The 56,490-nt window shown below is 47.7% G+C and overlaps 2 protein-coding genes across 8 annotated transcripts; one reads left to right on the top strand and one right to left on the bottom strand.

The window, feature by feature from the left end:
• Window positions 1–21,135: 21,135 nt before the first annotated feature.
• Window positions 21,136–43,411, top strand: LOC311207376 (FERM and PDZ domain-containing protein 1-like; the record flags this gene model as incomplete). Its single annotated transcript, XM_084283380.1, has 17 exons — window positions 21,136–21,236; window positions 22,017–22,174; window positions 23,757–23,859; window positions 23,994–24,039; window positions 26,817–26,924; window positions 30,451–30,546; window positions 32,953–33,078; window positions 34,192–34,311; window positions 34,628–34,764; window positions 35,818–35,944; window positions 36,352–36,447; window positions 37,540–37,722; window positions 38,157–38,304; window positions 38,985–39,800; window positions 41,079–41,695; window positions 42,044–42,706; window positions 42,782–43,411. 17 exons carry the CDS (start codon window positions 21,136–21,138, stop codon window positions 43,409–43,411), a joined length of 4,275 nt encoding a protein of 1,424 aa, XP_084139506.1.
• Window positions 43,412–45,471: 2,060 nt separating this feature from the next.
• LOC311207946 (tRNA methyltransferase 10 homolog B-like) lies at window positions 45,472–49,874 on the bottom strand. 7 transcript variants are annotated; one of them, XM_084284333.1, is made up of 8 exons: window positions 49,735–49,874; window positions 49,543–49,651; window positions 49,343–49,455; window positions 48,780–48,932; window positions 48,133–48,211; window positions 47,203–47,270; window positions 46,775–46,898; window positions 45,472–46,305 (listed from the first exon to the last, which is right to left on the bottom strand). In XM_084284333.1, exons 1-8 carry the CDS (start codon window positions 49,867–49,869, stop codon window positions 46,109–46,111), a joined length of 978 nt encoding a protein of 325 aa, XP_084140459.1. In that variant the 5' UTR covers window positions 49,870–49,874; the 3' UTR covers window positions 45,472–46,108. The 7 variants fall into 7 exon arrangements, 6 of the variants coding, with proteins under 6 accessions (XP_084140459.1, XP_084140461.1, XP_084140462.1 ...); XM_084284335.1 differs by having other exon boundaries at window positions 45,472–46,215; XR_014618303.1 differs by having other exon boundaries at window positions 46,174–46,215; window positions 46,415–46,898.
• Window positions 49,875–56,490: the final 6,616 nt, after the last annotated feature.

The following is a 56,490-nucleotide window of genomic DNA, read 5'->3' as shown; positions in this document are numbered from 1 at the left end:
ATCGGCACTGATAGGTACAGATGTATGTTTGTCCATTGTCCGTGAAAGGTACATGAACAGCAGTTGATGCAAAACCTATTCCAGGGCACTATTTAATGCTATATTAGTTACAGATGGCAGGAGCAAATGTAATTTTGGCTAAGTTCAGCAATCACAAAATAGTACTGGTCATGAACAGTGACAGACAAATTCAGCTTTTACAACAGCAGAAGAGAAAAATAATCATAGTTTCAATCGGTGTTGATTTGGGAGACGAGCAGTTCTTGAGCCGGGAGCAAAAAAGAACAAAGGTAAAGGCAGAAGGACCCGCAGTGCGGAAATACTCTGGCTAATTAGGGAGTATGAAAAAGCAAAACCAGAAAGGCACAAAACAGAAAAAATCAATACCTTTCAGTAGGCGACTCTTTTCTTGTCCAACCCTATCCTAAATAAAGGGCTGCAGAGAGTAGCAGAGGAGTTTAAATACAGAACAGGACATTTTTACAGGGAAGGCTAGTGTCAGAGATGGAGAGGAAGAGCTGACACAGTGGATGTGGCTTCCTGTATACCCATTTGTGCAGTGCTGGACAATCACCAAGCAGCCCTACACCCACTTTCTTTGTCCACATCAGGAGAAAGAGCACAGCACACCGTGTTATGTGATAGAAGCTGCTCTGCACACTCAGAGGAGCACGGAGAGGCAATGGTGGGGGAGGAACCCAAATAATATCTTGTGCCACTTACTCCCAGGAGCCATCAGCCTAACAAAGGTCTGTCTCCACAAGCTCAGAGGAGCAGAGGAGCACAAAGGCAGGTGGAAACTCAAATTAGGAACTCAGCAGAAGGGGTACCCTACCCGGGACCCTCCCAGAGCTTTCTCAGGAGAACCTCAGCCCCAGGGTCCAGGCATAAAACACTTCAATGGGAGTCAGAGCCCAAGCACCCTTGGGACCTAGGAGGGTCCCTGCCAGGAACATGGGAAATGCTATGGCATGCAGGAGAAGAGCATTTCAAGATTGCAGAGGGCTTATTGCATGGTGCTCAGGGCAGGAATAAACGTGGGGAAGGGCAGGGATGGTGATAGCCTGTGGTGAACAAATGTGGGAAAAATGAGAGATAATGGGATAAAAAGGGCCAGCAGCATATAAATGGTTTGCTGGTCAGGATGCTTGTCCTCTTATGCCGTCTGCCTGATCGGGGCAGCCTGTCCTGCCTCCCAGCTGAACTCCACTTCTAGTTGCTTTCCTGGGGGAGGGTCTCTATTTGGAGTGTATGTGTGCACAGGGTCACAGGGCCCACGTGTCAGTGGTGCAGCACCTGGAGCAGTGCGGGTGTGCACGTGAGTGTGCAAGCACAAGTGGAGATCCAGCCGGGCAAGTGGGCAAGGAGGGGATGTGGCTGGGGAGCCAGGGGGTGCGGGTCTCAAGGCTTAAGACCACCGGAGGGACTGGCTGTTGAGGGGGGACCAGGGCAGCCTTGGGCAGCTGTGTGCCAGTGCCTGTGTGAAGCTCAGTGCGTGCAAGGGGGGCTGTGCCAGCAGCTGGAGCAGTGCTGCTGCTGCAAGGGGCTCCCACCTGCTGGCGCCAGCAACCAGGGCAAGCAGGACCAAGGGGCATAAAGGGAAATTTCAGATCACAGTTGCTGGTACAACTGGTGATTTGTGACCCAGGAACAACCTGGCAAGGAGGCCTGGGTGCAGAAGGGGTTAAGCTGCCTGTGAGCAGGAGCTGGAACCAGAGGCAGAGGTGCTACTAAGGGAGGGAGGTCTCCCTTGCAGGTGAGGTTAGAAATGCACAGCTTTGTCTCCTAGCACACTCAGGTTTTCTAGCTTGGAGAAAAAGCCGCTGAAGGGTGACTTTGCGCTCTGCAACTTCCAGGAGGGGGGAAGTGCAGAGGGAGGTGCCTGCCTCTGCTCCCTGTAGCTGATGGCGAGATGCGGTAATGGCACAGAGCTGCGCCAGGGCAGGCTGAGACCAGACGTCAGAAAAAAATTCTTTCCCATGAGAGCGGTCAGACGCTGGAACAGGCTTCCTAGGGAGTTGGTTGCACGTCAGTATTCAACAGGCATTTGGACAGTGCCCTCAATAACTGCTTTAACTTTAGGCTAGCCCTGAAAGAGGTCTGGCATCTATACTCAATGATCTTTGAAGGTCCCATCCAATATAAGTGTTCTAATTCTAACACACATATCTGCATGCATGTGTGCATACGTATATATATATATATATCGTTTTCTCAGTAATGGACCTTCATGCCAACCATCCAGCGAGAACAGGATGAGACCGCTGGTGTTGTTTGTGTTTCTATGGGTACTTAATGCATCTGTTTTCATCTCCCTGAGCAGACGGCCACTTAGGTATGTTGTGTAAATGTGTTTTGTGTCTGCCTTTGGGGAACGCATTCCCAGTCTCACTGCTGCTTTTACCTGGGGCAAAGAGTTGCAGCGCATTCACCTCTGTAAGGATTCTGGATTTGTCTTCTTCAAGACATTGCGGAGACTGAGAAAACCTGAGACTTGCTCGGAGACGTGGAGCATAGTCAGAAAGAGCCTCTCAGAAATAGCGGAGGTGCAGCAGGCAGCGCGAGGTTGCGCGGAGGAGACCTGCGGGGTGCGAGAGAGCGGGACAGCCGCCCCCGAAGGGGCAGGCAGCGGGACCGAGCAGGGCCCAGCGGCGGCGAGGAAGAGGGACGGGAGGCGGCGGCGCGGAGCCGAGGGCCGCCGGGACCCCCGCTGTGCCCTCCTGCGCGGGGCGGGCCGGGGGCGGTGCCCTCTGCCCCCACCGCCCCCACCACCCCCGCCCCGGCTCCGCCTTCCCGGGCAGAGGCCGCACCTGTCCCGCTGTCGCCGGCGGCTCTGCGCTCGCCTCCGCGCAGCAGGTAACGAGCTCCGCTCCCAGCGGCGCCGCCCGAGCCGCGGCAGCTCGGGGTGCGCGCACGGGGTCCTGGGCTGCAAGGCAGGGGGCGCGGGGGTGGGGGGCGATGGCAGCGCGGCTTCTCCCGGTCTTGGTATCGAGTTGGTATCTTGGTGCTCGGTTGGCTTCGGAGATGTCCGGCCCAAAGCTGCCGGCAGAGGCGCGAGAGCCATGGCGGTGGCTTTGCTGGCAGTGGTCAGCCCAGTACAAAGCGGGAGAGGTTGCCCCGTTCTGAGTCGGGTCCAGCAGAAAAACAGCAGCTCTGGGGTGTGGTCTAGCGTCCTGCTCTTCTCTCGTAACCAAAAAAATGCATGCCTGCCTGCATGGCAGCTTTTTCTGTTATGTCAGTCTGAATGAAATGCTAACGACCTTGAATGTTGAGTGGCTGTCTGCATGTGACTTGTTTAGTTGTTTCTGGCCTGATCTCACTCTCACACCAAACGCTGTGAGCTAATTTTCCTTTGCATGGGAAGAAGCAATAGATGCTCCCCTCTTCTCAAAGAAGACTTTCAGTTGTAGAATTCAGTCCATGATACTGGCTTTTTAACCGCAATGGGAAAATATTATGAGAGAAATTTTACCTGAGGTTGAGGGAGCTGAAGTCAAAGTGGCTTTAACATGTGAGTGGTGGGTAAACTGGTTTCCAGAGGGGTTCTTCATGACCAAGGGCACTGGTGTTGCTGTGCAGAGGCAGGGTCTCTGTGGGTCTGATGACATGCAGAAATCAGAACTCTGCAGAGGACAGTAGGTAGGATCAGACAGCCTGTGCGTGTTTGTCTGGTAGGTGCTATGGATTTTGATCGGATTTGCTCCATTTGTATGTGCTTATGGTGGCTGTCTAAGCACTGAAACACACCTGCCACATTCCACCTGAGAAACCTGTTCTGGATGTATGTGCTGATCTCTACCTTCTGTATTTTTGATAACACTCTGTGTGCTTTGTTGAAGATGATTGTAACTAAAGCAATGGGCAACTATCTGAAGTTTCTCCTTCGTGGCAGATTTGGGTTCCAGACTTACGTGTTTGTGAGATATATATCAGACCTACGGTCTAAAGGGGCTGTAAGACCAGAAATACCAGGAAGCGTGTTAGCTATAAGGGTCTCCTCCTGGAGGAGCAGTCCTATTGACACAGAAAAATCTGCAGAACTGGAGATGAAGTGTAGTGATGTGAGATACGAAGCCCTCAGTGAACCATTTTCTCCATTTTTCCTTTGTTGCAGTTCCCACTCCCATATTGGGTGATCTGTAACAAGGCAAATAATGAAATGTTGAGAAGGCTATCATACAACCTGATAAAAATCAAAGCTGTGAAAAAAAAAATCTAGAAGCCTGCAAAGCGGAACTTTTCTCACTGTGTACATTTTACCTGACATCAACTAGAGAGGCACTTCACTTGTGGTCCATTTCTCTGTTTCTGAATTGCCTGTGATGAGTAAGCTCAGGGACTGAATTGGGTGGGAAGACCGGGGGGGGGGGGGGGGCAGGGAAAGAGGCACTGGGACCATCTGCAAGGACTCAGCATAACTGAAAAAGAGGTGCTGGCCCCATTGTGCAAAAGGGGATGGTAGAGATGGCAGTGTGGAGATGGGTTCTCAGATTTCTCAGATTGACTATTGGGGTAGGAGTGCTCTGGAAGAAAAGGAGGCTTGAAAGAAGCCAGTGAAAACTTCCAGGAAATAGCAAGTGAAATTCTTTTCCACCAGAGCCTCTCAGCTGCATTCTGTGCCAATTATGGCTGCTGTGGGGAAGAGCAGCTGGGCAGCAGAACTGCAAGCATTCAGTTGCAGCTGGGCCTGCAGTTAAGTGTGGAGCTTGCCATAGAGACTCCTTTGCTTCCATAATGCAGCCTTTGGTATCAGGCATATGGCACATGCTTCCAAGCGTAGTGCTATCTAATTTATCTAACCATCCCTAGGTGATTTCACCCATCTAAGTTTTAGTAAATTACTCTCTAAGCAAACTGCCAGCAAATAGAGCAGTGTGTTTAGTGCTGCTTAGCCATCTGGGCTGTAATGCTTCCAAAGAGCTTGATACTGTTAAAACTGAAGAGGATTCCTAGGCTGCTTGTGAAATGAATGGCTCTGTATGCAGCATGACATTCCCAAGTCAGTGTTCTTTAAGTGCGTGTGGTTTTCCTTTCTTTAATCTTCCTTTCATATCATTTACTGAAAGGTTATGCAGAAGTTGTTTCCCAACATATAGTCCTCAAGCTTGATAAAACCCCAAGCACAAGTAAAGACCACCTCCAGACGTGGAGGAACCTGTTACATTGCCTGCCCTGAGCTTGTGTATGATCAGGTTAGTTTTCTTCTGCATGAGCGACCACAGGAAGATACTGGGAATACTCCAGAGTGCTGAATTTCAGAGGCATGTTTCTCGGTTCAAGGTCTGCACCAGAACATGGAGATCAGTGCCAGTACGTGGAGTTCTGCACAGGATTGTTTTGCGTGTGTGTTTTCCCTCCATGCTGTGCAAATTGCAGGTGCTGCATTTGGAAGAGTGTTGCCAGCAGCTCAAGGGAGGTGATCCTCCCCAGCTGGTTGGCCCTATTGAGGCCACAGGTGGAGTATTGTGCCCAGTTCTGGGCTCCTCAGTACCAGAGGGACGTAGAAGTACCGGAGTGGGTTTGGATGAGGGCTGCTAAGATGATTAGAGGACGGGAGCACCTGTCACACAAGGACAGGCTGAGAAAACTGGGCCTGTTTAGCCTGGAACAGAGGATACCAAGGGGAGACCTCATCAATATCTATATAAATATCTGAGGGGAGGGTGTGGAGAGGATGGAGTCAGTTTCTTTTCAGATGTGCCCAGCAACAGGGCGAGAGGCAATGGGCATAAACTGAAACAGAGCAAGTTCCAGCTGAATATACTGTGAGGGTGACAGAGCACTGGAACAGGTTGCCCAGAGGGGTTGTGGAGTCTCCTTCTCTGGAGATATTCAAAACCCATCTAGATGCCATCCTGTGCAATGTGCTATAGGTGAGCCTACTGGGCAGGAGGGTTGGACTGGATGACCTCCAACATCCTTTCCAACCTGAGCAATTCTGTGATTGTGTGAAATTAAAGGGGAACATTTCCTTATATGCTGGTAGTTCTTGTCCAGAGAAATATAACTGAAGGGATCAAAGTCTTCATAGAATCACAGAATTTCTAGGTTGGAAGAGACCTCAAGATCATCGAGTCCAACCTCTGACCTAACGCTAACAGTCCCCACTAAACCATATCCCTAAGCTCTACGTCTTGATTCAAAGATCGAAGCCGAAATTCCTTTAAGTGGTATATTCTTTATTGCAGCGCTGGATGCACGGGGGATCTCTCCACCTATCATGCATACCTAAAGCGGAAAGCAGTCTTGAATTTATACAATCAATCTAACAATATTCTACAAGCACCTATACATATGCATTACCTATCCCCGCCTTCCCTCGCTTCTCATGCTAATTAGCCTTTTGGCACCTTGCGCCTGCGTAGAGCCTTCCAAGAACTGTGGGCAGGGGTCTTTGGGATGTGGGCAGGGGTCTTTGGGAGGAAGACCCCGAGTCTTCCTCACAGTGTACTTTTCACCTTTGGTCAGGAATCTGCTGAATTGGCATGTTTCTTAATTGCAAGAGCTGGTTGTTGCTAATTCTTCCGTTTGTTGTATCTTTATAATGAATTCCAATGTCCAGTTTTGAGATTTATAGTCCTTACGTTTGTTTCTCTGTCCGTCTGCCGCTTCCTTATCATGAGTTTCAGTGTCTTGTTTCGAGATATACAGTCCATGTCTGGGGATTGTCCTTGCCTCTCCAATACCTCCTTAATCAGTCTAAACATCTTTTAAAGACTTCCAGGGATGGTGACTCCACCACTTCTCTGGGCAGCCTGTTCCAGTGTCTAACAACCCTTTCGGTAAAGAAGTTCTTCCTAACATCTAACCTAAAACTCCCCTGGTGCAACTTTAGCCCATTCCCCCTCGTCCTGTCACCAGGCACGTGGAAGAACAGGCCAACCCCCACCTCACTACAGCCTCCTTTAAGGTATCTGTAAAGAGCAATAAGGTCGCCCCTGAGCCTCCTCTTCTCCAGGCTGAACAAGCCCAGCTCCCTCAGCCGCTCCTCGTAGGACTTGTTCTCCAGGCCCCTCACCAGCTTCGTCGCCCTTCTCTGCACCCGCTCAAGCACCTCGATGTCCTTCTTGTAGCGAGGGGCCCAAAACTGAACACAGTACTCGAGGTGCGGCCTCACCAGAGCTGAGTACAGGGGGACGATCACCTCCCTAGCCCTGCTGGTCACACTGTTAACCCTGCTGGTCACACTGTTCACACACTTACACAGAAGTCTAGTTCTAGAAGTGAAAGTTATTCAGGAAGAGAGGCATTGATTTTTCTCCTTTCTCCCCTTGCTCAAAAATATGTATAATTTTCTTTGGTTTGTGTGTAGTGGCCCATGGCACTATTCTTACTACTCTCTTCTTCTGTTCTGAATCTGTGCGCAAGGCAGGAATGTGAGGTCTTTGCTAATGTTGTTATTCAGTGCCTAAACTCTTTCCATACTATGCCTAGAACCTTGTATTTTGAAACTAATTTGGACTTGAATCCTCTTAGGTCTGCAGAAAGTTCTTAAACCAAAGCAGTATGAAGGTGTAATGGTATAGTCCAAACTACTGCAAATGACTGCTGACAGAAAGCCAACAGCTGGCACGGCCCTGCAGGTTGGCTGAGCTGCACAGCAGCCAACAGCTTGTGTTCAGTAACAGCTTCTGGGCACCAGTAGTAAGTGTGGTCAGGCTAATGAGAGGGACTGTGTTAACGACTATCTGGTAGCACGCTGTCAGCTTGCTGTTTGTGCCTGTTCTCAGGCAAACCGCAAGAAGTGCTCCTGCCTCCTCAGATCTTGCCAAGCATTACTTGGATTTTGCTTAAAGATTCCAAATGGCAGTGGTTCTTCTGGGCCTCTTGGGCAGTGGCTACTCTAGGTAATTCCTGTGGAGGGCATGGCTCATTTGGACCTTCAGATTCATCTTTCAGCTTGTCAATAGCTGCTGCGTCCCTTCCTCTGTTCTGCTGCAATAAGTTCCTCCTCTGGAGTGGGGCATGGAGCCACCTTGCACAGGACCTTAGCAGGGCTGAGTCTGTACCTCTGCCAGTGTACAGTGTGTGTGCAGGCTGAGCGGTCTCATAACATTCCTCTCCTCCATGGTCAACTCGTCCCCAGGCCATGCTGCTCCACTGGACACATCTGCTAATCATCTCTGTCCAGAGAGATCTGGACAGATTGGAGGGCTGGGCGATCATCAACCACATGAAGCTTAACAAAAGCAAGTGCCGGGTCCTCCTGCACCCAGGATGGGGCAACCCTGGCTATATGTACAGACTGGGCGATGAGACACTGGAGAGCAGCCCCACAGAAAGGGATCTGGGGGTTGTGGCTGACAGCAAGTTGAATATGAGCCAGCAGTGTGCCCTGGCAGCCAGGATGGCCAACCGTATCCTGGGGTGTATCAAGCACGGCATCACTAGTTGGTTGAGGGAGGTGATTGTCCCACTCTACTCTGTGCTAGTCCCGCCTCACCTCGAGCACTGTGTGCAGTTCTGGGCACCACAGTACAAAAAGGATGCAAAACTGTTGGAGAGCCTCCAGAGGAGGACAAGGAAGATGGTGAAGGGACTAGAGGGGAAGATGTATGAAGAGTGTCTGAGGTCACTTGGCCTGTTCCTCCTGGAGAAGAGGAGGCTGTGGGGGGACCTCATCACAGTGTACAACTTCCTAGCGAGGGGGAGTGCAGAGGCAGGCACTCACCTATTCTCCGTAATCACCTGCGGGAATGGTGTTAAGGTAAGGCAGGGGAAGTTTAGGCTGGACATCAGGAAGAGGTTCTTCACCAAGAGGGTGGTCACAGACTGGAACAGACTCCCCATGGAAGTAATCACTGCACCAAGCCTGTTGGAGTATAAGGAGCGATTGGACTGTGCTCTTAGTCATATGGTCTGAGTTTTTGGGTAGACCTGTGTGGTGCCAGGAGTTGGACTTGATGATCCTTATGGGTCCCTTCCAACTCGGGATATTCTATGATTCTATGTTGCAAGGCGGGTTCCCCTGTGAAGAGCAACTGAAAGGTGAATCTGGGGCCCTGAGAAGCTCTGTCCCAAGTGACAGGCACCTGTGAAGATGCTGTGGTCTGGGTGAGCCAGAGTGAGTCTGAGGAAAACCTGATCATTGCTGACCAGCACTGTGGAAAATAGAAAGACCATAGGATTTCCAGGGGTATTTGGAATATCCAAGTAGAGGCAACATGAGTGGTGTGTCTTTAGATACCCCTGATGTTCCTGGAAATCCTTTTCTGTGTGCAGCATATTCATCAGGCAGGGTTCACCAGCAAGAAGGCCTGAAGGAGAAACTCTTGTCTTTCCTGGATTGCCAAAGTGCTTGGTATTTCTGTGGTGAAGGCTTTTGACTTCAAGAAGGTGGACAGGGTTTTTTTGTTGTTGTTGTTTTTGGCTGGTTCGTTTTTTTTGTTTGTTTGTTTGTTTGTTTTCCTGGCAGCACTTGTTTTTAGGTGAAAACCTGGGTTTTCATTAAGATTAAAAGGCAGTAGTGTTGTTGGTTTTTTTTTTGGCTGTTGGTTTTTTGTTTGTTTGTTTTACAGAGTCAGAAAGGCAAGTGGTAATTCTCCCTGATATTAAAAAAAAAAAAAACAAAACAAAAAAAAAACAGTGCTGAATATTGATTTTTTTTTTTTCATTTTAAACAAGAAGAAAAACAAGAAGAAAATAATGCTATGACTTGGAAGCACTTTTTGAGGGCAATGACTGGGACACATCGTGTTTCTGACACAGACTGCACCTCCTGAAATGTTTCAGAGCTTCATTACCATGTTGCCTTGTTTTCCTCAGTTCAAAGTGGAGGATATGGTATGTTGTGGGAGGAGGAGTCCAGTCAAGGACTATGACTTTACTAGCTGCAGACTAGAAATGACAAGTCCCTTAGGCTGCTGCAACGTGTTCAGCTAGTGAGGGCCTGACCCACAGGGTCAGAGGCTGGTCCTGGCTCTGTGGGTGGGCTGATGGTGGTGTCTCATTCCTTGAGGTGTGATGTACCACTCATGCAAAAAGTACTTTTGTTCTGTTAAGACAAAAACCTGAAGCCCAAGATACATTGATGGCTATATAAAAAAACTAAGTTGTATTGGTGCTTTTTTTCTAAGGTGGTTAGTGACAACACCTGATGAGCCAGAATTTGCTCGCTTGCCCCCACTGAAAGCATTGCAATCAGAAATGGTGACTACTGGAACACATGAAGAAGGCTTGTTCACATTGGAGCAGGAATTAGTTGTTGCTGGACTTGCTTGGTGCTGCTTAGCAAACAAGACCATATATTTCTGGAGCAGCACAGGTTCTCTTTTTGGCTACCCATGGCAGCAGGTGAACCACAGGCTGTACAATAGACTATGTAGGATCTGCTGGTGTGCTGCAGGACCAGCCTGGAGGGATGTGGTCCACACTTCTGCACTGTCAGAGGAAGGGTCCTGTGATGCAGCAGACCTATTCTTCTTGCAATGTTTGTTCTTCTGCCTATTATCTCCCTGAGTAGGGAAGCAGTGAGGCTGGGGTTGTACTTGTTCAGAGCACACATCAGCATCATCTGCCAGCTTTCAGAGGAAGGTTGACCACAAGAGCAATTCATGTAGTCACTGTTGTCTGCCTTCCCCCAGAACCCCAACACAAACACCCAATGCCAGTTGTTTTTAAGGTCTTCTAGAAACAGCTTGGTAAAAGGGTGTGTGTACAGACCTTGGAGGACATTTTGCTAACAAAAGCTGTAAGTCACGTGGACTGTGTTAGATCCCTTTCTTGGTAGCAGAAAAGCAACTGTCACCTGCTCCTCAGTGCTAGGCCATGGGCTTGCTGACCTACCGACTGATGCTGTAGGTTCCTTCCCCTTTTAACCAAGTCAAAGCTTTTCAATTTCTTTGTCCCAGATGAGCTTTTTTGACATGGGGAAGCTGAGGAAAAACACTCGGAACAGTCATACAGTCAGGGGGACATCAGCTCAGTTGTAAAGTCCTTGTAAGAGAGCAGGCTGTTCTGTGGTACCAAAGCGATTATAATGAGAGCCCCAGGGTGACTGGAAAAGTAGCTGACATAAGGGTGTGGAGGATAGTCTAAATCCCATTAGAGACATCTGGCAATATTGAACAGTGTCATGGGGGTGTTTTCCTCATGAGTAGAATCAGCACTGCTGCATGGGTGAGGGGACTGTCAGAAAAGGATGTTTGTGGCTGCCTGCCCTTTGAGCATAGAGAGGGACTCTTTGGGATGAGCCCCAGGCAGGCCCATGCCCCTCAGGAGACACCACAATGCATTTGGGCTCTTTGGGCTGTCCTGTGAGCTGGGCAAGTCTGTGTGAATGCAGCTTGTTTCAGCGGAAGCCAGGGAAGAGTTATAGATATGCTCAGGGAGAGCTACTCCTCATACTGAATTGACTTATGAGACAGGATGACCATGGTGATTCTTTACTTTCTCCCCTCTCCTTTCCCCTCTGTTATGCTTTTTTTTTTCTTCTCCAAAGGCATGTTACTTAACTATGGGATTGTGGAAAACTTGTTAGCAACAGCTCAATCACACTCAAATAACGAAAGCAGCATAGCTTGCCCCAGCCTGTGTGCTCCTGTTTATTTTTCCTCAAATCTTCACCTGCCTCACTACAGAGTTGGAAGAAGGGAGCTGTGATGGGGATGTAACAGTCTTTGATTTCTGTAAAAGTCGTGTCCACTGGAGGAGGAATGAGGCCTGCCCTGTCAGTATCTGCTATGTTAGCATGGGAGCGAGCCTGAGGAGAGTCCCAGGAGATGTGGGACCTGGGAGGTAGTGGGTGAGTGCTGGCTGCTGGGCTGTAGCTGCAGGCATGTGCTTTTCCTCTGTGTTCATGTGCCATCCAGCTTGTCCTGCCTCATGGCACAGCTTGAATCCTTGGTGTGTGCATCTCAGCAGCACTGCAGGGTCAGTGCTGTGGGTAAAATGTCTCCAAAGAAGAGGAAAGCCCTTATTGGCAGGTGCTATGGAGACAATGTTCTGGGGAGGGGGCTCTAGTATCATCCTCCTGGCTGGGGCTTTCTCATGTTCTGATGGGAGTGCAGGTTGCCCTTGCAGGTTTAATCCTGGTCCTTTGGACCAGCTATCTCCTCTGACCACATCTCAGAGAACATCTTTAGAAGCTATTATGTGGAATGTCTGTAAAATACTGTTTTGTCCCAGTGACTTGTCAGGACTGGCTGACCTTCAAAAGCTTTGCTGCAGAGACAGCCAGTCCTCCCAAAAGTGTCTTCTGATGCAGTTCAGGCTCACAATGACTACATTTGTCAGGAATTAGCTTAGTTTTCTACTGTCTGCCTGGAAAGCAAGGAATGGGCTTGCCCTCTGATGGCACATGCAGGAGAAGAAGGGTTTAAGAATCGAGGACAGATGTGACTAGTTTCACTGACACCTCTCTACCCCATAGAGGACCCACTCCATGACCCTGGCAGGTCACAGAGACATGAGTTTGGCTGTGTGAGAACCTGCCTGTTCTCTTGAACCTGCATCTCTCTGGTTCCACACCTGCTTACACTGTCAAGAGTGCAGAGCCATCCCTTGCCTGAGGGATCCCAAACTGTCCTGTAGGAGCCCAGCCTTCCTCCAGAGTCAGACGTGTTCATTGCCTGGGGATGACCTCAAAGAGCACCTGAGCTGAACCCTTTTTTCACTGTCCTTTTGATCTCTGAAAGCAGGTGGAAAAACTGGGGCTTTCTGACACTTCCTGACAGCAGAGAGGCTGAATGTAAGCTAGAGTGTTTCTGGGCTGTTCTCCAAACCAAGATCAGCCACGTTGCACAAGAAAACACTCTGCTGCTGCAGTTTCTGCTTCTTAGAGCTTGTGATGGCAGCACGTAGAAGGTGACTGGTCTCTAGGGAATAGCAGGCCTTAACGAGTTTGGGTAGCCTGTGCAGGGAGCAGCTTCACTTTGTCTCCAAACTGCACTGTCTGAGGATCAGTTGCCAGCTACATTGGAGGTAAAATTCTCCTGCACAAGCCTTTTTAGCAGGAATAGCTGCAGTTTGGATACCAGCAGGACTGTGGACTTGTTTATATTGCTGTGTCTCTGCCACGAGAAGGCAAAAGCAGAAGACATCTTGAAGTGCACAGCCGTGTCATGTTTTTTCACAGCTCATTCTCTAGTGGCTTTCACTGCTGTAGAGCACAGTATCCCCATAGCACTGCATGCAAGGCAGAGACACCTCTGCTTCTTTTCCAGGGGAGCTACTGAAGTTCAACATCATTAGGATTACGTTGAAGACCAAGAGATCTGATCAGGAAGTTAGCCGTCCATCAAAGGGCTCGGTGCTGGGGCCGGTCCTCTTTAATATCTTCATCGATGATCTGGACGAGGGCATTGAGTGCACCCTCAGTAAGCTTGCAGATGACACCAAGCTATGCACATGTGTCGATCTGCTTGAGGGTAGGAAAGCTCTGCAGGAGGATCTGGATAGGCTGCACCGATGGGCTGAGGTCAACTGCATGAAGTTTAACAAGGCCAAGTGCCGGGTCCTGCACCTGGGGCGCAATAACCCCAAGCAGAGCTACAGGCTGGGAGAGGAATGGTTGGAGAGCAGCCAGGCAGAGAAGGACCTGGGAGTGATGGTGGATAGTCGGCTGAATATGAGCCAGCAGTGTGCTCAGGTGGCCAAGAAGGCCAAAGGCATCCTGGCTTGTATCAGGAACAGTGTGACCAGCAGGGCTAGGGAGGTGATCGTCCCCCTGTACTCAGCTCTGGTGAGGCCGCACCTCGAGTACTGTGTTCAGTTTTGGGCCCCTCGCTACAAGAAGGACATTGAGGTGCTTGAGCGGGTGCAGAGAAGGGCGACGAAGCTGGTGAGGGGCCTGGAGAACAAGTCCTACGAGGAGCGGCTGAGGGAGCTGGGCTTGTTCAGCCTGGAGAAGAGGAGGCTCAGGGGCGACCTTATTGCTCTTTACAGATACCTTAAAGGAGGCTGTAGTGAGGTGGGGGTTGGCCTGTTCTCCCACGTGCCTGGTGACAGGACGAGGGGGAATGGGCTAAAGTTGAGCCAGGGGAGTTTTAGGTTAGATGTTAGGAAGAACTTCTTTACTGAAAGGGTTGTGAGGCATTGGAACAGGCTGCCCAGGGAAGTGGTGGAGTCACCATCCCTGGAAGTCTTGAAAAGACGTTTAGATGTAGAGCTTAGGGATATGGTTTAGTGGGGACTGCTAGCGTTAGGTCAGAGGTTGGACTCGATGACCTTGAGGTCTCTTCCAACCTAGAAATTCTGTGATTCTGTGATTCAAAGGATATGAAAAGATGCTGAGGCCTAATTAGCTTCAATGAATGGAGCAGTCTTGCACCTTCTGTGAGACTCAACAGCCCCATAAAGGACAATTGGGAAGAGGACAAGAGGTTGTTTTAGGAACTTTGAGCTGCTCCTGAGGGACAACATACAGCTTTTTTTTAAAGATCTAACCTAGTATTCAGGTTTTGATCATGCACAAAAAGAGAGATTTGATTTAAATGAAAAATAGACAGAACCAACACAAAGCGCTGTATTTATGCTTTGGATCATGGCAGTGACTGACATTAAATCTTATTTGCCTGTATTTTCAACACCCCAGCTGCTGTGGAGGTTGCTGCTAGTATTTGGTCCATGGCATGCTAGGGTGGCCAGAGGCAAGGTTTCAGTGTCTTCCATGGTCATACAGTTCAGCTCAGCATGGCAAGGTTTCATGTCAGGGCTGCACAGTATTAGCTGGAGCTTAGGTGCCTGAACTATGTACTTCCATGATAATCTCTGCCTGCAAGCATTGTTGCAGAGTGACTAGGAAGCTGGCCTGAGGTTGGGAGGTTGAAGAAGCCTTAAAGAAGCTCTTTAAGCCTCCCTCTTGGGAGGTCGAAGAAGCTCTTTGTCAGTATATGTTATTGAACTGGGGAAGGAAAGGGTGCGCTATTTTGATTGTATTGTAGTCATCACTGAGAATGATGTTTCTAGAAGACCTGTGATTCAGGTCAGTGGCAGTAAGGCTGGAACACATCTAGAGATGTTTTACGACAGGTTATTTCAACTGTTTCTGTTTGTGCAGTTCTTTGCTTTCCTCAAAGTCTTGTTTTCCTCTAACAAAGTTTAAGGATCTTTTGGTATTATGATTCTGGTCCAGTCAAGCAGTTCCATGATGTGTTTGAGGACTTGATCCAAAAACGTTTCAAAATGGCAGGTGCAAGTGGGAAAAAGACTCCGGTGAGAGCTTTTCTGGGGATGTTTTGAAGCAAAGAGGAGGTGCCAGTCACACAAGCTTGGTTTGTACATGCAAAGGGATGGATAACATTTTCACACACAGCACGTGTAGGTGCCTGCATGCCCAGGGGATACCCTGAGAAAGAAAACAAACCCTACTGCACTGAGTTTTGCACTGCTATAAGGAAATAACTGCCAAAGCATTCTCTTTTAAGATGCCTATCTCAAACGTTATGTTTTACAGGAAGAAGAGTGATTTTTTTTTTTCTTCTTTTATATTCCATCAAGGGTTTCTGAGCATTTGTGTTCATTCTTCAAGATTTTTGTCCTTGTCATGTGGACTCAGACTTCCTCCAGAAATCATTTTTTTATGAAGAGCAGCACAAGTATGGAAGGGAAAGTCTGTCCTTTCTGCAAAGAAGAAAAATATAAGGGGCAGGGATAGAGGACGGAGCGGCCACACTGTGACACACGTGTAACAGTGTCTAGGGCTGCCTACAGACAGAGAAGGTGAAATATTTTGACTGAAAGAATGATGTTAAGTGTAGATGATGAATGATTAGGCCTTGGCTTGAAATGTCCGATTTATGTCTTCCTGGCTGCAGAACTGCTATGCTTGTACTTGTGCTATGATTATTTCCCAGTCACCCATCTGGAAAGAGGCCAGATTTCCTATCCAATAATCTATTTCTTCCTTCAGAAAGTACTGTTTGATTGCAAGGATGCTCATTTCAGCTCAAAGATGCTGTTCAGAGGCAGGTGTAGGAGCAGTGTGGCTAGAATCACTTTTTGATTGTGCTGCATAAGAAAGAGCAGCCAAAAAAATGCTCATGAAAGAAATGAAGGGTTGAATTTTATGACCCTCTTTTCTGTCCATTGCTATGTGGTTGGGTAGTGAAAGGGGCCAAAACAGCTTCCGGGGAAGCAAAAGAGAAATCAACAAATATTGGTCCCATCCTTTCATCATTGTTAGGAAGAATGTAGTGAGTGGAGAATGTGAAGAGGAATAGAGATCCAGTTTGTGTTCAGACAAAATGTCTCATGCCTCATTTCTGTCAGCTTCCAAGCATCTCTTTTATATCTTGTTATTCTGATATTCACTTACTAATGTTTCTCTTGCAGCAGAGCTTCTGCCATGGATCAGCAGCTGCTGTCATCTCAGCATAACAAAGAATATCCCTGATGTGCTGAGTTTACTGTCTGAGCAGAAGATCAAGAGCTGAGGACTTACAAATCTTGCAGATTGAGTGGAAGACAGTGTGAAAGGTGATTGTTTCTTTGTCAATATTTGAAATATGAAGTGTTGATATTATTTATAACTTTTTGTAGATGCAAACATATTTTCTGATTCATTTTGCATTTGGTCCACCTGCAGCCCACAGTTCTTTACAGCATTTGAACAAGTAATGAGAATGGTGGCTACAGGCTTTCTGTAACTTGGAAGGTATGATATTAAAATTACTAATGAGCCGGCTTTGTAGAGCAGAGGTAGACTGGCAGATTATGTTAGGGGTCTGGAAGCTGACCTGACCTTCACATCTTCGAAAGAAACAGCATTTTTTTTTTTAAACGTTTTTAGGTGCAATTAAAGTCATAATGAGTTAAATAAATCTGAGCCAGAGGATTTCAGTGCCACAGTTCTTCATTTCAGTAGGACTAAAACAATCACAGAATGCTTTGGATTGAAAGGGACCTTAAAGATCATCTAGTTCCAGTCCCCCTGCTGTGAGCAAGTACACCTTCCACTTGACACCTTCCATTAGACCAGTTTGTTCAAAGTCCCATCCAACCTGGCCTTAAACACTTCCAGGGATAGGGCATCCACGACTTCTCTGGGCAACCTGTTCAAATATGTCACCACCCTCGTATTAAAGAATTTATTCCTAATATCTAATCTAAATCTACGTTCTTTGAGTTTAAAACCATTGCCCATTGTCACTACACTACCAGCTAAAGAGTCCCTCCCTGTCTTTACCCCTTTAGGTACTGGAAGGCTTGTGTAAGTTTTCTCCAGAGCCTTCTATTCTCTAGGCTGAGCAACCCGAGCTCTCTCAGCTGGTCTTTGTAGGAGAGGTGTTCCAGCCATCGGAAGATTAGAGGATGAGAGCAGCCCTTTGGACGATCAGAGATAATTCTTGTGGCCCTCCTATGGACCTGCTCTAACAAGTTTCTGTCCTTCTTGTGCTGGGGGCACCAAAGCTGGATGCAGGGCTCCAGGCGGGGTCTCCCGAGAGAAGAGCAGAAGGGGAGAATCACCTTCTTCACCCTGCTGGCCATGCTGCTTTTAATGCAGCCCAGGATGTAGCTGGCTTCATGGGTTGCAAGATCCACTTGTAACCAAGTCTGTATTCATGTTTGGGATTGTCCCAACCCAGGCACAGGACCTTGCACTTGACCTTGGTGAACCTCATGTTTGCACGGGCCCACCTCTTAAGTTTGCCAAGGTCCCTCTGGATGCTATCCCTTTGTACAGCATGTCAACTGCATTACACAACTTGATGTCATCTCCAAAAATGTTGAGAATCACAGAATTTCTAGGTTGGAAGAGACCTCAAGATCATCGAGTCCAACCTCTGACCTAGCACTAACAGTTCCCACTAAACCATATCCCTAAGCTCTAAACGTCTATTAAAGACTATCTAAACGTCTTTTAAAGACTTCCAGGGATGGTGACTCCACCACTTCCCTGGGCAGCCTGTTCCAATGTCTAACAACCCTTTCAGTAAAGAAGTTCTTCCTAAGATCCAACCTAAAACTCCCCTGGCGCATCAGCATTATGTCATTCTCCAAGTACCTGTATTTGGATTTTGCAACTTGGGTGATGTAGCTTGCTGGTGAAGATTGAGGCAAAGAAGTTGAGTTCTCCATGTTGATTGTAGGCAGGTCTCCTGTACCACTCATTGTGGGGTGCACAGTTTTTTATCTATCTTTGTTGTCCTGTGTACTTGAAGAAACCTTTGGATTATTTTTTCACATCTTTGGCCAAGTTCTGCTCCATCTGTGCCTTGTGGTTCCTGGTACACTTCCAGTGTTCTCAGGCCATCTCTCTGTAATCTTTCCAGCATGTGTATCTCCTGCCTCTGCACTTTGTTTTTGCTTTGAGTTTGGCTAAGAGGTTTTGACTTAGCTAAACTGGTTTCCTGTCTTCCCTGCCTGACTTCTTGCATGTCAGGATTGAGAGCTCTTGTGCCCGAAGAAAAATGTCTTTAAATATCTCCCAGCTCTCATTCTCCCTTTCATCTCTTAGGGCAGTTTCCCAAGAGATCCCATGAACTAGTCCCCTAAACAGCCTAAAGTTTGTCTTTCTGAGGTTTAGGGTGTTAACTCTACTTTTTGCCTATCCTGTATCGCTCAAGATTGAGAATTCTGCCAGGGCATGTTCACTACAGGCCAGGCTACCTGAAGTCTTGAGCTGTCCCGTAAATTCTTCCACATTGGTGAATAACAGGTCTGGCAACATCTCTCTTCTTGTTGGTCTTCCCATCATCTGTACTAAGAAGTTATTCTCAACACACTACAATAGTCTCCTTGACTGCTTGCAGTTTGGTGTGCCACTTTTCCAGCAGATATCAGGTTGGTTGAAGTCCCCTAGCAGGGTCAGGGCCTGTGAGCATGATATTTACTGTTGCTGAAGAAAGAACTCCTCTCAGCATCCTCTCCTTGATTGAGTGGCCTGTAGTAGATATAAACCACAAATTTTCTTTTGTTGGCTTAGTCTCTGTTTTTCATCCATAAGCTCTCAATCTGTGCGTTGCTGTTCTCTGTGCAGTCAGTTCCATTTTTTGCATAGGGCATTTCCCATACCTTTCCTTCCTTGCCTATCCCTTCTGAATGGTTTATAGCCATTGCTTGCTGCACTGCAGTCATTTGATTCATGCCATCAAGTTTCTGTGACAGCAATCAAATTGCAGTTTTCTAGCTGGGCAGTGGCTATCAGCTCCTCTTGTTTGTTACCACATACTGTGTGCATTTGTGTATAACAGCACTTCATTTGGGTCTTTGACTGCCTAACCTTTTTCACAGAACCTATTTTGGAGGGTTGGGAGTCATTCCTTACTACCCTGGTAGATGCACTTTTTCACCACGTTGCTTGTGTCACACCCCATCCCATAGGTTTCACAGTAGGAGGTATAAGCACAAGGAACAGGTTGGCTGAGTGACCATTTTCATATTGCTTAACTAGAACTTTTAATTAGAAGATCCAGAATGAGCCATTCACTTCACTGATTATTTCTGGAACCACATATGTTCAGAGTTCTAGCATTAGTAGACATCAGTACTCTAGATCAGTTTTACCAGAGACAGGTTTAAGTTTATGGACTTCATTTAGAGAAATTCATTTGAGATCATTTATGAACTCAATTTAAGTTTGTGAGCTATGTGCAGAAGCTTGCACTGGCCACTCAGTTTTCTGCTTCCTTACTGCTCTACGTTTAATTTCTGTGGTTATATTAATCCCAGGAAACCCCTCACAATGAGGTGATATACTAGTTATCTGCCTTCCGAAGGCAGTCAAGGGTCAATTCTTGAAGGACAAGAAAATCATCAGCAGGAGCGAGCATGGATACACATTGGGGAAGTCATGCTTCATTAATATGATAAGCTTCTATGATGAAATGACCAACCTGATGGATGAGGGGAAAGCAGTGGGCATTATCTACCTGGACTTTTTAAGGCTTTTGACACTGCCCCCCATGAGAACCTCATAGAGAAGCTGCTGATGTACAGGTAAGATGGGCAGACAGTGAGGTGAACCAAAAACTGGCTGAATGGCTGGGCCCAGAGTTGGAAGTTCACGTTGGAAGCCAGTAACTAGCGCTGTATACTAGGGGTCAATACTGGGTCCAGTCCTGTTTTAGTGTTGTCATTAATGATCTGGATGATGGGGCAGAGTGTACCCTCAGCAAGTTTGCAGATGACAAAACCAGGAGGAGTTGCTGATAGGCTAGAGGGTCATGCTGCCATTCAGAGGGACCTTTACAGGCCGGAGAAATGTGCTGTTGGGTTAGGAGCCTCCCAGAGTTCAATAAGGGGAAGTGCCAAGTTCTGCCCCTGGAGAAAACCAGCTCTGGGCACCAGGACATGCTGGGGGCCACCCAGCTGGAAAGCAACCTGGCAGAAAATGCTTAGGGGGCCTGGTGGACGCCAAGTTGAACATGAGCCAGCAATGAGCCTTCACTGTAAAGAAGGCCACCTGTACTCTTGGCTACATTAGAGAAAGAAAGTATTGCCAAGCAGGTCGAGGAAGGTGATCCTTCCCGTCTCTCCAGCACTTGAGAGGCCACACCTAGTGCGCTGTGTCCAGTTCTGTGTTCCCCAGGGCATTCATGGAGCTGCTGGAGAATATCCAGCAAAGGGTCATGAAAACAATAAAGGAAATGGAGCGTCTGTCTTATGAGGAAAGGCTGAGAGAGCTGAAACTGTTCAGGCTGGAAAACAGAGTGCCTGAGAGGAAGTCTCAATATGTATAAATACCTGAATGGAGGGTGCAAAGATGGAGCCAGAATCTTTTTCAGTGCTGCCCAGTGCCAGGACAAGAGGCAGTGGGCACAATCTGAAACACGGGAGGTTCCCAGTGAACATCAGGAAGCACTTTTCAACTGAGCAGTAGTAGCACTGGATGCCCAGAGGGGTTTAGAGTCTCCCTTTTTGGAGATATTTAAAACCATCTGGATGTGGTCCTGGGCAGGACCACATTAATTGGAGATCCCAGGCATTTCCCATAGTCATAAGAAAGCTCAGTTTTCCCTTTCTGAGAGAACAAATTGCAGGATCCAGATACCTTGAGAAAGGACTGCAGAGACTACTAGGTTGTTCTCTGCTATGAGAATTTAATGCAGTATAACCACCACTCTGGACAAAACAAAAGTGCAGGCACGGGAAACAGGAGTTGTGAGTTGGTGGTGTTAAATCTTCTAGGCACTGTTCAGACTTTTCTATCTTTTATGATTTTTTTTTCCTGTGATTTCTGTCACTTTCAGATAAATGGAAGATTTGGAGACTAACTTAATCCAGACACGTAAAGCATGTCGAATAGAGCAAATGGTAGCGAAATGGCTTCATCGCTCCCGGGATGGTGCGTCCAGGTAAACATTGTATTTGTTGATCAGCTTTGATCAGAGACAGCACAAGCTTGTTTCCAGTGAACGTGGAGAGTCATAGGTCGCAGTTCTCTCTCAGTGTTACAGTTCCTTCAAAATATGCATACTGCATTCCATAGAAATAAGCAGTGTTTTCAAGCATCTCCCTCATTTTCAAGTGGGCCAAATGTTCCTTCTTTCACCCATTCCTATTTTGTGAACCATACCTACAGAAACACAATACTGTTCAATGTGAAATGTGCTTCTCTTGAAGATGGGCTTGTAACTCTTGTGTCTTGCCATTGGCCCAGGTCTTAAGGACAAGGCAGTGTTGCATTTGCAAGAGATCGTGGCCCGTATCTGCTTTGCTTTTCTAAGGTCTGTGAATCAAAATTAAACTGGATGGAATCCTGGCAGGAGCTGAGAGCTGCAAATTCTCTCACCACATTGCTGGGTGAAGGTGTTGCTTGGACCCATGGAGGTCAGGGCTTGCTGTGGGGCTCACCTGGATTTCTCCTTCCATGCAACCACTGGACTGAGGTGGCTGAAAGAGTTGTGGCTGCAACTGCCTGGTACTGCTGGCCTGTTATCTTCACACTTCCCTGGAGCCCAGGGGAGCACTGCTGGCCTGCCCACCATGGAGACTCCCATGGGTACCCAAAAGAGTTCTGACCTCTATGTATATTTGTGCAGCCCATTGAAATCGGGGGGTTGTGGAATCTAAGCCCCTTTGATAACATTTTTTCTGACTATATCTTAATTAATCACCAATTTCTTGTCTCACAGTGGCAGACTGCCTGTGACAAATGCCACCACGGATGGCAGAGGCCAGCCTGCCAGCCATGTCAGGCTCACTGTCACGGTGTACAAAGACTTGGTCCTCCATCACTATGGCTTTGAGATTTGCCCAAACCTTCCTCTTACAATTGCATCTGTCACTGCAGGTAAGCACCATTTTCTTCTCCCTACAAGCATATGTGTGAGAAGCCTGAGCTGTCCCAAATAGCCTTTGTGATAAACTTCTGCCAGATGCCTATGGTTAGCACGTGAACCTTGATCTCTGAAGAGAGAAAGCCTGTGTGCCCGTGACATGCAGAGTGCTTGAACATCTGTCTGATTTCTCACAGCACAGAGGAAATCTAAAACAGTGCCAACTTCACCATGAATTGTTTGGTTGCACTCAGACACAGCTGATCTTGAGAGACACAAAAAGCTGTTTGAAAGAAAAGTTCTTTTTGGAGTTGAATTTGAAATGCCAAGGAAGAATTTTATCTAATCTTACAGTTCTTACTCTGCAGTGAGATCCTGTTGCCGAAAATGCTGTCTGGGCTTAATGCCCTGTAAGAGAGAGAGGATCACTGCTAGATACAGGCAGTCTAGCTGGAGTTCTGCTTAGGTCGAGCAAATCAACTCTTCCCCATAAGAAGGGACATAACTCTGCTTCTAAGGTGTTTTTTGTTGTTTGTTTGTTTGTTTGTTTTTCCTATTAGATACACAAAAATCTTGCTTTGTACCCCCATTGGTAACAGTCTGACAGCCAGAGGAAAAACTGCCCAAGCTGGACAGGTAGATGGTGTGGGAAAGGTAGCTGAAGAGTGGTCTGGGCTCTGACTCCAGCAGGCTATGTAGGCTGTGACATCCCCCCATGTGAAACCTGTGACTAAATTAGCTGAATATTCAAGGGTAAAAAGTGTAGATGGAGTGGTTTTTGTTAGGCTCTTCTTTTTTCCTAATCTGAAAGCATCAGTGTTTTAATAAAACAGACACAGAGAAACTTGTCCTTTTAAGTCTTGGCCATGGCTAAAAGTCCTGTGTTTAATTCCAACCCTTTGTCTTTGTGTTCTGTGTTTTTCTGTGTGCCAGGGTGCTGGGTGCTAGCGTGCTATGTGGGCAAACCTGTCTGGTTGAGAAATAAAATACCTTGACCAGTAGGCTTGTGGTAATGGAGCCAGGGGCTGCCTGCACAATTCTGTTCTTCAGACCAGAAGTCTGCCTGCTCTGTAGCCTCTTGGGTCCTGTGGCTGTTAGTCTTCAGAAAACCTCTTTGTGGGTCTTCCCAGCAACCAGTGTGGTTGAAAAGACCTCCATGCTCTCCTGGGTGGCCAAGGGCCATCATTATGCCAGGAGCGTAGACTCTCTCTCCCAGGGAGAGGTGTAGCAGGCAGTCTGGTGATCCCTCTCAGTCATCCTGTGGCCTCCCAAGATCCTATGAACATCCCCACTATGCCCAAGGCACACAGTGCCTGTGAGTGCTATATAATGCACTGTGACAATGGACAAGGCACGCACAAGAGGGTTGCTAAGAGGTTTGGTGACCAGAGAGCAGCCCAGGCTAGGTGGTGTGAATACAGGCTGAGTGTACCAGCTCACATCAGGGCCCCAAGCCTCTTGGCCCCTTTTTATTTTGCCACACAGAGGGAGTTGCTGAGGCAAGCGGGTGGTGGGTGGGAAGAGGAGAGCTCAGTGTGCATCCCCCGGGAAGGAGGTCTGCCAGTCCATGACTAACAGTGTGCCAATTGTCCACAGGGAGCACTGCTGATGGGAAGCTGCTGCCAGGTGACCAGCTCCTCCGGATAAACTCCACCATGGTAGAGGACATGTCCATTGAACGGGTGGCTGACATGATCAGGTATGGTCCTGTTCACCCTGTCTGGACAAGGGGACGGGGGCAAAGAGTGGAAGTGTGGGAACCCACTTTCACCAGGGTTTACAACGGTACGAGCAGCTGCTGACCCTGGCTGATTGCATCTGTCTCTGTTACAGGGAGGCTGGTGACGAGCTCTTCCTAACCGTCCTGCGCAGCACGTCGGTAAATGGCTTCTCGAGCACTCTCAGCAGCTGTGCTTCCCATCCTGGGCAGCCCTGGGAAGGTGGGGCAGATGGGGTGGCTTGCAGGATGCATGGGCTTGGCCGAAGCTGTGAGGGAGCTGCAAGGAACTACTGTGCACACCTGTGCCTTTTGAAGAGCTTCTAGGGATAATCAGTGGTAATGCCTCACAGCTCCCCTGGTCAGGGGGCAAGAGCCCCCACAGAATCTGCCCCATGCGGGGGGCTCAGTGAGTGATTTGGAGCTAGAGGCATCCTGAGAAGGGCTCAGGAGGTGCCTGGCCATGGTTTTGCATCAGCCGCCTGTGAGCCAGGAGGGCATGGCCATGGGGAGGCCTCCCCCAAGGCCACAGGCATCTCACCCAGCATGCCATGTCTCGTGCCAGCCTGCCAGGAGCAGCATGGGTGCTACCCACGTGCCACAGCTGTCTTGGCCCCAGAGGGGTCAGGAAGCCTTCTACACTCCAGGACTTGTAAGGCAAATGCTGAGGCTGTGGAATCCCCCACCACCACCCTGCCCTCACCCTCAGTGCTCCTTTAAAGCTCTTGAGTTTTTCTCAAGCCTCGGGTGCTTTCTAGCACTCCTTCTGACTGTGGGAAAACGTTTATCCCTTTTTCTCTGGGCTCTGCCTGCCTATTCAGTACTGAATCACCTGAGGATTCAGTACTAATCACCTGAGGATTTCCCCTTGATAGTTCAGCAGGCCCTGTGACTGAGCTGAGCAAAGGGCTGGCCTATAAATTCCTCCCCTGCTCTTTACTCTTCCATCTCTCTCCTGAGCAAGCAAGCCTGCTTGTGCCGGCTGGGTTGTGCTTCCCTCATCTATCTCTAGGAAGGTCTGGGACCTGGGTGTTGATCCTACTTTGGGAAGAGAAGCCAAGTTTTAGTACAAACTTTAGTGCTGGTTGCCCATTCCTACAGTGTAAAAATCACCAGCAGGGGTGTACTGCCAGCATAAATTGTGTGCCAACATAGATTTCAAAGTGGGTAAAAGCTGAGCTGCAAAGCAAGGACAAAATTGGGTTTGTGTGCTTTTTGGCTTCTTTTGATGTATGACAGCGGCCTGTAGGAGATAATTTTTTTTCCCTCTAGCAAAGCATTTTGGGAAGTTATTTTCGTTTGATTGTTTGGACTTTTAAATTTAGCTCTGTTCTTTGAAAAAAGAAAAATGTTTGGTTTCCTTCAGAATTGTTGCTGGAGCTCTCAGGCTTAAGGTTAATGAGGTTTCTTGACAGTTCAGTGAAAATGCACTGAAGACAAAGCCTCCTAAATACCTTTTTCCTGCACAAAGTCTCCTAGGTGTTGGCATTGAACAGATGTGCACGAAGCCAAAGTAACAGAAAAGTGTTAGGCAAATCCCATGAGTGGTGGCTTCCTGTCTTTTATTAATTTGATTTCCCATGTCCAGTACATCAGTAAGTCTTGCCAATGCTTGGTCTAGCTTTGGAGATAAAAGATAAATGAGAGATGTACAAGACTTGAATGTCAGCCAGCAAGGGGAAATGCAACTACTTTTCAGAGAAAAAGAGATTAGAAAAACCCTTTATGAGATTTGGAAAAACCCTTCACAGGCCTTTATGCATTGCTTTAGAAGCAAATGGGACACAAATCCATTTTTGTCTTTTCCTTTGCAGGTCACTTTAAGGACACCTCCAAGTACAGCCACAGCTTATCTCTTGGGTTTGGGGTTGGCTCTTGCCCCACTCTGAAGGCAGCTGTACTTAGAGCTGAGAGGTAACAACTCCCACTGATGGCTATCAGACCCTCTGACGTGGCTGCTCTGGCCATGCCAGACAGGATGGTCCAGGCTTTCCTGGGAGTAGCTGATGGGCATGATGCTCTCTGTGCCCTGGCAGTCTCTAGAAGGACTTGCTGGCAGGGCACAGAGACTCCTGCCCACCTCTCTTCCTCTGTCCTTGCCAAATGCGCTTGGAATAAGATGATTCTGTGGCAGGCTGGGAGGCATTTGTGCCTCTGCTGAGACTGTGATAAGTGCTCCACCTGGAAGCTGTTTGGGTGGATACTGAGAGATGCTGTCTCTGATCACCTGTTGGCATCTCTGTAGGGAATATCATGGTTTACAAGAGGAGGGACCTATTGGTACAAAAACCTAGTGGTTCCGGTTCCTAAGCTCATGTTATCTCTTGTGAAAGTGTCATGGTGAAATTGTGGTTATGTGACAGCAGCACGATGACATCAAGTTGTCTTTTTAGCCTTGCAGTTTTCTTAAAACACTTGCAATAGGTCAGTATGCTCTAGAAATTGCATCAGTGCTACATACACTGCTGTGTTCATGTGATATGCTGATAGAAGAGTTTTCGTCTATGACTTCAGGCACTCTGTGTGTGACAGTTTATGGTATCCTGTGTTGATACCCATCACAAGCCAGCTGTTGGGTTAACAGGTTTTCTGCAGGATCCTGGTTTCGTTGCAGGAGCTGGGCAGATGCTTAAACACAGTAACTGTACAAATATGTAGCGAAATTGGTTGTGCACCGTATGTGTTGCATGTTTGTCCACTTGTTATTGGGCAGCTGGGTTTGGGCTCAGTGACTGCCCAGATAGGTCTGAAATCCTGCAGCATGCCTGGATTGTGCAGGAAGATGAGAGGCTCCTAACGTCTCCCGCTTCTGTAGGTGCGAGGTGGTGTGGTGGAAGCAGCATTGGCTGTGATTGCACCCATGACTATACTGTGGGCTGCTCCTTCTGTGCATAGGTACAACAGGCCAAGCTGCCAACTGAGTGCTGTTATCTTTTCAGGGTGGGCCTAAGTCATCGTTCCTCACTGCAGAGAAGAGGGCAAGGCTGAAAACAAACCCTGTGAAAGTACGTTTTGCAGAGGAAGTGCTGGTGAATGGACACACACAGGTCAGTGGGGTATGGCTGCACATGGGCACTGTGAGCACTGTGTGCTGAGAAGAAATGGGTCCCATGCTGGGCTGGGTCAACATGGCCAGGACCCACAGAGTGGCTGTACCTTCACTGTGCTTGTCTGACTTGGATTTTCATCCAGGCATTTGGTCCCATCTTGTTTCCTGTGCTCCTCGGTGAAGTGCTGGCATCTCCAGAAGGCTTTATCTTTCATTTTCTTATTAGGGCTAATGAAAAATATCTGCATGTGCTACTTCTATCCTTTTGCCACTTAAAGTTTAAGTAAACTTTATGCAAGCATTAGACAGCCGTGACACTGCCACCAAGGGATGTACTAGTCATCTCTTGAATTGCCATTCTCTCCGTAGTAAACCTAGACTAAAGTTTGGGCATGACAAATCCTAACCCTAAAGATAAGAGGTGAATCCTGCTGTCAGTGCTGGTTCTTTCTCTGCCAAAGTACCTGGGTTATCTCCTCCTGGCCCTGGCCAAATGTATCATGGCCCTGAAAAACTGCAGACTCCTGTTTCAGTAAATACACCACTCTTATGATCTTAATGGAGCATTAATGCTGATGACTAAATTATCTCTATGGCAATTGGAAGGAACCCAGAAGCTGCCTTTTGCAGTTGAAACCTGAAACATAACAATTATGTTTAGAAACATAAATTGTTGATGAGCCTCAGCACTACCCAGCCTCCATTTTATGTTACGAGCGCAGTACGTATTTCCATACAGCTGAATGATATGCAAGAGTCAGGTCCCTCAGGATCATGAAGTCAGCATCAGTCAATGCATTACTAGAACCTGTGGGCCTAGCTGTAATCTGGAGTAAATCAAGCTTGTACCAGACAAAACATGAGGGGTACAGGCTTAAGCAATAGGTGAGGCTTTCAGAATGAATTTGTAGTAGTCTATCAGAGCCTGCATGAAAGGAGAGAAATCCCATCTTGGATATTCTGGTCAGCTAATTGGATCTGACCAGGAAAGTGATGATACTTAAATTGTAGATGAGAATTTATATATAGATTTCAAGTTCTGGCTGTACAAGGTGATATTCATATGACAATATGTGGAGCTACTAGAAAAATATTGGATTAGATGTAAACCAGCACAACTTTTCTGAAATTCTTGGAGGAAGCAAAGGCTGTCAAAAATGTGATGTGTTCATGTTACTTAGCATGAAAGAGTTAGAGCTTGTGCTCAGGAGCAGTGGCAATGTTTGCTCATTTTTCTCAGTGGTGACTGTAAGTTGTTTGAACACAACAAAACAGGCAGTGGAGAAACAAGGAACAAAATTCAGAAGTGTCTTTATATTCTTACTTGTGGTACTTACATGGCATATGGACTCACTATCAAAAGCAATTAAGGTTGTGAGATTTATAAGGTGTTGCACAGCAAATGAAACATAAGAGAGGTCATCTTCAAAATGCCATTTTCAACCTTGGGAATGTCGTGAGAAGTAGAATGAACTGCTTTAAAATTGGAGGAATATGCTGCTTCGAGAACATAAACATGTGCTGAATGTCAAGTCCAAGGATGGAGGAGTAAGCTTTCTCAGGACGGAAGAAGAACAAGAACAAGGCTGAAAACAAGAAGGAAGGTGCAAACAACCTCTACTAAAGGAAGAACTCTAGACAGCTCCAGAAAGAATATAATATGTTCCCAGTTCTTTCACAGAGCATTCAAGGGAGGTGCTTTTTTGGTAGCATGGATGATTTAAGTATGTCTCGAGCTGAAGGCATGGCTGCTGCCAGTGGGAGGAAAGTGTCAGAGTGGGAGGTTAGTGCCCAGTAACAGAAAGATGTCTTTTCTGACAGCCATTTCTCCTTCTCTGATAAGGCGGGAGGATAGCTCTCAGCTTTTCTGTATCTGTCAGGTCTTCCTATGCTATGTGGGAACCAGACAGTGGGCATATCTGGGCCATGTGCAGCTGTTGAACTAGCCGGAGATACCTGGCAAAGGTATTTGTTAGGCTCTCCTTCCCTTGCTCTGTCCTGGGAACATACTTACAGAATAAGTGGTGCCATAAAAGACAGTTGTAAAAGTAGAGAAAGATTTTCATTTGATAGGCTTGAGGAGTGGAGCCATGTGAACCTCATGAAGTTCAGAAGGGCCAAGTGCAAGGTGCTGCACCTGAATTGGGGCAATCACCAATCAGAACAGACTGGATGATGAATGCAGCCCTATGGAGAAGTATATGAGGATATTAGTGGATGAAAAATTATATATGAGCTGGCAGTGTGTGCCTGCAAAAATCTAGTCATATCCTAATATCCACTCTGGTGGTTTTACCTGTCTGGGCAGCCCAAATCCACCATAACTCAAAAGAAAAGCAAGAAGAAGGTATGCTGGAAAGAAAAAAGAAAAACAAGTCACAGGTTGAGATAAGGATAATTTAATTAAAAGGAAAAGGAAGAGGGGAAAAAACAAGCAAAGGCTGTGTGGAAGCAGAGAGAGAAGAAAAAAAAATCTACTTTCCATCAGTAAGCGATGTTCGGTCACAGACTGTGATGCAGGGCCCTAATAAGCGTAACAGTTGTTTGCAAGGAGAGATGTCTTCATAACGAGATCCCCCCATCTCGTTCCCCTTCCCTACCTTTTATTGCTGAGTGTGACGCTGTATGGTATGGAATATCCCTTTTGTTTAGGTCAGCTGCCCTGGTGGTGTCCCTTCCCACCTCTTGCCCACCCCCAGCAGGGTGGCTCTGTGGGGTTTGGAGGGAGTCCAGCCAGCACTGCTCAGCAATAGAAAAAACACTAGTGTGATACCAACGCTGTTCTAACTGCACGTGCAGAGCACAGCACTGTGTGGTTTGCTGCAGGAAAGGTAGCTCCATCCCAGCCAGACCCAGCACACCTACATAAACAGAAGCATGGCATCGAGGGAGGTGATTCTCACCCTCTTCAATGGTCTCATGAGACCCTGCCTGGAGTGCTGTGTTCAGCCCAGGAAGCAAGACACAGACCTGCTAACGTAGGTCCAGTGAAGGGTCACAAAAATGATCAGAGGGCTGGAACACCTCTCGTGTGAAGAAAAGCTGAGAGGGTTGTTCAGTGTGGAGAAGGATCTTAGGAGACCTTATTGCAGCCTTTCAATATTTTCAATGGGGGTTTATAAGAAAGATAAAGAGAGGCTTTTTACCAAGGCCTGTAGTAATAAGACAAGGGGGTAACAGTTTTAAACTAAAAGAGGGTTGATTTAGATTAGACGTAAGGAAAAAATTTTCTGCTGTGAGGGCAGTGAGGCACTGAAACAGGTTACCCAGAGAAGTTGTGGAAGCCCCGTCCCTGGAGATGTTCAGGGCCGGCTTGGATGGGGCTTTGAGCAACCTGATCTAGCAGAAGGTGCCCCTCCCTGTGGCAGATGGATTGGATCTAGGTGGTCTATAAAGGTCTCTTTCAACCCAGACCATTTTATGGTTTATACTAGGATGTATTGTGTCAGGCAGAGCAGCCTGGTGCCCAGAGGCATAATGTCTAATGATTAATTACTGTTTTCTTTTTTGTTGATGTTCTGCAGGGGAATTCTCTTCTTTGTATGCCAAACGTTCTCAAGGTATACTTGGAAAATGGGCAGACAAAAGCTTTCAGGTTTGAGACAAGCACTACCGTAAAGGTAACTTGGTTATCTGTCTTCATTCCCACCACCTCTATTCAGTCCAGTTGCAACAGTGCGTGTAGTGGAACTTGCAACCTCTTAGTTGCACTGGCCAGCTGGTGCCAATTGGATTGTCAACTGCTGCTGATCAAGCTGGATTTTCCTTGTCCTTCCTGAAGGGGAAGCGTTACTTTGGTTCTTTTTCTTCTCAGCAACTGGTTTTCACAGAACTTACAGGAGCTTGGCTAGGAGACCACTACAACTTTGTTAAGTGTGGTTGAAGTTGTGCAAGAAGACAGCTTGCTTGGAGGACTGACAGATCACCAGCTGTCCACACAAACTTTGCTTTCCTAGGAAGCCACATGACCAAATGCAGAGGAGAAGGTTGTTTAATACAGCACTGATGATGTGCATACCTGAGAAGGAGAAAAAGTTTCCTGGTCTGGGACGTGGAGAGTGGAGTCCAGGTGTGGGTATTGTGTGAGCTCAGCAAGTGCACTTTTGCCTTGTTATTTGAAGCCCACGTCCATGTTGCAGCCTCATTTCTGCACTGGTGAAAACATCTTCCCTGCAGGGACTTGAAAACCAATGAACCCATTGAGATGAAAAGCAGCACCACCTCCCTAGGATTAGTTGTGCTTGGAAGCATCACAGATGAGTTAACCATTATTCTCTTCAAAGTACAAGGCACCAGATTCTAAAGCCATTAATACAACACTTTCCATAATTGTCTTATTTAGATTGAGGCCTAAAAACTGATTTTTTTTCTGGCCTGATCTGCAGTGTTGCTCACTGTTTCTGTTGGAGTTAATGAACTTGGCTCGTTGACATTGATAGCAGGCCGTAATTTCTTTTAAGTGTTAAGTATTATCCTGCAGCAGTGCAGTCACTGTGGAAAGATATGTGATGACCAGACTAGAGATAATTGGGCTGGAAGAATATTCAGGGCAAAGCAAGGAGAATTTATTTGTAATGCAATGAAAATTTTCTTGAAGAAGAATTTTATTGTCTGCTTCATCCCAACTTCACAAAACTGTTGTGGTCTACTCATGCAGTGAAGTCCCTGCAAACCTTGTGAGAATCATTTGCTGAGCAAATAAAAAGAAAAAAGTGTAATAAAACAAGGAGGCGGTGAGGAGGTGGGGCATGAGTTGAAAAAGGATTTGATTGTACACCTGCAAGGGATTTATTTCTAAAAGATGGATTAGCTCCTCATGTTTGACTTGAGTTTCTCACCTCTAACCTGGAACAACTTTTTTGTACCGGAGTTGAGTGAAACCCTCACCAGCATCCTCACAGTAACACTCAAATGTGTAAAATACTTCCTGAAATAATTGTTTTCTAAAGTTCCTTTGTTGTGTTAGAGATCCTTGCATAAAACTGATACAAGTCAAATATTTATGCTCACCCCATGAGAACTGAATGCATTGAAGGAGTTCTGTTTCAGTTTGTACTTAGTCAAGCCTTTCATAATGTTTTCTGTTTGCCAAAAACCCATTTATTTCCATGACGCTTAGTATTCCAACAGAACTCTTCATATAACTGAAATATTACATCAAATTTGGTAAGATTTTCACTAATGATTATGGTTTCAAATTCTTGGGGTTTGGTGGAGAAAAATGTTTTTCACCAGTTCTTTTCACTTTCTTCAAAAAGTATTGTAGAGTTCTAGAAAGCTAGAATGGTTAACAGCAAACAATTGAACTGAAGGTGACAAAGTGTTCAAAACCACCAAACTTAAAAACCGTAATGCAAAAACTTTGGACATGAAGCAGCCCAGGCAATGCAATTCTAGGAAATTAATTTGATGCCTACCACATCTTGAAGATTTGCATCTTATTGCACTCTTAGCAAGCTGCAGTTTCCCTCCCTTGACCTCCTGACCTACTAAAAATAATGTGTTTTCCTGCCTTCATCTGTTCTTCCCATGCTTCCCCTGCAGTTCCTTTGGCTCCCTTCATTGCCCGCTGGATAGCATCAGTGGACATGGGTGGCTCTGAACACTGTCCTGCCTGGCCGATGTACGCTTTTGTTGCTTGGCTGTCCTGCTGGGATAGCACAGCAGCTAACCACCAAGCTTGCGTGTGGCATCACAGAGAGTCTGTCATCATCTGTACCTCCACTTCTGATGAACTTACAGGCTTTCTCTAACCTTGAGACCTCTGTGGTCTAGATCATTGTGTTCAGAAGTTGTCAGTGAAGAAAGGAAGGCACTGGTTTACTGTGAAACACCACTAAAAAATCTGCTGCTGTGTTGCTGCAGCAAGCTTGTTCTTGGCTGTGGAGACTCTTGGGTTTGGCCGCTGCCTTTTCATTGCTTTCCCACACAGCTTCCAGAGGCTGACTGGAATCATCTACCCTGAGTGTGCTAGTATTGATCAACAACTATAATTATTTGACCATCCATGTGCCTTCCCTTCCCAGGATATTGTTCTCACCTTGAAGGAGAAGCTCTCTATCCGGAGCATTGCACACTTCGCCCTCACCCTGGAGGAGCAGTACAATGCAGCAAAGGTCCACTTGCTGCATGAGGAGGAGCTCATTGAGCAGGTGTGGAGAACCCCTTGCGTGGCCCCACAGCCGTGCTAGGGGGCACTGATACCAGTGAGTTGTAGCTAGTGAGGTGCAGAGAAGGCCCAACTCCGCAGGTGTCACAAGAGAATGGGCTTTGCCCCATCTCCAGAGAGAGATGCTTCCCTCTTCTCTCTGCTTTTTGCATGTGTTACCACTGCATTAGCCAGAGCCCCCTGAGAAACAGAGCTTTCAGAAGTGCCTTGCTCCCTTTAGAGAACTTGCAAAGCAATACCCACAGGTTGATAGGGCTTGGATTACGTAGAGCAATCAGGGAACAAGTATGTTTTGTGCCACCTATCAGACAGGCCCATCAACACAGAGGATCAGTTGAAATTGTCTTAAAATAGCTGTGTATTGAGCCATTTGCAGTTTCCTTGATAGTCAAAGAGAGTTAACCCAGCCAAACAACAACTTTGATCAAGCTCCTAGCAAGGAAACAAATATGTTGCTAGCTCTGTTAGTAATTCTGAGCTAATCTTATGTGGGAGAATGAGTCTACTTGTGAGTCAACAGTATGAACATGACGCTTTGCTGGTTGGTGATCCACTGTAATGCAGAGAGGTTTGGTAGCTAATACCATCTATCCCTTAAGCATGTGTCTGAGAATTTCTGTGTAGATTTTGTTGATTAACTTTTACTGGATTTGCCCAGAATTAAATATGCTAATATATAACCTAGGGATTTTACATTGTAGTGAAATTATGATGATGATCCAAGTGTCTGCTTTGGGCTGCTGTATCTGAAGACTAAACTTTAAAGCAGAGAAACCTGCCCCTTTGCAATTTTCATATGGCCTTGAAACCTCTGTCATGCTTATGCTACAAATATGAGATCAGTAGATACTAATAAAGTTCTATCAAATGCTGTTTGGGCACTACCACAGGAAGAAGCGAAAACCAGAAAAAGAATCTAAGATATAAATACAGAAGCATCTCCCCGTGTTTGCTAAGGACAGTGGCTGATCTGCAGCCATCCCACTTGCCAGTGCTTTGAATGATTTCTGTGAGTTCATATGAGCCAGGTGCTCAGTATGCATGTATGGAGGGACTGCACCAGTTGTTCTGGCATGATGCTGTTTGTCCATTGCAGGTGGTCCAAAAAAGAGAATCCCACGACTACCGGTGCCTCTTCAGAATTTGCTTTGTCCCAAAGGATCCCTTAGACCTCCTGCAGGAAGACCCAGTTGCCTTCGAATATCTTTACCTGCAGGTGAAATTGAGGCATTTCATAATTCTGGATCTTTTCCCATCCAGTACTCATTTCTTCTTGATGCTGAAGCATGCTTTAAGCCAGTTCAGTTACGTGAATATGAAATGCAGAGCATATAAGAATAAAGCATTTGTACTGAACTTGCAGTAAATTCTTAAATCAGTTTGCGAGCTTGGCTTTTTAACAGAATGACAATGAAATGAGCTGGGTGACTTCCTCTATTTGGCCCATACTAGTCATATAGGAGGTCTTATCCTGACTTCTTTTTGAGCTTTGTAATAGTGACATCATGCTAACTGAGCTGAGTTTGTTCCAGAGCTGCAGCGATGTGCTTCAGGAAAGGTTTGCTGTGGAAATGAAATGCAGTGTGGCGTTACGTCTGGCTGCTCTACACATACAAGAGAGAATCTATGCTTGTGCTCACCCACAGAAAGTATCCTTGAAATACATTGAGTAAGTTCGAAAATTTCTGTGTTACGTTGTGAGTAAGCCTGGAAAAAATAGTGTCATCATCTCTATGTTTGCCTAGTGTTTAGTTCCGGTTAGGAGACTGTTTCTGACCCAAAGAGACTACACTCTGTTCATTTTGCCTGGTGTTTTAACACAAGGAAGCTAGCTTCCTGAGCCTCCCTGTCTTTAACCTGGTGAGTTGCCTAAATAGTATGGGTATGATAACATCTGAGCATCTCCCTAACCAGGCAGAGATTCTGGTTCAGGAGGGACATCAAATTGCAAATCTCCTGCTTAATTGTGCTTACTAAGGCTGCTTCTGCCAGTATACTGAAATACACAAGCTGTAATTTGGAGAGAGAATAATCACCAACTTTTCACAGTCAGTACTTTACATCCATTCACCCACCAGAACTTTCCCAGAAATACCTAATTTCAGTCCTTATGCGAAATAATAAGATCTGGAAAACTACAGAAAAACCAGCAGGTGTGCTGTGCTGCCTGCCAGTGATGTTAAATCAAACTTTCCCTGAAGACCAGCCCTGCTTTAAGAAATTGTCGTGGGTCAATCATTAAGTAACTGGCATTTGTGCTGTAACTGCACCACAGAGCCAAAACCACCCTATACAGTGCCACTAATTCCCTGTGTACAGCCAGACATACTCGACCATATGCAGTCAGTGGAGAGTGAGAAGCAAGTACAGACAAGTATGCCGTTCTTAGTTGATGGATATTTAATTCTTCAGTTGAGTAAACCTTTCAGCAAAACAGATGTGCCAAATTTTTAGGTGTAGGGGACCAGAGATGTTGAAACATGGTAATCTTGTAACCGAAGTAAAGACAGTTTTCATCCTGCGCATAGCAAGGACAGACAAGACCAATATGCTTACTGACCTTTTAGATTGTTACCTGCGTAACAGTGGAAAAACAGGCGTTTTACATGAGACCACATGTTCCTCCAGCCCCATCAGCTGGCTGCCATTCAGCATGTTCTCTTGTTGCTGTGGGACAGCACAGTTGGGACCTCTTTTGTTCCCCTTCCTGTCTTTCTGTCAGGAGAGACTGGGGAATTGAAAACTTCATCTCACCAACTCTGCTTCGAAACATGAGAGGGAAGGATATCAAGAAAGCCATCAGCTACCATATGAAGCGGAACCAGATCCTGCTGGACCCTCGGCAGAAGGTAGTATGCGTGGCCTGGGTTTGAGGTGCCTCCTGGAATACTGGCAGCATTTCTCAAGGCCAAAGAGGGCATGTCTTTCCTGTGTGGGTCTCTTCTCTATGTGACTGCTTGTTGTGTTTTTTTTTTTTTCTCCCCTTGTATTTTCATTTTGTAATCTCTGCAGCATATGCACCCTAATTTCCCCATATAGTGTGTTGTGATGCAGTTTGCTTGTGCAGTTGTCAGATGGTAATTGTGGTAATATAGTATGGTCCTATTCAGATTTATTGCATATGGAAAGCAAGCTTTATGTGTTGGTCAAATACTGTGTCCTGTATGAAAAGAATGTCTTCTAGCCAATAGGCTAGCTGACGAATCTTATTCTCCGTCATGTTTCTAAACAATGTTTCTTGTCTTGCAAAATGAAGCATATGCTCGCAGCAGTCCAAGTGCGTCTGAACTACCTACAAATCCTGAGTGACCTGAAGATGTACAATGGGAAGATCTTTAATGCCACCCTGATGGTACGAGTGCTATTTATCAATGTAATTGGGGTTTGATATGCTGTCTCAGTGCCTCCTCTGTGCATCTTCCGTGCAGTATACTTGGACAATAACTGGAAATCCAGGACACAAGGAGTAGTTTTACCCTTTTTTTCCACCAGTGAACAAGATCAGCTCTAAACCAAAGCAAACCCTATCTAAAGCAAGAATATTTAAATATTGTTCTACACTGTTGACATAAGACTAGCAGCTGAGCCTTCTTCCATGTCTTTGCTTTGATGCTTGTAGAAAATGTAATATTGGCTCTGCTGATGCTGTTTCAATGAGCTCTAGTATAATACCACTCTTCCCCTCCTTGGGACCTCTTGGTAAATATTGGCCAGGGTGTCTGCAAGGGTAACTCAGCGTAGCTCCACTGAAGTCAATAACAAAACAGTTACCTGATAATTATGCATAGTTTCCTAATTGAAGTTTGTGACTGGCCCATCAGATGAAATCTGTCCATGTTTTGAATGTCAAAAGGTATTCAAAGATTAAGATCTGAGCATGTTTCAAAAAACAACTGTTATGAAAATATTTTGGCCAATCTTAAACCTTTCTGTAAAAAAGAATTCTGTTCAGGCAAGAGGTTTCTTGGCTAGTTGCCTCTCCCCATGTGGATCTGTAATGAATGATGGACCACAAACAGTTCATGGAGTGCTGAGCAGTATAGGTGGGTCCAAAAAACGCCTTCTTGAAGTTTCTGGCCAGCTCCAGTAGGTCTTACTAGGTCTATCTGGCACAGCCAGCCAGGTGACATTTCTGATAGCAAGCTACTGCTGACCACCTCTTTGGATCTGTTAGATGCCTGGTGCACCTCTGGGGCCACCTGCCTTGGGGGCACAGGGAAACTTGCGGTCCCCAAGTCAGAGAAGAGAACGGCCAGGAGCAGGTGACCTGACGGCCTGTAAGTAACAAGGGGCTCCCTTTGCAGCTGGCTAGAATCCAGTTGTAAAGGGAGTCCAGTGTTAAAAGATACCACAAAAGAATGGGTGGCTGAGGAGTCCCTGCCCAGCACAGGCAAATGGGTTCCTGCTTAGATTTCAGCTAAAGATTCAACCTCTCTCCCTACAGCTACAGGACAGAGAATCATACGTTGCATTGCTGGTGGGTGCCAAGTATGGGGTGAGCCAGATTATCAATAGCAAGCTAAACATCATAACAAGTCTGGCAGAGTTTGCAAACATCAGCAGGGTGGAGCTTACAGAGGAGTCTGAGAAAGTGAGCATGGTAAAAATCTACCTACAGGATCTGAAGGTAAGTGGTGCTCTTGTGGTAGCCAGCATGTGACTGCATCAGGGACAGAGAAAAAGGGGGGAGTCATGCACACTGTCTTTTTTTTTTTTTTTTTTTTTAATTAAATCTGACATTAAGCTGATGGTATCATTAGTACAAAAGGCTTATGAGCTCTCCTTCTGAGTCTATTCTAGGAAGAATACCAAATGAGTGAAGAAAAGTTACTATTCTTGCTGTGCTTTATCAGCGAGACCTATCAAAGAAAACCCAACAAAAATTATTTCTCTTCTTTCTCTGTGTTTCATACAGAAACAGAATGCTGTACAATTATGGCCGTATGGGGGAGAAGAAATGTCTTTTCAGTGTGCCGCATGTTCCTGCAGACTGTGGTACAGGTGATGTTTGCCTGTTCTAACGTTGTTGTTTTCTGTTCCCTTACTGGAAAAAAAAAAAAGATGCTGACTCTGCTGCTGGAATCAAACAGTGCAAAAGATCTTGTTTGCCTCATCATTGGCTACTACAGACTGTTCGTGGATGCGAATGCCTCCATATTTACTTGGGGAGAGAAAAGACAGCAACCGCACCGTGTCTCAGCTGAAGAAGGTTAATTTGCCAAAGAATGGGGAGAAAGTGGGTGGATCATCCAGCAGTATTGGTGGTGTTATTCCCTCTTAAGAACAGTGTCATGCTAGAACAGTAGCCTGGGAATGAACAGTGACATCTACAAAATGTTGAGACTATCAGCCTTAGTGTCACTGCCATTTTTCCTTGAACCCCAGACATGTTGGGCAGGGGGAAAGAAGCAATGATTATCATCTATTTCCAAGAAGTGGAGGCGGTTTCTGCTATTGAACCTGTTACTGAGCACTTGTGCTTTTACCAGCCTCCAGAACAATTTACCCTCTGGCCAGCATCTGCTGACCAGGAGAAGGAGAGTCTGTTTGCCATGCTGTCCTGTCTCCTGTGAGGATAACTTCAGTCTAATAGGGTTTGCAGGCAGAGGCTTTAGGCAACGTGTTGCCTGGCTGCTTTTCTGCAGCTCCCTTTGGTGTTACTGTGCTGCAGTAAAAGCAGACAAAGCAGGCAGGAAGGACCAAGCCTCCACTTATGGGTTATGATCCTGCAGGTCAGATTGCATCTTTACATTGTTTACTGATGAGGACCTGAAGGCAGAGTTCTCTGGGCTTTGAATCCCTACTCTGTGACCAAGTTTGTAAACCCTTTTCTGGCTGTTCCTCTTTGCCACTGCAAAGGACAGGCTGACAGATGTGTTTAAATCACAGGATACGAATCTCGAACCTGCAGTGATTCTGAAGACTCCTGGGAACTGGATTCCTCCTCAGAGCATTGCTTGGGCATGCCCACAGCATACGGCAGCACCCCTCCTGCGTGCGAGAAGGAGCTGGGAGAGCTTCACAGACGAGAGAAGGACAGCAGCACAAAGCCCCAGGCTGGAGGAAGTGACCAACACGATGCAGGTGGCAACACAACAGACAGTACATCTGAGGCTTCAGATTCAGCCAACACAGAGAGCCGAGGGTTTAAGACAAGCGGCTCAAGTGACTCAATGGATGCACTGGAGGAAGATGAGTTGGAAGCTTGCTCTTCCTCCAGGCCAGAGTTCTTCCACTTCTACACACCAACTGTACACGAAATGAACAACTCAGATGAGAGTTTCTTTCCTGTTTGTGCTGCAGAAGGCTCCAGCAGGGCAAAAGGCAGGGACTTCTTCTGTTTCTTGCAGGTACCAGAAGCAGAGGAGCATGGATGTGAGCACAGCCCCTGGGAGGAGAGAGGAGTGGACATAGGTGTGTCTATGCTAGGGACCAAGCTATCTGAGAGAAATGCCATGGGCTATTACAGCCTGTGTTGCAGCGTATCCCCTGCAGGCAGTGTAGAGAAGAGCAACATCAGTCACAGCCCTGGAAGAAGGCCTTGGAAAGATGTGTCAGCCCAAGAAGAGGCACGCTGTGGAGCAGAGCAGGTAGCAGAAGCGAGTGATCTCATTTTGGAGCCACCCCCAGGCTTTGGTGACACCAGCTCTGAGGAAGAGTTCTATGATGCTGCAGACAGCCTCAGCCCCCTGGACACCCTGGCAGGTAAACCTGTACCCACCCCACTGCAGGTCACCTCCTGTCCTCACCTTCCTTCCTTCCTTCTCCTAAGCTAGGGTGATGCCTGTTTGCCATGTCAGTCTTCTGGGAAAGAGCATCCTTCAGCTGTTCAGAGTTTTCCCAAGACTGTTGTAAGACCTTTGAACACCCGTTCTCTGCAAGCCACTCTTCATCAAAGAATACTTTACAAAGCTGTCAGTGAACGTGCATATAGAGGTCAGAACAGCAGCTTGGCAGAGAGGTTTGTCATCACATCTAAGCACTCAATCTGAAAAAAAAATTGGTTTTCAAATGAGTTTGGCATTCTGGGAAGTCCCCAGGTTTCTGGAGGAATTCCAGAATACCAAAGTATGGCTCTGGCTGATCTTGAAGCCATCATGCTGCAGGAGTAAGTTCTGTGCATCCTTCTGTATAGGCTGAGTCTTTGGTGATGGAAAAGGTAACGAGTTCCAGAAACAGAATGCAAGAAAGATATGTGCCTTTGCACTTGCAGACACCTTGATGACAGATATTCCTGTCAGGCACTACCTTCACTCTGCTATTCTTCAAGTTTTGGGAAAGCTGGAAGCAGTAAAACAGCTCATTGCTCCATGCACCCCTGAGATCAAAACAAATTCTGGGGTTAGAGGCACGCTATGTAAATGGGGAGGGTAGACTTATGGCTGAGCAACAGCTCTCTGTAATTGTATTTTCTCACCAAGGAGAGGGTTCTTGTTTTCTGAATTAACCAGCTCTGCTAGCACTAACTGAACTTAAGAATTCATTTTATGTAGTTAAAATAGTGTTGGCTTTTGAGTTCTTGCATGGTGACAATACAATGTTCAGGCACAAAGCTGTCATCTCTGTGTGTCTTTATGGTCTAAATATCCAGGCTGGGAATTTCTGAGGCTTCTCTTCAGTGTTAATAAATCTGCTCCTGTAGGTAATACTCTAGCGTACTGCTTATATCACCAAATTTACAGTCAGACCAAGCGACTTCAGTAAGCGAGGGGAGAGATTATCTATCCAGCTCCTTTCATAACTGATCCTCTACTTCAGTTTTTATAGCCATAGGTCCAAATAAATTTTTCTTGATGTAGCTTGGTCCAAGTCGGTGCAGTAAGAGAGGCTTTCCTTTGGCACTTAGGAAGCAGGCTCTGTTGCCAAACCCTTATGTCTGCAATTGTAGGACTTGAGTTAAAAGCTTTTTGGCCCGCTACGTAGGTGTATCTGTATCCTGCTGCCTGGGGCCATTTTCTGACTTGCATCCTCTTTCCTTGCCAGCAGCCTACAAGATAATGTCCCAGGAAGGTATAGACAACTCCTGCATCCTAAAGAAACCAAGGTGTTACAGCCTGGGGGAAAACCTAATGACAAGGCAGACAGCAAGAGAGAAGAATGGAAAGGAGAAGCAGCTGACATATGCCAAGAGCCTGAGGAAGAGGAGATCTTTTCTGAAAACCAATTATACCTCACAGGTCACTTTCCCACTGGCTTTACCAGACTCCCTGCAGAGCTACTGCACTTGGCCACCCACACCACCACTGCTTGCTCAGCCCCCAGATCCACCATCCCCAGAGAACTTCGAGAAAGATGCAGAATCAGGACTTCCTGCTGCCACCCAGGCCCAGAGAGACACGGCTAGCACAAACCCATCCTCTGACATGATGGAAATGGAACCTGACACCATGGAAACAAAGTCAGTGACTGATTTGGTGGTTTCTTCCATTTCAGCTGTCCGCCTGCAGGGTGACCACAGGGAGGAGAGTGCAGGCATTGCCATACCTGTGGATGACCTTTGTCCAGCACGTGCTGTATACCCACCTTTCTTGTTCCTGGAGGAACCCGTGTACCTTCCCAGGGAACAAAGCAGAGTTGTCCAGGGAAGTCCCACAATGGAGGTAAATACTGGGTGGCCAAGTGCTGAGAGTTGTGTGAGCATCGGAGATTGGCTGGCCCAAGCAGCACTGGGAGGGGAGGGTGAGATGATGGAAGTCAAGCATGAGGCTGGCAATGTCCCTCTGTTCCAGGTCCAAGAGGTGACTTGCCCTGCTAATGAATGTACTCTGCCGTCTTCATGCTGTGTTGCCAGCATGGCCATTCCCCATGGGGTGACACGGGACCAGGATCTGCTTCCTATTGCTGGGGAGCAAGCTGCATGGGAGAAGCCTGTCCTGGCTCCCTGTGAGGAAGGAAAAGCTAACCTTGATGGCTGTGCTGACTATGAGAGTGACCATGCCTCATTGCAGGCAAAAAACAGACAAGAAATAAACAAGGAAGCCTTACAGAAAGTGCTCAGTAAAAATCACATGGGCTTCCCAGATGCAACCCAGCTGTTAACAGATTGCAGCAGCACCTCAGGGGTTGTAACTCGCCTCTCCTGGCTCTCATTTGGTGCGAGATCAGACCTAACATCACCCAGCCCATCTCAGAAGAGAATAGATGCTCCACTAGAGCTTTTGGACTCTCAGAGGACCAGTAGGTGCCTAGAGGTTGATGTTGTCAGAAAGGAGATGCAGATATCCTCAGCTACACTACCCTTTGAGAAAGAGCTGAGAAGCAGACATGGGCTGGATGAAGGGGAGTCCAGAAAAGACACAGAAAATGTTGCTCACGAACAGACCTGGTCTGTTCAGATTTCTCCCAGAGAACAGGTTACAGAAGTGGAGAAAGACTCTCCCCTGACTCCTTCTCAAGGGCTTTCCATCTCCTCAGGCCCAATTCCCTTGGGCTCATTGGAGAAAAGAGCAGGAGACCACGGGACTTCAAATTACTCCTTCCTCTGCTTTAACCAAAAGAAGGATGAGCAGGCACTTTCTGGACCTATCATGACCAGATTTTGGGGATTTTCCATGATGAAGACGTCTCCACCACAATTTGGAATGGACAAGTGCAGCTGTCAGCTATCCTATGTCAGCTGCTTTCACAGGCCTGATGAAGAAGGAGAGCAGGAAACCACCATTCCTATGTGAAGCTTGTTTCTGCAGCCCCTCACCACCCCACCATCCACCAACCGCAGTCTTCCTGGGTCCTCTGTGGACAGTTACCCTGTGACCATCGCTAGGGACAAGGCTATGTGGGACCCTCATGTCCAAGCCCTCAGCCAGCTGAATGACCAAGCACAGATGAGCCCCGCAGACTTCTCCTGCTTCCTGGCCTACACTACAGAGCTCAAGGAGGTTGTGGGAAACCTCTCAGGGAACCAAGCAACCCACCTGCAAGACCGATGTGCTGAGCAGGGTGCTGAGAGCAAGGGTGCCCTTGGCTTAGCCTCCCAGGACCTGCTGTCCAGTTGCAAGGAGCTTCTGAAAATAGAGCGGCCACTTGAAGAGCTGCAGGATGCTTTGAGGGTGACATTTGGGCACCTTGTTCAGCTGGCAGTGGCCTGCTTCCAGGTGACACACTGCCAGCTGTGCAGGCAGAGGCAGCAGGAGCTCAGGGCCGCACTTGTGGATGTGGTAGGCACCTATCACCAGTTTGTGCAGGCTGTTCACCAGCAGCTTCACAGGCAAGGCTGCCCAGACCTGGGCACCAAGCTCCTCACTCGCCAGCACACAGCCCCCACTGCTGCCATGTTTTGCCTCATGCAGCAGTTCAGGGTGCCCCCACTGTTTTGACAGGCCAGTTGGTGGCAGATGGATGTGGTGAGTGGAGAGGAGCTCAGATGTGTTCCCTCCATGCAATACCAGGCTCTCCTGCCTTGGATGTTTAGACCCCCAGCTCAGCAAATAGTCATGGAAGGGCATGTCTATGCACATTGGCAACTGCCCAGTTCAAGGGTGGCCATGGGGAAGGGCATGCCCCGCTCTAGCCAAGCTTTGTGTAATTCTGTGTACACAAGCACTGTGTAATATGCAAACTCATAGAGCACTTCAGTAACTTATGTATCTAGCCTGGGGTTTGTCCCTTACCTCCCGAATGCTTTGCAGATGGCTAGTCTCAGGGTGGTGTCGTAGCCTTCTTCTGTCACCTGCGGAGAGAGCCTTTTGTCTGCCTTTCCTCAGTCCTTACAAACATGCCAGGCAGGGAGATGACCAAGCAGGCTCTGAAGTTGAGTGAGATCGACGTCCACCCTGGTCTGACAAAGAAACCCAGGCGGCTTAGTCCAGTCTCTGTGGCTGAGCTTGTGATTGAAAACACTTCAGGGGGGGGGAAAATATATATATATATATGTGCTGTTTGACTGCTTTTGCAAAGGGGGTAGAGAAGGTTTTCCCAGGCTGGGGATACACCATATCCTCTCCTTTTGACATGGTTTCTGCGGGTCAGCCATATCTTCTGTTCCCGTTTGCTGATGCTAAAGAAAGTCCCTAATCAGCATCTTCTTCCCTTTGCCCCCCCTCGCTATGATATATCAGCTGTTTAAGAATCCCTGTCTTCCGAAAAAGGAAGTCCTAAGACTGAAGTACCAACCTGACAGCCATTGAGATGAGCCATGATGTTGGCCTCCCTTGGAGAAGGCAAGCCCCTTTTCCCAACTTTCTTATCAATAGCTCATCTTGCATTATGTGCTAGGTATCCCTAGCTACGTATGAGCTGTTAGCATGTAAACGTTTTCTAAGTTGCGTAGTCAATCAGTGTGCCTTCCAGTGCTGGAGGCACATCCTCAGGTCTCCAGTGATAAAGAAGGCAGCAAAAGGTCCCCGAGTGCTGTTTTCTGACTTTAGGAATTTGTTTGCAGGGGTGGTGCTTCCAACAGTCCCTGCAGATGAGTGTGCTCAGAATGGAGGGGCCTGCCTAAGGCAGCAAAGGGGAGCAGGTAGACTCCCAGCTGCCTTGTTCCACACAAGGTCACCCCATCTCCTCATGTGCCCAGGAAGCGGGTGGTCAGGACTGCCCCATGATTCTGAAGTAAAGGACAAGTCCTTGCAGCTGAACCCTAGTGTAGGAGATGGAGGCAGCTGAGGGTGCTGGCAGGTGGGTACTACATGGATGCTGTAGCAGTCCTAAGGGACCTCCCATGCCATGGAGATGCTGAAAAACACCCATAGGAATCTGGCAGCCTTTAGCAGCCCTACACTGACTCCAGTGCAGGTGCTGCCTCTCACTGTGCACCTACAGGCAGAAAGCTAGGCAAGCTGCCTGAGGGCCATCTGCTTTCCTGGCTGCAGAGGCTAAAGTGCCTTCAGCCACGGGGGGAGAATAGCTGAATATTCACTGAAGCAGGATTTTGTGACAGTTATCGCTGGCAGGTTGTTTTAGTTAGTGTGTGTGCTGCTGCCTAACAATCTCAGGGGATGAATAAGCAAGACAAAAATCTCTTATACTTAAGCCAAAGTGCAGACTTGCTGCTTTAGCAGGGTGCAGTGACACCTAACTATGCACTAACAACTGATGAGCAGTGCAGTGTGACTACAAACAGAAAGAGCCCACAGGCTACAATAAAGCAACAGGCACCTGCAAAGACAAATTCAGCCTATATGGGGATCAACAACTACTGCCTATCAACAGCTTCAGTCATTGACAGTGGGTGTTCTTGTTTGTTTTTAAAGCAACAATGACTTTGATAACTTTATCTTGTGTGCATCAAAAATGCTCTCTGCTCAGGACATAAAATGTGTCATGGTTCTGCGCAGAGCGCAGTCAAATCCCAGATACCGTTTTCAAGAGGAACATCAGAGTTAGTAAACGTCGCACATTAGTGCAGGATGACGGGTAATTGTAACACAGCAGTAGCTTTAAGGATGCAATGTGACTTTAAACATTTTATTTTAGGTTGTGAGCAGCATGCACAGAATTACCTACAGGCTTCAGCAACACACCAACTCTTCAGTACAAGAGGTATGAAGAAAATAGCACATGGTGTACCTGTGAACTTTAATCATTGCAGAATCTCTTCCCATCCCATGTTCCCCAATTAGAACAGCATTGCCTTTTTCTTTGGGAAGGACTTTTATTCAACAATGTGCTCTGTAATTCTTCCTATTTAATCAAGGTGAAAGAAGTAACCGTTAAGCTCTCCTCCCTGTCTTAGAACAGCTGCAGGTTTAAGAGTCACAGATTCTCTATTTTCATTCGCAGATGCTTGTTAAACTGAATTCCTGTCAGTTCTTTGTTGATGCCAAGGCTCAACTGGCTTTTGTTTTTCATTTCAGGATGAAAAGTAATTTCCAGCATTGTACTGTTGAGGCAGAATGTGTCACTCTTGACGAAGTCTGTATGCAAATAAATTTAAGCAGAGCTGTTTTTTCTACACATGTTCATGCTAGTGGCTCTGCTTGAAATCTGAAGTTTGCTGCTCTTCCCTGCAGAACTCCTTAACATCATAAAATAAAAGAGTTTTCTTGTGCATTGTCATGCTGAGGTATCTCCAGTTACTTCTCTGCATCTGGAAGCACGTAGCCTTTTCCAGAAGAAACTCCAGCTTTCAAGGCATCTGGCCAACTTCGGGTCTTGTAGTAAGTTGACAAGACATCAAAGACTGTTAGGAACAGAGACGTGTACCATGCTCTGATACGCTTATCCATGGCAAGCCATACTACATATTCCACTGGCTGCAAAACATTAGGAACTGAGAATAGATGATGCCAGAGTAGATTAGCATAGGGCTTGTGCTCCTTTTCACTTCAAATCTTACGAGCAAATGTCTAAGGTAGCTTATCTGAGAGCAAGCGACGTACCTATTTTGATGATGACGGGGAAGCTCTGACTAGGAAAAGCATAGGCTTTGACAACCAAAGCAACTTGCCTTGATTCAGGCTGACACTGGCCTGTCCTCCCTTGCCTAGGAGCTTGAGTGACTTCTAGCAAGGGCAGCCTCCTCACATTGAATTGTGCAAAGCTGAATGGTGCAGTCCTGCTCCCTGAGAATGGGCTGATACAGAGAAGTGTGAGACTTTTAAAACTGAAACACTAGGGACAAGGCCTAGCAAAAGAGAAGTCTGCTACCAGTTTCCCTCACCGCTCATTTTAAATGCTCTCTCAGAGCCTGTAAACTTTACCCACCCAGGCACATGACAGGACATGGCTCAGCCCCTCACCTTGATTAATTGCTAGTGTCTCCGAGTGGTAGTTCTTGGTGTTTACAGCTTTTACCATGTACTCACGAATTGGGAGGCGGGCTGTCTGCAAGGATTGCTCTTGTGCCCTTCGCAGAGTCAGCTTCTGCAAGGGGAACAGGAACAAGGTACCCAATGTGCACAAACATCTATGGCATGAACATCATTTTGAGGACAAGCAGCTATGAAGCTGGAAACTGTATTGGAGTTCATTTCACTCAGACTGTTCTGGTCTCTGCCTGGTGCTGGATCCAGGCAGAACCTTGAAGTTCTGTGAGAAAAACGGATGGTGGCACAATAGTGATGTCTCAAATCAGGGCAGCAGCAGCACTGGGTGCTGCCACTCGGATGTCTGCTCAGTAGAATGTAGGGCAGACAAGACTTTCAGATTCCAACAGGCTACTACCCACCTTGTGAATACTTTCATCCACCAGGCCTCCAAGGATGTACACTTTTTTTGGATCAATATCTTCAAGGACTAGAAACAAGATAAGTACATGCTCATCACCTAAAACACTAAAGTCATGCGCTACACCATTCTCCAGGCAAGGCCCAACTTACATGAGAAAGCTGTGGCCAGTCACCTTTCACCCTCAGACTGTGCAGGAAGCCAAGGCTTCTAAGACAGAAGTGTCTGCCTGAACCTGCAGGCAGCGTGAAAAGGGGAGAGCACACGTAGACCGAAAGCACAGACTGCCAGGGATGCAGCTCTATAAGCAGTGCTTTGCTCCTTTTCATAACTTCTATTCTGGCACAAGGCTGATGTGGTGAGTGTGATCCTAATCTGCTCTGCAGTTAGCTTCCCACTGTCAGGGTCACCTACCAAACACACACACACACATACACACACACACACACACACACACACACACACACACACACCCTAACCAGATTCTTTACCAGAGCTGCTTTCTTCCATAGAACGAGAAAGGGATCTGTGTCTCCATGAACGTGGGGCCAGGTAGAAATGGAGGGAGAGGAGAAAATGAACTCAGCACCAAATTAAACAAAAAGGGGATATTTGTAATGCATCCAAAACTGCCACTGCATCTCCACTTTTCTACTCGGTAGTATAACAAACTGCAGGAGTCTACACAGAGTTTTAGGTTAGGTTTGCTGCAAATCACAGCGGCATTGCTTTAGAACTTCATCCTGTGCCAAAACAGATTGAAATTGGAGTAGACTGAGCATAAGATCTAAGGACACAGTATATCTCATGCAGCTTGAGACAACGAATGCTTGGAATACGATGCATGAAATATTCCTAAAATAAAAGCTTAAAAAAAATAGATCAATCCTATGCCTTGGTTACCTGTGCTTAAAGCAAATAAAATATTTACCATTCTCAGAGTCAGGAGTGAGATAAACAATTGCATCTAAAGGAAACAGGTCCAGGTAACTTTCTTGAGTAGTATCCATCTGGAAAATGCAACACAGTAAGAGAAGCCCATTAGTCCTAAGTTCAGCTGACACAAGCTTCCAGACAGAAAGAAGCATATTGAAAGTGATGCCACTGCTTTTAGGCGTTTAAACCCCTACAAATATGTTTTGTTTTGTTTTTCTTTTTTTAACTGAAAAAAAAAAATTCTACATGGGCACTGATTGAGTACGTCAAGATCCATTAAATTTTCATCAAAATCTCTAGACATGGTTTGAGAAAGAGAGAGAAACAACTTCCTCATTTCAAGTGAGATTTTAATTCTTGAAAGATTCAGGAATCTCTGTTTCACGTGATTTTCTCCCCTCACTGTTACAACACACGACCCCGGGTGTGCTGCACAACACACAGCTCAATGTCACTACCATAACCTGCATGTGTAGGTCACATCCGTAAGTCCCACTGAGCTTGGTACAGAAGGCCAGGTCAGCCCACCACTGACCTGCACAGGGCATGGCTGTAGGGTGCCATTAGACAGGAACACAAGCCACTGGAATAGGGCAGCCTTTCCTTCTAGGCCTCAAAAGCACCGTAGACAGAAACCCTTACCAAGTAATTGGAGAAGCCGTCATTCATGCGAAAGCATTCCTCATAGATCAACGAGCCCACGACAAACTCCGTCAGGTAGAGCCAGAACGGCTTCTCGGCCTGTCTGTTGGCCCCGTAGAGCCTCCTGATCTGAGAAGCAAGGCGGCTGGTTTCCTTCCAAGAGATAACGAGCACCACATTAACGAGTGACCCACAAACCTCAGGGCCAGGAGCGCGACGGCTGTGTTCGCCATGCACGACGCTGGGCGGCTGCTAAGGGAAGGTGCAGGGAGCGCAGCTCCATTGCCTGCAGATCTCGCTGAAGCCCTGGCTGCCAAGCGCCCAGGCAGCCTGTGCTGGAGAGCAACAGGCCTCGAGGTGGAGACGTGGCCAACAGCAGGGGGGTCCCGCGTCCCCCGCCGCGCTCAGCCCAGGAGAGCCTCCGGCGTGTCCGCACCCTGGCTGTACGCCCCGTCCCGCCGCGCCCCCTCCCGCTGCTGCCGCCCCGGAGCCGCTTCCTCGCGGGACCCTCCCCGCGGGCGCAGCCGCGCAGGGCCGAGGGGCGGCGGGCGGCGGCCCCGTACCTTCAGCGACATGCGGTCGGCCATGCCGAGGTCCACGCAGAGCCGGGGCCCCGACGCCCGCGCCTCCAGCAGCCGCTGCTCCGCCAGGGCCTTGCTGTGCCGGCGGGCGGCCCCTGCGGGACAGAGCCGAGAGACCTCAAGGGGCTGCGCCGCGACACAGCCGCCACCCCGCCGCCCTCCCCCGGCCCCGCGCCGCTCACCTCGGCCCCCGTCCCGCCGCGCCCGGCTCCGCTCCCTCTCCTGCCGCCGCCGCCTCCTCCGCGCCGCCAGCACCCGCTCCCAGCGCCTCCGCTTCCGCAGGACGTTCCTCTGCGGGGCGGCCACACGGCTCAGCGCCCGCGGCCGACCGGCGCCCACCGGGCCCCGGCCCCGGCCCCGGCCCCGGCCCCCACCGAGCACGGCGCCGCTCCGCCCGCCCCCGCCGCGCTCGGCCCCGCGGCCGCCGGCTCGATGCGCAGCAGCCGCATCGCCTCGCGGAGCGCCGCCGCCTCCCCCGCCTCGCCGCCGCCGCCGCCGCCGCCCTCCATCGGCGCCGCTCCCACCCGCTCCGCTCCGCTCCGGGGCTGCCCGTGCTGGGCGGAGCGGGGCGGAGCGGGGGGCGGCCGGCCCCGGCTCTCGGGAGCTGCTTTCACGCAGAGGCTCCGGGCCGCGGAGCCTTGCCTGAGCCCCCCCTCCCGGCCTGGCCGGGGTCCCGGGTCGCCTTGCTGCGCTTGGAGAGGTTTCTAAAGCACCTGAACAGCGCTGTAGCTGTAGGGGGCGGCTGCCCCTGTGATGGGGTCACGCAGAGAGAGGCACAACCCTGCCAGAGAGTTTCCACCTACCCGTATGGGCACGTGCTGATTTATTCATTCATTCATTTATTTTTCATTTTTTCGTTCATTCATTTATTTATTTATTTATTACCCGCTGGGAGTGCTGATTTGTTTGTTTATCTATTTACTTATTTATTCATTTATTTATTACCCGCTGGGAGGGGGCTGTCAGGCAACTGCCACGCGGGACCCGGCAGCGGGGCAGGGGGCAGGGGGAGCCCGGTCCCTGTCCCGGTCCCGGTCCCGGCCCCGGCCCCACGGCGCCGGGGCAGCCGTGGGCCGCGGTCCCGGGGGCCGGGAGGCAGCCGTGCGGCCGCAGGCCGGGAGCGCCCGGCAGGGGAAGGCCGCCCGTGGCGGAGGCCTGTGCCCTTGGGCCGCGCGGCTGGAGCCCCCTGATAGCTTTTCCTTTTCTTTCGGCGTTGCAAACTGCGGGTGAATGTGTCGGTCACCGCCTGCCAGCCCTTCCTCAGGCTGTGCCGTTTCACACGCACGGCTTCCTCGGAGCCGGGCACTTTTCCCTTCCGCTATTAGAGGGAAAAGCAGTCCGGCCTTCGTAGCGGTGCGTGCTGACTGGCTTTGGTTGCGAACAGTGTGGGTGGCTGATCTTTACGTACTCGGAGACCTTGCTTTCAGCAGCCCTAAAGTTGCTTGTCGTATTCCATTTTTATTTTTCTGTTTAGCCTCAGCAGTCACATTCTGAGATGGTTTTCCTTTTACTAGTTACTTGCTGCAGTGTACTGCTCATTTTCATCCGTGCTGCATAGATGCATCCTGGTGCAGCTGCTTTGGAGTCATCCTTCACAGCAGCAAGCAGACATGACCCTGGTTATCACGGTGACTCACTCATGCTGTAGGAGGGGACTGACAGTTCAGTTTGGAACTCAGCTACACCCATGCCAAAAACGAACACTTGGAGTGTGCATGATCTAACAGGTTTAATTTTCACCCCAAATTTGTGGGGAATGCTGTTGGAATGACTGGTAATTACACGGCGTTCCTTGGGAGTTTGGATATTGCTGTGGTGAGTGATGAAGAGCTGTGGAGACTGCTCACAGTACGCTCTGTACAGGGAGTCAAGACACCTTGGTGCTGTTCCCACACCTTCACCACCGACCTAACGCTCACCCAGCAGGAGTCACCCCTCTTGAATGCAACTTTCCTCAGCTGTAAATTAGAGCTGCTGGAGTGAAGCGCTTTGAGACACAGCTGAAGAGCTACCAAGGCCCATAACCTAGAAATGCCTATAGCTTCTCTACCAAACACTGCATGATCACAACACCTTACTGCATTAGTGCGGTATTTCAAAGTGTGACACACAGTCCTGTCAGTACCAAACTCTTTCCAATGGTCTTGGTATGACAATGCTGTTTACTAAAGGCCACGAAAAGGCCTGAATCTGGTGCCACTTTACTGGCCTGCAGGAGGTGAGGCTGCTTTGACTGGTGTAAAAAAGGTGGATCAGAAAAGAAAAAACAAAGTCTTCAATTTATTCATAGTGCTGCCCGCTACTGAAGATCTGTTAGGTCTACTGCTGGATGTTTACGTGATGTTGTATGAAGAGCAGTGGAGAAAACATTTTAGCTTGTGAGATGCCTCACGTTCAGCACTGGAGCAGATGGGGTGATCCATGAATAGTGAGGACTATGCAGAACAGCAGCGCTAGCCTGCCATCTGAGACGAATAGGAAGGAAGGTGACGTGTAGGAAGGAGGTGAGGGGATGTCATGTTCATCTGATGTCCACTCAGCAGTGTAGTGCTAAAGCCAAGAGTGAGGCTTGGGTTCTCTTTTCCAGTGTGCCAGCTGCCTGCTAACAGCACAGAGTGATTTACAGAGACAGAGGTGCCCTTCAGTCCTGTCATAGCTGAGGAAAAACCCTCCCTTCCCAGGCTCCCAACACGATAAATGTCCATCCAAATAATAAATTTTCCTCTCTCCTTTTTCACCAGCATCTGCCTTTCCTAGCCGCTGGGGGACTAAAGAGAAGGCCCCGCATGGCAGCCCTGTGCCATGCATACAGCACCACAGAAGATAGCTCTGCCAAACCTATTGGACGATACCCAGTGCCAAGTAAGAAGGACATGCCATACGATATTGTGGAGCTCATGGAGGAAGTAGAAAGGAGGGTAAGAAGTTTTATTGTAAAATTACATCAGTGGAAAGCATCCAAACTTTGAGTAGGTAATACATTGTAAGAGACCAGTTCCCGTACACTTTGATGTAACACAATCCTGATACAAGACTGAGGTGAGCTGCACTTCTTCCAAAGCTGTTTCCAATCTATAGGATGGGGGTTTTACTGGTAATTCTGCAGGGTAAACACTGTATGTCTTCCTGGTTCCCTGAGGCTAGTGTGTCAGACTGGGTTGTGTAGGGTGGAAGCAGGAATGTTGGCATGTTTTCTGGGGATAGCATCTGCATTCAATTGAAACACTGCTACAAATATATTATATATATATATATATATATATATATTTGTTTGAATTGGAGAAAAAAAAAAGTGGTGGCAGCTGTTTTGATGATAGCATGAAAAGGCTAAGAGGGTACTTCTGCTGCTGTGCTTTGACTTTTTTTACCCAACGCTACATGGGGAACCACATTTGGCATACTGGCACAACAGAACAGTAAGCCTAACACACAGCTGAGAGTATGGAGGACGAGAGTTTCCTTCCCTACTGCTGCGGAGAGCGAACGTTGCACATGCTTCACTGATGCTGAAACATTGCACAAGCCACAGCTCTTCTGAGACTTCTCTTTTCCAAGACCTTCCTCTCACAGGAAAGCTGGTCCATCCCTTCCTGTCCTGTGAGTCTGCTGAATCTTTGCTACAAAGCAAACACCAGCAGCTCATAGTGTAGCACACCTGAGCTACACTATGAGCTGCTCTACATAAACACCCTGAAGAACAGCAGCCCATACGCTGGTAGAGTCTACAGACGATTACTGCAATCACAACAAAAAAATGAGTGTGTAAAACTGCAGAGGGATCTCACCATGTCTGGCAGCCAGGCACTGAGGGGCAATTGAAATCCCATACTGATAAATGCTGGCTGCTGGAACAGGTGGGCGCTGTAAGAGCTTCTCTTGCCTGTAGGAGGTAGCAAGTGATTCTCTGTGAATGGCATGCCATCAAAGAGATGTGCTGTGCATTGCCAATTACCCGGGAGAGAATGGAGAAAGAAGCAGAGGAACGTCACTGTGCCAGCATGTTATACTCAGTGTGCCTGTACCTCCTACACCGTGCTGTTTGGGCTGGACTGGCTCTGTCTTGTGTCTAGTAAACTTGAAGGAATGAGGAGAGCTCCAGGAGCTGTAGGATAGTCAAAGGGGCATTGTCGCTTCTGAGCAGGGAGATGAAACAGATGATAATGTTTCTCTTTGAAAAGGAGTTTGTCATATTGCCCCAAGGCAATACTGGTGTGTCTGAAGTGAGCAAGGCAATCAGCCCTGCTATGAAACTGCAGCAACACTTAGTTAAGGACAACGTCACTACATTTTTAGTCATGTATAAATGGGTGCAAAGCACAAAGAGATTGGGTCTGTGGAGATTGCTCAGTACTGCTGTGCTAATTAATTATTCTCTAAGCTTAATGTGGCCTGCTGTTCTCTGTTAAGTTACAGTTCTTGACTGGTTTATCTTTTTCCTTGAACAGACTGGATTTCTGCCCAATGTCTTCAAAGCCTTGTCTCACCCACCTGACGAGTTCAGAGCTTTTTTTGCTTATTACAATGTCATTATGAACAAGGAGACAGGTAAACCATACAACCACCTCAAAACTGCCCTTCTCTTTATAGATGTAAAAAGTCCTAGAAGCAGCATTTCTGACATTGTCAGTTTTATTCCCTCACCAGCCTTGTCTCACCTCATAATAACAACTGTCAGAGTTAAGAATTGTGTAGGTACTTATGGCTTTCTCATGTTGTGTAAATCTTCATACTTAATCCTGTGGTTAAAAAGCAGCTCTGAAGCCACACTGAGCTACTTTGCTACACCATGCTCTGTGTCTCAACAGAAAAGGAGAGGTGGCTGCCTATGGGAATAGGTGTCAGGAGTAGAGCATGAGTAGAGCACAGGCAGAGGCACATGGACAGTGCTACAGTGTCTCACTACCTGAGCGAGGTGAACAGAGTAGGTCTGCCAGCGGTGACCAGAGTCTGCCAAGAGTCCAGATTCCCCAGACATGGCCATAGAGATGAGGTGGATCCAAGATCGAGGCAGAAAGCTGGTCTGTGTCTGCGTCAAGTTCCAGATCAGCACGGTTACGTGTCCAGACACTGCAGCTGCCACGTAGGTCAGATGGGAGCTATAGTTAAGGGCGCAGCATAAAAACAGCTTCCAGGTAAAGGGAGATGTTCCAAGGTCCTTGCTGAGGCTTCCTGCTGCTCTTTATTCACAACAGTTCTTCCCAATGAACTGGCCATCAGCCGTACAGAAAATTTGTGTGAGAGAGGATGTACTCTGTGGGCCCTGACACACTGCCGTGGATTTCCAAACCCATGTTGTTGAACATATCCAGTAGAAGCAGGAAGAAGCCGATGCTGCTTCCATACAGTCTGGGAGATTTGGGTGTCCTTGGAGTAGAAGGTAATGGAGGGCTGGTTGCTGCAGTGCAGCTCGGGCTGGGCTTCATGTAGGGAACGTTGCGCAGCTTTCTAACCCTTGAGAAAACAGAGTTTGAGGACTGCTTCATCCCCCCTCCTGTTTCCTGTGCTGTGGGCCACTGAGGTGCCTGTTCTCATTGTTTTTGTTGTACAGGTGCATAAGGAAGATCAGGATTGTGTAAAATACGCTGTCATGAGTTAGACTCTTGCTTAGAGGAGATGAGGGTTTGCAGGCAGGGTCTTTGTGGACAGCAAGGAGTGGAACCTTACGGATCACCCAGTCATACGTACAGTCTATGCATGAAGCTTTCTTCTCTGGGGGTGCTGCTGGAGTGAAGCCATGCTGCCAACTATACAAGAGTCATATTTTTTCCCTTCTCATTCCCATGCTTCCATCCTGTTTGGCTCAGGATGCTAGTACTATCTTGCATCATTCCCTTTTCTTTTCAGCATCTCTCTGGAAGTATCACAGAGTTGCCACCTTCTGGCACTACCCCATTTCAGAGCAAGAAGTTCTCTTCTGATTCCTCTTCATCCAAGAGGTTTTATTAGCATCTTTCACACTCTTTCTTGCAAGACACTTGTTTTATGGAAGTATTTGCAAGGTCCAGTAAAGCATAGGTTTTGTGGAGAGGAATAGGGACCTTGGCCTTCACTGTGAAGTGTGGTTTCAAAATACTCAGTTTCTAATTATGTGATAAAAAGGGCAAAGAATGAGAGTGCTGATAGCCGGGTAAGTTACTCCAGTCCTGTGCACAGTCCTGTTGTGAAGCTGTTTGTCAAAATGATTAGTGTTGATTCTAACAAAGTACAGCCATCTTCTGCAGAGCTTCTTTGGAGAAGGCACAGGGCTAGACACTGACGAACCTGTGGTTCCTAGAAGTTCTCAAAGCCGCAGTCCTAGGGTATCTCATTGCTCCTGTCTGCTTTCTTCTCTCTAACTTCAAAAGTTGTTTACTTGTTTAAGCCTACCTAGCAAATTCTAGAACGCTGCCCTTTCCTGTAAAAGAACCAATAAAGTATGTGTCAGGGAAAGAACAGATCACCCCCTGCCCTGAGCCACGTGCTGCAGAGACAGGTACAGAAAAGTACTGGCTGAGCGTTCTGCCTGACAAAAAAAGTCATTGTTCTCTGAATTCTCGTATCATGTACAATCCTTGTTACCCTGTCGTGCCCCTCATCCTCAGTAGCTGCGTCAGAAGCAGCAGTCGAGGTTAGCTGGTGGCCTGGATGGCCGCTAGGGACTGGCTGCGGCATTTCCCTGCGTGCTCTCTGGAGGTCTGTCTGCAGGGCTGTGCTGCATGCAGCCAGCACGCAGAGCCCTCGCCTCCCTGTTGCCTCAATGGTACTGTGGTGGATATTTTTGATAAGAAAGCCTCCCAAATCTTTTGCTTTCCCCTTAGGGCAACTCAGCAAGGCAGACAAAGAGCTCATAATCGTGGCTACCAGTGCTGCGAATAGGTGTCCCTACTGCGTGATTGCACATGGAGCGCTTCACCGGATATACTCCAAGCAGCCAGAGCTGGCAGACCAGGTGAGCGTGGTGTCAGCAGGACGTGCTGCACCTCCTCCGCATGGCCCTTCCGTTTTTTTGGGGGGGGCAGCATCCTCAGGGTGGCAGGCGTCCCCTCGAGCAGCTGCAGGGCGAAGGGGCAGTGGGGCGGGTGCCTGCCTGCCTGCCTGACGCGCTGCGCCCCGCAGGTGGCCGTCAACTGGGAGCTGGCCGAGCTGGGCGC

The sequence above is a fragment of the Netta rufina genome (genome assembly GCF_964035555.1).
Source record: "Netta rufina genome assembly, chromosome: 3".
Taxonomy (NCBI): Eukaryota; Metazoa; Chordata; class Aves; order Anseriformes; family Anatidae; genus Netta; species Netta rufina.
This window is presented reverse-complemented; position numbering and strand designations above follow the sequence as displayed.

Coding starts and splice junctions, on each gene's coding strand:
- LOC311207946 (XM_084284333.1), bottom strand. CDS start 49,869: ATGGAGGGCGGCGGCGGCGGCGGCGGCGAGGCGGGGGAGGCGGCGGCG. Junction 49,456..49,542: donor GCGGCGGGACGGGGGCCGAG/GTGAGCGGCGCG, acceptor TCTGTCCCGCAG/GGGCCGCCCGCCGGCACAGC. Junction 48,933..49,342: donor CCGACCGCATGTCGCTGAAG/GTACGGGGCCGC, acceptor ATCTCTTGGAAG/GAAACCAGCCGCCTTGCTTC.